This window comes from Nicotiana tabacum, chromosome 8 (genome assembly GCF_000715075.1).
Source record: "Nicotiana tabacum cultivar K326 chromosome 8, ASM71507v2, whole genome shotgun sequence".
Classification (NCBI taxonomy): domain Eukaryota; kingdom Viridiplantae; phylum Streptophyta; class Magnoliopsida; order Solanales; family Solanaceae; genus Nicotiana; species Nicotiana tabacum.
Window position 1 is genome coordinate 73,604,429 of NC_134087.1, and position 60,668 is coordinate 73,665,096.

The following is a 60,668-nucleotide window of genomic DNA, read 5'->3' on the forward strand; positions in this document are numbered from 1 at the left end:
GGCTGAACCAGACTCTCTCCAACATCAACAATTGGATGCAGACAACAACTTCTAAGCTGTCTGTACTATCCAATTCAGTGTCAACCCAGTCAGTTCCCGCACAGCCCCAGGTGCCAGCTTCAGCGGAGGAATCTCTCAAGGAGCTTCTAGACAACCAGAAGAAGCTCCTGGACAACCAGAAGCTCATCATGGATGCTCTGGCAGATCAAGGTAAAGAAATTAAGGAGCTAAGCAAGTAGACGAAGAAGCTGAAAAATACTCGAGCCTCAAAGGAGTTCGTGAAGCTGTTGAGAGGAGATGTGGAGAAGATGAAGTCAGCTGGTGACCTACCATTGGAGCTATTACTATAGGACCAGATTCCGGCAGCTCAGACAGAGCAGGTACCGGAGCAGGAAGCTGAGGGAGAGCCTAGGAGGAGACAACTAATTCCTCAGGCTGATGACTTGGAGATTCAGCTGGATAACCCCGAGGGATGTGCTTCAGGCCAGTCATAGGATCTCGAGGGAGGTGATCTAGGGACCCAGCCATAGGACCCCATGCAGACAGAGGACTCATAGGGAGTTTTCTTTACTCTCTAACCTCTTACTTGATCTTATTTTTGCTATTATCATTGGGGACAATGCTAGTTCTTATTTGGGGGGGGACTATTTTGATTTGTGATATTGGGATGTAAATATGACACTTATTTTCTTTTATTGTTATTTTTCCCTTTTGGTATGTATATAACTTTACCATTTATTTCACTTTTTGTTATTTTTCAATCCCGGTTTGTATATAAAGTTACTTTCTCATGTATATATTCATTCCCCGTTATGTATATTCGTCTAAATCCCCTATTGTACATATTTAGTTTACTTTCCGTATTTTAATTCATAACTTCTTTTGCAATTTTCCTTACTAGCATAGCTTCTTATTTCATTTAGTAGTTTCCTTTTCAGTTCGTAGCTTCTTATGTTTATAATTTTTCGTAATAAATAAGCCTCTGGTTTTCTTAATGCCATAGTTCTTTCCAAAGGTAGAGTTTGTGTGAACCGAGTGCCTCTTTCCGATGATGGATGGCATGACAACCTTCTTAAGGGTTTGAGTCTATTTTCGTTTCGTTTTTGTGTAAATAGTAGCTAGTGAACAATAGTGCCTCAGGCAAAGCTTCACTTGGGCCTAACACATTTACCTTTGACCTTATGGTTAAAAAAAATTGGTGTGTATAGGATGGTTATAATTGTGACCTTGAGACTCTTGTGTTGACTAAACAATCATCGAGTGGTTTCTCGGAACCATTTGTGTTGCTCAAATCTCAGCTAAGATTGTTATGGGCCCTCGACTCTATCTCTTTAGCAATCCTATAGCTTGTATGGTAAGGTTTTATTTTTCAAGTCCAAGTCCTATGCCAGTAAGCCTAGAACTTGCCCTGAATGTTTGTCTAGGCGAAATCCTATGTGTAGAGAGACTTGAGAAGTGATTATAGGCTCTCCTTGATCCAAATTGAGACTTGAAAACATCCATAGCCCACCAAAAATGATATCCCTAGTCAACCCTATTGAGCTATAGCCCTTGTTCTTTCAATAACCATGATACACGCCTTTATCCGTTTTAAAATGATCCTTTCTTGGCACCCGATCATTTCTAGCACAAGGCAAAAGCATAAGTTTGGGGGAGAGACGAGGAATGCAAAAGTGATAAAAGGTACAAAATGAAAAAAAGGAAAGGAAAAAAGAAAAAGAAAGAAAAGCCAAAAAGTTAAAAAAAAGTGAACAATGTGGAAAAAATGAATGGATTCAATAAAAGCAAAGATTAAAGGCTTGGAAATATTAGAAAGGAGAAAAGGGATTGAAATAAACAAGAAAGAGTGTCAGTGTGTCTCTCTAGCCTCTAAGGAAGAAGTAAATGACTCAAAGAGTCAAGAAAATGTGAGCCAAAATGAAGAAAATGTAGTGCTTAAGGAAAGATGAAACCTTCATAGACCAATATATCCTACCTTGAACCAAAAGCCTTCATTACATTCCCACAAAAGCCCTATCTGATCTTGAGTTGAGTGATCTTACATTAGTGGTGACTCACATAAGGGGCAAGCTACTTAGAGCCGGACTTGTGACTTTCCTTTGAGAGAGATGAGTGTGTTTTATAGAATCCTCGTTCTGAGTGCTACAATTTAAAAGTGAGGTTTGCATATGGAGAGTCGAGGAGTATGAGTTTGGGTTCTACAACGACCAAAGTAGTAGGAAGAGTTTCCTTGATGAGTTGAGTCAACTCTTGATGCTTTTGTGTTGCACTAAAGCTATGGTGCTAAAAAGGTTGTGTATTGTTAATAATGCATTTGAGTTGAGGGTAATTGTTAGTCACAATTGATTCTTGATGAGGTTACTTTAGGACAACTGAAATTTTTCTTTCTTTTATCTTGAGGAGGTGGGAATTACTTTGTTTGCTTGAGGACAAACAAAAGCTTAAGTTTGGGGGAGTTGATAACTAGGGATTCTACCCTATTTCTTTTTGCTTAAGTTTTGGATTAAAAGTATGTACAAGTATTCCCAAAAGCTAACAATTTGTGCTTGTTTGCAGTGTTTGGTCAAAAAGAGACAAGGAAGTCACAATCAGCTCAAAAAGGAGTGAAACCTGCACAAGTTCAAAGTTAAAATCAAAAGGCATTGACAGCGAGAAATAGCAGCGGATGCAGAGGGTCTACCGCTGAGGTGGTCCTGATGCCGCTCTCAGAAGATTGAGGATTTAGAGAGTGATCTTTCAGATTAACACATTACCGCTGCCCCACGGTGAAATTGTGCGACAACGGTGTCATCTGATGCGGTCGCGGTCAAATTCTCGCCCTCAATGGAAGTGAGTATCAGAGAACTAAGTTTGGAGCTTAAATTGAAGACCGCGGTCCACGCACATATTTTGCGGACGCGGTTGGAGGAGCGCTGAGGCGGTACATTTTCCGCTCTTAGTGGACTCAGAGTTCAGACCAAGTTCAGAGGACAAGAACCGCGGTCCGTGCTTGTTTTTGCGTGGCCGAGGTAGTCATAGTGCTGAGGCGGCCTATTTTTCGCTATCAGCGGAATCTCCGTAGGAGAAATTTTGTCCAAAAAAATTGGCTGTGCATAAATAGTTCTTTTTCAGATTTTTAGGGCATCTATTACTTTAAAGAGCATATGAACAACCGTTTTTAGCCTTTTAGAGTAATTTTAAAACATCTTTAGTAATTAATCTTAGATTTTACTCTTGTAATTACTTTTTATGGCTTTTATTTCATCTACATCTTTGATTTCTTCTTTGATTATGAGTAGCTAAACCCATTAGTTAGGGTTATGGCCCAACCTTAGTTTGGGTATTTAATGGGTCTTCAATTTTAGGGCTTAAATGTTTATGGGTCAATGATATTTAGCTTGATTCATGCTTTAATTGTTGAATCGGTGGTTGCAAACACTGATTAGTATCTTTTGACTTAGGCTCTTCTGGAGAAAGAGAGACTAAGTCTAGAAAATTCAAGCTAACAAGGAATTGGGATGCATTCAAGAGATTGATAGCCTCAATTAAAGGGTTAAACCTAGAGATAGCAATATTCGACTTTAACCAATTTTGCTTGCATTGTTTAAACACCCAATTGCGCTTGAGAAAGCCAATTAGGGCAAAATCACTCAAAATACCGAGAGATATATAGTGAGTAATTATGTGCAATGGTTATATCATGATCCCAATTGTAATAAGTTTTCCCTAAGTTTTAGACCCCGTTAGATACCCACCTAGGTGTAAGTCACTCCCCTAGTGCCTTTTTACCAATTGAGAAAATCCTTACAAAAATATCATACTTAGCTTAATTTTATTCTTCATTAGTAGTAAAAGTAGAATAGCAACCAAAACAAAGCATGATTGGAAGTGCGATTAAGAACATCGCACATAGCTAGATTAGATAGAAACCCAATTCCAAACTAATATTATCTCTCTTTGGATTCGATCCCGACCTTTCGGGTAAAAGCTGCATCGACCACTCTTGCCATTCTATAGTGGTATAGGGTTGGACCCGATCAGACCGGGTTCCTCAGTTAGGTACCACTAGCCAAGTCTCTGAACCTTTTTCACGCCCTCAGCGGAATTTGCACCGCGGCCGTGCCAAAGGTTTCGTGGCCGCGCTTTTGTAACACGGTCAGAGGCAGTGTTAGCACTTGGATGCAGTTTCTCTGAACATCACTTTCGCTACATCATATTTTTAATCGCCTCAGCAGAGGGTCTTACGTGACCGCGTAATAATAACGCTGACAACGCTCCAGTTCCATTCTTTGGGCTTGTGCAAGTTCGACTCCTTTATGAGTTCATTTTGGCTTCTTTGCCTCATTTTGACCAAAACCTACGAGTAAGCACCTTAAGTTAGTTTTCGGGAATATTTTTACACATTTTTTATCCGAAACCTAAGCAAAAGAGAGCATCAGATAGGCTAAAATCCATAGTTATCAACTCCCTCAAATTTAAGCTTTTACTTGTCCTCTAGCAAATAAAGTAATTCCCACCTCCACAAGACAAAAGAAAGGAAATTTTCAGCTGTCCTAAGGTGACTTCATCAAGCATCAATTGGGACTAACAATTACCCTCAACACAAAGCATTATCAACAACACACAATCTTTTTAGTACCATAGTTCTAGTGCGACACAAATGCATCAAGAGTTGACTAAATTCACCAAGGAAGCTCGCTCTACTACGTAGGTCGTTGTGGAACCCAAACTCTTTCTCCTCTACTCTCCATAAGCAAATCTCACTTAAGAATTGAAGCACTCAAAACAAGTATTGTGAAGAAGCACACTCATCTCTCACATGGGAATGTCACAAGTTCGGCTTTAAGTACCATAAGCTTGCCCCTTATGTGAATCACCACTAATGTAAGCTCACTCAACTCGAGATCCTATAGGACTTTTGTAGGAATGTAATGAAGGATTTTGGATCAAGGTAGGATAAATTGGTCAGTGAAGGTTTCATCTTTCCTTAAGCACTTCATTTTCTCATTTCGGCTTACACTTTCTTGACTCTTTGAGTCATTTTCTTCTTCCGTAGGGGAACTAGAGAGACACACTATCACTCTTTCTTGTTCATGACAATCATTTTTCTCCTTTTCTAATCATTCCAAGCCTTTCATCATTCTTTTCATTGATTCCCTTCATTTTTTCATGTTATTCACTTTCTTTTTGACTTTTTGGCTTTTCTTTGCCTTCCCTTTTCTTCATTTTGTACATTTTATCACTTTCACATTCCTCGTCTCTCCCCCCAAACTTATGCTTTTGCCAATTGTGCTAAGGAAAGATCGGGTGCCAAGAGAGGGTCATTTTAGAACGGATAAAGACTTGTATCATGGTTATTAAAAGAACAAGAGCTTTGGCTCAATGGGGTTGACTAGGGATCTCTTATTTGGTGGGATATGGATGCTTTCAAGTTTCAGGTTGGATCAAGGAGAGCCTATATTCATTTCTCAAATCGAGCTACGCTTAGAATTTCGCCTAGACAAATATTCAAGGCAAGTTCTAGACTTATTGGCACGAGACTTGGACTTGCAAATCAATACCTCACCTCACAAGCTATTGGATTGCTAAAGAGAACATAGTCGAGGGCCCACAACAAACCTAGCTAATATTGAGCAACACAAATGGCTCTAAGAAGCCACTCGGTGATTGATTAGTCAACAAGAGTCTAAAGGTCACAACCTTCTTATTTGCCAATCAACTTGTTTCTAACCATAAGGTCAAAGGTAAATGTGCTAGGCCCAAGTGAAGCTTGCCTGAGACACTTTTATTCATTACTACTATTTACACAAAAATATAAAGAAAACTGACTCAAACCCTTAAGAAGGTTGTCATGCCATCCATCATCGGGAAGAGCCACTCGGTTCACACAAATTCTACCTTTGGAAAGAACCGTGATATTAAGAAAACCAAAGGCTTACTGATCACGTAAACTTGTAAAAGTAAGAAGCTACAAATTGAAAAAGAAACTACAAAATGAAATAAGAAGCTACGCTATTAAGGAAAATTTCAAAAGAAGTTATAAAGTAAAATACGAAAAGTAAATTGAATATGTACAATAGGGGATTGAGAAAAATATACATAAAAGGGAAATGAATATATACATGGAAAGGCAACTTTATATACATACCAAAAGTAAAAAAAGTAAAAAAATAGAGTACGATAATTAGAAAATAAAAAAATAGTATCAAGGTTATTACAGATCAATTATCCAAATCATCATCAAAATAAGGTCACCCCCTCCCCCAAAATAAAAATTAGCATTGTCCTCAATGCTAACAATAAAAATAGAATAGGGGAAGGGTAGAGAGTAAGAAAACTCCATATGATGCCTCTGTCTGCATGGGCTCACTTGCTAGGTCCTGTGGCTGGCCTGAGTCATCCCTTTCGGGGTCCTCCAACTCAATCTCCAAACCCTCAATCTAGGGGATTACCACTCTTCTCACCGGTTCTCTATCAGCCTTCTATTATGGTCCTTGTCTGGCTGAACTGTCTGTGCTGCAAAGGCAGTCTCTCCCATAAGGAGATCCATAGGAATGTCGCCGGTTGAAGCAAGCTTCGCCACCTCCTTCTTCAGCTCTCCTTGACCCTTCTTCACTTTCCTCATCTGTTTACCCAGCCCCTTAATTACCTTCTCATGAGCATCTAAAGACTCCAGAATTTTTGTTTGGTTGGCGAGACTAATCTTCAATGATTCCTCCACTGATGGAGGCATCTGGAGCTGTACCGGAGCTGCTTGAGTTGCTACTGCACTGGATAAGGCATCTAGCTTTGATGTAGCTACCTGCATCCAATTGTTGATGCCAGCCAATGTCTGGTTGGCCCTTAGAGCAGTTTGAGGGTATGCTAATGAAGAAAGCACTAAAGTAGGAATAGAAACAGATGGTCTGGAGGGAGGATGTGGCATGGCAACAGATGAACCCTCGACAGTGGAAGGCTCAGAACTAGTGGCCACCACCCCTAGCTCTTCAGACTGGCCAATGGAAGTGGTGGCTTTGCCCTTGGACTTGGGGTTGGCCAGACCCTGAAGGCTGTACCAGGAAAATGGCCTCTTTGGTTTCATTGTGGTGTCAAAGTCCCTTCCTTCTACTTCCTGGTCCTCTAGGTACGTGGTGAGGAAGTTTGGGAAGGGATATGAGCTCTCATCCTTGCCAATCGATCTGGTAATCACCTTGGCCATAATATTCCCGATGTTGATTGGGTACCCTGCCATGATAGCCCCCATAATAATAGCCTGGGAGACTGGCATATCACTATCATGTGTAGTAGGGTCTAACCGGTTGCACACAAAAGTAGACCACCCCTTCGCTTCGAAGCTCAGAGTGTTCCTGTAGATCAGGAGCCCAGGTATCAACCAAGCTGGAGTAGTCCCAGGAATAGCAATCACCGATGCAAGCCAAGGGTGAGCTAACTCATCCATAGCCACCTTCTCCAAATAAAGGGACTCATCCTCGTCATTGAACCCAGCATAGTCATTTAAAGTCTTGCCATCAAACTTAATCTTCCTGTTGCAGACTTTGGTCAAATATGTGCTCTTTTTGATGTGGGCGACATTTGCGTAAAATTTTTTGACCAAATGTTCATTGGCCTCCAGTAAGTTGCTGGTAAAGAACTTCTACCCTACTCTCTCGTTGAAGTGCCTCTTGACATTAGGGTTGTGGGGTAGCATATCTCGCTCAATGAACACCCTCTCAAGTGTTAGTGACATTTGAGGCCCCAATTCTCGGAACTTGTGATAGGCTTTTTCACTCACAAACTGGTCTTGCCATACCACAGGGTTCCTTGATCTCACCAACCCCCCCTGTCTGGGTGTCATCACCCCTCCCGTCATCCGGGACATCATCATTATTATCAATGTTTACTAGGGCTGGTGTGGAGGCTGGAGTTGCAGCACTTGGGGCAGGAGGTATAGATGTGTCACTATCTCCCGAGCCCTCAGAAGATTCGGACAATGAGGTGGATTCATTTATAAGGCGACGGGGCTGGGATTGTGCCTCTAGTTGAGACTGGCCAGCTTCCCCCTCTAAAATCTCTCGAGAGGGGACATACTCACTGGTCTCCGAAGTGTTAGGAGTGGGCTTCCGGAGGGTTTGTCTGTTTCTAATGATCCTGTTAGGAGCTAGGGGTGCAGTTGGTTGTTTTCCTCTCCCCGGCCCTGGGAGGACTCTCCCCTCCCTTGTTGTTTATCTTTTGCATCTCGAGATCTAACCATTGCCTGCATACACAATCAGTGAAAGCTCATTAGCATTGGTATTCAAGCGAGAATTAGATGAAGCAGGTACATGATTACAGTATTTACGGCATAGTGATCGCTGTCAGCGGAAAAAGGTATGCGGTCGCGGACTGGCTACCGCTATCCGCAAAAATTGGGTTCATGGCTGCGATAGACTGGGGTTCAGACTACCCAGTCTCTGAAGTTTGACCACCGTTGACAGCGAAATTTTGGGCACGGTCGCGAAAGCTGCACCGCTGTCCGCGTAAAAATGAAAGTGGCCGCGGTCCCAACTTATCAATTCTCTGAACCTAAAATCCATGGTCCACAAAAAAAGAAGTCCGGCTGCGTAAATCAGGCCGCTGACCGCAGAAATGCCATCGCTACCGTGTAAAAGCAAACCATTTTTAACTGAGCAATTCATATGAACATTGACCGCGAAATTAAGGCCGCGGTCGCGGAATTCAAAAAAAAATAGGCACTGACAAAAGAGATATCACCTAGGGTTTTCACTTATCATACAACTTAGGCAATTAAGTGGTAAAAAAAACAAAACACATCCCCATTAGGCATTAAAATCAATTACCCAACCAGTTTTATCTTCAATTAAGCAAACTTTTGATTCTTGGCTTGTATTAGCCCTAACTAAAATAAAATTGAAACTATCTAGAAAGAAAAATCAAGAACTAAAATTAAGACAAAGAAATTGAGCATACCAGTTGTTTAATTTGTTGTAGAAATTACTCTTGCCTAATGAGATGAAGTCTAGATGCAACAAGAAGCAGATGAATAGTGCAAAGCGGCTTTGAGAAGTGAGGGTGTGAAAAGTGCAAAAGGAGGAGGGCCCTCCTATTTATACTAAAGCCCTGAGGGCCCACACCGACTTACCTGGCGCAACAGCGGAATTCCATCGTTGTTCACGCTTTTGGCTGTTTTGAAGAGCTGCAGGTTTAATAACACCGCTGAGAGCGGAAAAGCTGGCACGACCGCGGATTAAGGTCCGCTCACTGCGAAAATTCCACCGTAAACGTGGTTGAAACTTCAAAGAGGTTATATTTTGGAGTTTTCAAGTCAGCGTCCGCTACAGAATCAGGCCCCCGCAAAAAAACTTCCGCTGACCAGGAAATTTTGAGCGCGGTCAGCGATCTAATTACACACTTAGCCAAATTTTCCAGTATTAGTCCTACACTGCATCAATAATTCCTACACAAATCTCACAACCAGTTAGATCAAAAGAGCCTAATCTAAGAAGGAAAATAAAAAAGAAAGAAAAATCACTTGGGTTGCCTCCCAAGAAGCACCTGATTTAACGTCGCGGCATGACGCATGTTACCATCATCATTTGAAATTGATCGAGGCTACCACGTGGTTATCATCAAATTTTCCTAGATAGTGTTTGACTCGGTGCCCATTAGCTTTGAAAACTTCACCATTTTTATTCTTCAAATCAAGAGCACCAAATGGAGTTACATGTACCACTTCAAAATGGCCACTCCATTTTGACTTGAGCTTTCCTGGAAACAGTCGTAACTGAGAGTTGAATAAAATAACCAAGTCACCTTCCTTGAATTCCTTGCTCCGAGCATACTTGTCATGTAAGTACTTCATCTTGTCCTTATACAAGGACGAGCTGGAATATACATGAAACTGGAACTCATCTAGTTCATTAAGTTGCTCTACCCGGAGATTTGCTGCAACATCCCACTCAAGATTTAACTTCTTCAGCACCCACATGGCTTTGTGCTGTAACTCAACCAGAAGATGGCATGCTTTCCCAAAGAACAACCGGTACGCAGACATACCAATCAGAGTCTTGAAAGCAGTCATGTAAGCCCACAAGGCATCATCCAGTTTCCTTGACCAATCAGTCCGGTTTGCATTGACAGTTTTTGATAATATGCTCTTTATCTCCCTGTTGGAGACCTCAACCTGTCCATTCGCCTGGGGATGATAAGGGGTTGACACTTAATGATTGACACCATACTTGGAGAGTAAAGTATCGAAGGCCTTGTTGCAAAAATGAGAACCCCCATCACTGATGATTGCCCTTGGAGTACCAAACCTTGTGAAGATATTTTTCTTTAAGAACGCCACCACACTTCGTGCCTCATTGTTGGGAAAAGACACAACTTTAACCCACTTGGAAACATAATCAACAACAACCAGAATGTAAGTGTTACCACATGAACTCATAAATGGTCCCATGAAGTCAATGCCTCACACGTCAAAAATGTCAATCTCAAGAATAGTGGTGAGAGGCATCTCATCCTTCTTAGAAATTCCACCAGCTCTTTGACACTCATCACATATCTTAACAAGCTCACCAACATCTTTATATAGAATAGGCCAATAAAATCCACAACTAAGAACCTTTGAAGCAGTTTTCTCCCCACCATAATGACCACCGTAGGGCGAGGAATGGCAAGCATCAAGAATACTTATTTGATCCTCTTCCGGAACACATCTCCGGATCACACCATCATTATAAATCTTGAAAAGATATGGCTCATCCCAGTAATAATCCAAGCTGTCCTGTTTAAGCTTCTTCCTTTGGTTAGAAGAGAGCTCACTCGGGATAATGCCGGTAACAAGAAAGTTATCCTCTCAGAGACACTGAGAGGAGTTATTCATCCGAAAATGAATCATTAATTTCGAGACCATCTTTAGGTATCCCCTCCTCTTCCAAGCGGGACAAGTGGTCCGCCACTTGATTTCACTTCCTTTCTGATCAATAATCTCGAGGTCAAATTCTTGAAGCAACAAAACCCATCTTATCAATCTAGCTTTAGACTCCTTTTTGGTCATCAAGTAATAGAGTGCCGCATGATCAGTATGAACAATCATTTTGGTACCCATGAGATAAGGCCTAAACTTTTCCATTGCAAACACAATTGCTAGCAACTCTTTCTCCGTCATCGTATAATTAACCTGGGTATCATTCATAGTTTTACTTGCATAGTACACCGAATGAAACATCTTGTTCACCTTTTGCCCCAAGACCGCTCCTACCACAACGTCACTAGCATAACACATAAGCTCAAATGTCAAGCTCCAATTGGGTACAGTGATGATGGGAGTGGTAGTCAATCTATACTTGAGAAGCTCAAAAGCTTTCATGCAGTCATCATTGAACACAAACTTTGCATCCTTTTCCAACAACTTGCACAAGGGGTTTACCACCTTTGAGAAATCCTTGATGATTGATGGTAGAACCCCGTGTGCCCAAGAAAACTACTAACTCCCTTGACGGAAGTGGGGGGAGGGAGTTTTGAAATCACTTCAATCTTCGCTTTGTCCACTTCGATACCATTCTTTGAGATCTTATGGTTGAGGACAATGCCCTCCTTAACCATAAAGTGGCACTTATTCCAATTAAGCACTAGGTTGATCTCTTCACATCAGGCCAACAATTTGTCAAGACTGTTCAAGCATTCTTCAAAGGAGTCACCCACAATACTAAAATTATCCATGAACACTTCCAAGAAGTCCTCTACCATGTCTGTAAAGATAGCCATCATACACCGCTGAAAGGTAGCCGGTGCATTACACAAACCAAATGGCATCCGTGAGAATGCAAAGGTGCTATATGGACATGTGAAGGTGGTTTTCTCTTGGTCTTCCGATGCAATCAAAATTTGGTTGTAACTTGAGTACCCATCTAAAAGCAATAGTAGGCACGCCCGGCAAGTATATCTAATATTTGGTCAAGAAAGAGCAATGGAAAATGGTCTTTGCGGGTAACTTTGTTTAGCTTCCGGTAATCCATGCATACCCTCCATCAGGTGACAGTCCTAGTAGGTATCAACTCATTTTTCTCATTTGTAACCATAGTCATACCCCTTTCTTCGGCACACATTGCACCGGTGAAGTCCATGAACTATCCGAAATGGGATACATAACCCCTGCATCTAGCCACTTGATAACTTTCTTCTTGATGACCTCTTGCATAGCCTCGTTTAACCTCCTTTGATGTTCCACGGAGGGTTTGGAATCATCCTTAAGTATAATCTTGTGCATGCAAAAGGCAAGGCTTATCCCCCAAATATCAGCTAGAGTCCATCCAATTGCCTTCTTCCTTCTTTGGAGCGCCTCAAGGGTGGCATCTACCTGCACGTTAGTTAAGCACGAAGAAAGAATAATAGGTAAAGTTGAACAAGGGCCCAAGAATTCATACCTGAGGTTTGAAGGCAAAGGCTTCAACTCCAATACGAGAGGTTCCTCGATTGAGGGCTTTGTTGGTGGAGTCTTTCAGTTCTCAAGATCCAAGGAAAGCTTTCGAGGCTCATATGTGTACGAACCCATTCCTTGCAAAGCATTGACATACTCTACCAAGCCTTCATCCTCAGTCACATCATGGTTCAACAATACAACTTCCAAAGGGTCTTCCACTTTGATCATGGCACTTGTGTCATCAACTATCACCTATGTCACAAGATCCACAAAAGAGCAAACCTCAGTACTATTCGGCTGCCTTATTGATTTGCAAACGTGGAAGACAACTTTTTCGTTACCCACCCGGAAGGTGAGCTCCCTTGCTTCCACATCAACCAATGCCTTCCCTATTGCTAGGAAGGGCCTTGCCAATATTATAGGCACCTCATAATCGACTTCGCAGTCGAGAATCACAAAACCTGCAGGTAAAGTAAACTTGTCAACCCGGACAAGAACATCATCAATAATACCAAGTGGCCTCTTCATTGTTCGATTCGCCATTTGCAATCTCATTGAAGTAGCTCTCGGTTGACCAATACCCAAAATTTTGAATACAGAGTAAGGCATCAAATTTATACTTGCTCCCAAATCACATAAGGCCTTTGAAAAATTCGCACTCCCAATGGTACATGGAATGGTAAATGTGCTAGGATCTTAAAGCTTTGGAGCCATCGAGTGCACAATGGCACTCACTTGATGAGTCATTTTGATGGTCTCACAATCCATAGATCTCTTTCTAGTTACCAAGTCTTTCATAAACTTGGCATATCCCGGCATTTGCTACAGAGCTTCCACCAAGGGCACATTGATTGACAGGTTTTTCATCATCTCAATAAACTTCTTGAATTGGTTTTCATTCTTTTGCTTTTCAAGTCTTTGAGGGTAAGGTGGAGGAGGCCTTGGCAAAGGAGCCTTGGCTTTAGGCATTACCGTTTTCGGTATGTTTATCACGTGTTCCCTAGACGGGTTCACGTCATTTTGAGTCTCCTCCTTATTGTCATGAATATCAATTCTCACCTCATCATTCAAATTCTCTTCACTCACTTTCTCATCAACTATATATCATCGTCATTTTGCACTTCAACATCATCACTCACAACTTTCTTTTGCTTGGAGGTACTTGCTTCACCACCTCTACTGCTCCTTGTGGTCACCGCCATTGCATGGACGGTATTGTTCCCACCCTTCGGGTTTACTACCATGTCACTAGGTAGTTCCCTCTTAGGGCGAGTGTTCAAAGCTTGCGAAATTTGGCCAAGTTGGACCTCCAAGTTGCGGATAGAAGTATTATGGGATGCCAATTGGGCATCAGAGTTGGCGTTTTTCTTCATCATTTTCTCAAACATTGACTCAATCCGTCCCATCTCATTGTTTGAAGAGCTAGGACCTTGAGACAGAAATGGAGGTGGGTTGTTTGGTTGTTGATACATTGGGGTCCATTGAAAGCCTGACCCCCGATTGTTATTGCCACCCCAATTCTGGTTGTTGTTCCCCCAATTGTTTGAGTTGTTGTTGTTATTGTTCCAATTTCCTTGGCCTTGGTTGCCCCAATTCTGATTATTCCCTTACGATCTCCATTATTTATTTGGAGCATTGCCCTGTTGTCCTTGATAGTTGTTGGCATACAAAACTTCCTCACTTTGATCATCATACGAGTCATCTTGGTTGTAGCCACTTCCGCTGTGCTCATATTGATCTTGATTGCTTTGCATTTGTTGACTACGTTGTCTCCTCTTGTTTACCAATAGATTAACCTCTTCCATTGCGTTTACTTGCTTTGGTCCCTGAATCTACTGAAGCTGTACTTTGGCTAATTGGTTCATGATTGTTGTCAACTCAGTTATGGCTTGTCCGTGGTCTTAAATTTCCTTGTGAAGATTTATGACATGAGGGTCCCCCTGAAGAACATTTGCCCGACTCTGCCAGACCGAGGAAGTGTCGGCCATCTCATTAAGAATGTCACAGGCCTCGACATAAGGTAGCTTCATGAAATTACCCCCTGCTAGCTGGTTTACCACACATTGATTGGTCATGTTTATACCCCAATAAAATGTTTGTTGGATCATTACTTTAGTCATATCATTGTTAGGGCATTCATTGACCATAGTTCTATATCTCTCCCAGATTTCATGAAGGGTTCATTTGGATCCTATTTAAAAGCTAACATCTCACCCCTTAATGCAGCCATATGTCCTGGTGAGAAAAACTTGGCTATAAACTAATCGGCCAACTCATCCCACGTAGTGATGGAATGGTTTGGGAGTCTTTCGAGCCGGTCCAAAGCTTTCCCTCTAAGTGAAAAAGGGAACAATCTCAGTCTCAATGCATCCTCCGACACATTTGTCTGTTTGCTTCCCCCGCAGGTATCCGCAAAGCCCTTTAGATATTTATATGCATTCTGATGGGGAGTGTTTGTGAAGTACCCTCTTTGCTCCAATAAGGCCAACATGACATTTTTAATCTTGAAATTGCCTGCCCGGATCTGGGGTGGGACAATTTCACTTGCGTAACCTTCACTTGGAAGCACCCGAGGAGTTGCTCGCGGAGGAGCTGGGGGAGGGTCTGGAATGTTTTCATTGGCCTGGAAGCCTCTTCTTTGAGCTTGAGGTACTAGATGCACCTCATCTTCAACATTATCATCTACTTCCTCCGCTATGAGAACATTTCCGAGAGGATCATTATTTTCCATTTTGTACCTGAATTGATTAACTCACACAAGTTAGTAAAATAGAAGCAAAGAAAAACAAGACACACAACTAGTTAGATAGATAGCCAAAACCGTTTAACTCCCCGGCAACGGTGCCAAAAAGTGATCGGCTCCAACCCTACACCACTATATAATGGCGAGGAGTGGTCAATGCAGCTTTTACCTGAAAAGTCGGGATCGATATCCACAGGGAGTTAATATTTGCTGAGATTTGGGTTTCTATCTAATCTAGCTATGCGTGTTGGTTTTAATTGCTCTTATAACCATGCTTGGATTTGTTTCTATTCTACATTTAATGCTATTAATTGCTGAAAATAATCTAAGTACAATGTTTTTGTAGGAGTTTTCTCAATTGATAAGAAAATATTAGGAAGTGACTTACACCTAGATGAGTATCTAATGAGGTCTAGAATTTAGGACAAGCTTGTTATATTTGGGGTCGTGATATAACCTTTACACATAATTACTCACTCTATACCTTTCGGTAGTTTGAGTGACTTTGCCCTAATTGGCTTTCAAGCCTAATTGGGTGTTCAAACAATGCAAATAAAATTGGCTCAAATCGGGTATTACTATCTCTAGGCTTAACCCTTTAATTGGGGCTATCAATCTGTTGAATTCACCCCAATTTCTTATTAGCCTATTTTTCCTAGACTTGGGCTCTCTTTCTCAAGAAGAGCCTAAGTCAAAAAGGCATGAATCAGTGTTTGTAACTACCAATTCAACAGTTAAAGCATGAAACAAGCTAAATATCACTAACCCATAAACAAATAAGCCCTAAAATTGAAGACCCATTAAACACCCACACTAGGGTTGGGTCACAACCCTAGCTAATGGGTTTAGCTACTCATAATCAAGGTAGAAATCAAAGATGGAGATGAAATATAAACCATAAAAGTTGATTACAAGAACAAAATCTAAGAATATAAGCTAAAGCTACTCTAAAATTACTCTAAATGGTAAAGTACGGCTGTTCATGAGCTCACTGATACAAAAGATAACCTAAAAATGTGAAAAAGATCTATTTATACACAGCTGAAATTACTAGACAAAAATACCCCTACGGAGGTTCTGTTGTCAGTTCAGTGCATGGACTTTCGCGGCCGCGCAAAAAACAAGTGCGGACCATGTTTCTTCAATTTTCGACTTGGACTAGTCTAGGTTTCGCGGACAGCATAAAGTCTACCGCGTTCGTGTTGGCTTTCATCGCAGCCGCGCAAAATGTTTGCGGACCGCATTTCTTAGTTAGGTTCCACTCACCAAGTCTCTAAACCTCTTTCACGCCCTCAGCGGAATTTGTACCACAGCCGCGCCAATGGTTTCACGACCGCACTTTTATAACGTGGTCAGCAGCAGTGTTAGCACTTGGCTGCAGCTTCTCTGAACATCACTTTTTCTACAGCATATTTTTAATCGCCTTAGCGTAGGGTCTTATGCGAGCGAGTAATAATAACGCTGACATCGCTCCAGTTCCATTCTTTGGGCTTGTGCAAATTCGACTCCTTTATGAGTTCATTTTGGCTTCTTTGCCTCATTTTGACTAAAACCTGCAAGTAAGCACCTTAAGTTAGTTTTAGGGAATACTTCTACACATTTTGATCCAAACCCTAAGCAAAAGATAGCATAAGATAGGCTTAAATCCATAATTATCAAGTCTCTTGTTTCATCTGTTCGTGTATCTACTCCAGTGGGCGATACTATTATTGTGGACCCCGTATACCGGTTATGTGTGGTGACTATTGAGGGTTTGGAGACCTGAGTGGACCTTCTATTGCTTTGTATGGTTGATTTTGATGTGATATTGGGCATGGATTTGTTATCTCTGTATCCATTGCTATTTTGGACTGTCATGCTAAGACAGTGACGTTAGCTATGCCGGGGGTGCCACGGATTGAGTGGCGAGGTTCGTCTGATTATGTTCCTAGTAGGGTGATTTTATTATTAAAGGCCCAGTGGATGGTTGGGAAGGGTTGTCTTTCTTATTTGGCCTTCGTGAAGGATGTCAGTGCTACCATTGATTCAATTCCGATAGTGAGGGACTTTCTGGATCTGTTTCCTGCAGACTTGCCGGCCATGCCACTAGACAAGGATATTGATTTCGGTATTGATTTGGTGTCGGGCACTTAGCCCATTTCTATTCCACTATATCGTGTGGCACTGACGGAGTTAGAAGAGTCGAAGGAGTAACTTCAGGAACTCCTTGATAAAGGGTTTATTCGGCCCAGTGTGTCGCCTTGGGGTGCGCTTGTTCTATTCGTGAAGAAGAAAGATGGCACGATGAGGATGTGCATTGATTACAGGCAGTTGAACAAAGTCACAATCAAGAATAAGTATCCTTTGCCTCGTATTGATGATTTATTTGACCAGCTTCAGGGAGCGAGAGTGTTCTCTAAGATTGATCTCCGATCAGGGTATCACCAGTTGAAGATCAGGGACTCAGACATTCTTAAGACAGCTTTCAGGACCCAATATGGTCATTATGAGTTCCTTGTGATGTCATTTGGGCTAACCAATGCCCCAACAACGTTCATGCATTTGATGAACAATGTGTTTCGGCCTTATCTCGACTCATTTATGATTGTTTTCATTGATGATATTCTGGTATACTTGTATAGTCAGGAGGAGCACGCTGAGTATTTGAGAGTTGTAATGCAGCGGTTGAGAGAGGAGAAGTTTTATGCGAAGTTCTCTAAGTGTGAGTTCTGGCTCAGTTCAGTGGTGTTCTTGGGGCACGTGGTGTCCAGTGAGGGTATTCAGGTTGATATAAAGAAGATAAAGGCAGTTTAGAGTTGGCCCAGATCGTCCTCAACCACAGAGATTCGCAACTTTCTTGGTTTGGCGGTTTATTACCGTCGGTTCGTTCAGGGATTTTCATCTTAGCATCACCCTTGACCAAATTGACTCAAAAGGGTGCTCCTTTCAGGTGGTCGGATGAGTGTAAGGCGAGCTTTCAGAAGCTCAAGACTGCCTTGACCACAACTCCAGTGTTAGTTTTGTCATCGGCTTCAGGTTCCTATACAATATATTATGATGCTTCTCGGGTTGGTATTGGGTGTGTGTTGATGCAGGAGGGTAGAGTAATTGCTTATGCTTCTCGTCAGTTGAATCCCCATGAGAAGAACTACCATGTTCATGATTTGGAGATAGCTTCCATTGTTCACGCATTGAAGATTTGGAGGCATTATCTCTATGGTGTGTCTTGTGAGGTGTTTACTGATCATCATAACTCCAACACTTGTTCAAGCAGAAGGATCTCAATTTGAGGTAGCGGAGATAGTTGGATCTGCTAAAGGACTATGATATTACTATTTTGTACCATCCGGGAAAGGCCAATATAGTGGCCGATGCTTTGAGTAGGAAGGCGGTGAGTATGGGTAGTCTTGCATTTATTCCTATTGGGGAGAGACCTCTTGAAGTTGATGTTCAGGCCTTGGCCAATCGGTTTGTGAGGTTGGATATTTTGGAGCCCAGTCGCATCTTAGCTTATGTGGTTTCTCGGTCTTCCTTGTTTGATCGCATCAGAGAGTGCCAGTATAATGATCCTCATTTTCTTGTCCTTAAGGACAGAGTTCAGCACGATGATGCCAGAGATGTGACTATTGGTAATGATGGGGTATTGAGGATGTAGGGCCGGATATGTGTGCCCAATGTATATATGCTTTGAGATTTGATTCTGGAGGAGGCCCATAGCTCGCGGTATTCCATCCATCCGGGTGCTGCAAAGATGTATCAGTATTTGAGACAACACTACTGGAGAAGAATGAAGAAAGATATAGTGGGATTTGTAGCTCGGTGCCTCAATTGTCAGTAGGTGAAATCTGAGCATTAGAGACCGGATGGCTTACTTCAGCAGATGGATATTCCAGAGTGGAAGTGGGAGTGGATCACCATAGATTTTGTAGTTGGACTCCCATGGACTTTGAGGAAGTTCAATGTTATTTGGGTGATTGTGGATGGGCTGACCAAATCTGCGCACTTTGTTCTAGTGTGTACTACCTATTCCACAGAGCGACTAGCTGAGATTTATATCCGAGAGATTCTTCGCATGCATGGTGTCCCAGTTTCCATCATTTCAGATAGAGGTACTTAGTTTACATCGCAGTTTTGGAGGACCGTGCAAAGAGAGTTGGGTACACAGGTTGAGATGAGCACAACTTTTCACCCTCAGATGGACGGACATTCCGAGCGCACTATTCAGATATTGGAGGACATATTGCACGCTTGTGTCATTGATTTCGGGGGTTCATGGGACCAATTTCTACAGCTCGTGGAGTTTGTATATAACAACAGATATCAGTCGAGTATTCAGATGACTCTATATGAGGCTTTATATGGGAGGCGGTGTAGATCTTCAGTGGGTTGGTTTGAGCCGGACGAGGCTAGGCTTTTGGATATAGACTTGGTACAGGATGCTTTGGACAAGGTGTAAGTGATTCAGGAGCGGCTTCGTACAGCTTAGTCGAGACAAAAGAGTTATGCTGACAGGAAGGTTTGTGATGTGTCTTACATGGTTAGAGAGAAGGTTCTACTGAAGGTTTCACCAATGAAGAGTGTTATGAGATTTGGGAAGAAGGGCAAATTGAGCCCTCAGTTTATTGGGCCTTTTGAGGTGCTTCGGAGGATCGGGGAGGTGGCTTATGAGCTTGCTTATCCACCTAGCTTGTCGAGTGTGCATCCGGTATTTCATGTTTCTATGCTCCGGAAGTATATTGGCGATCCGTCTCATGTTTTGGATTTCATCACGGTTCAGTTAGGCGATGATTTGACTTATGATGTAGAGCTAGTGGCTATTTTGGAGCAACAGGTTCGAAAGTTGAGATCGAAGGAGATAGCTTTAGTGAAAGTGCAGTGAAGAGGTCAGCCCGTGGAGGAGGCTATATGGGATACCGAGCGAGAGATGCGGAGCAGATATCCACATCTATTTGAGGCTTCAGGTATGTTTCTAAACTCGTTCGAGGACGAACATTTGTTTAAGAGAGGGAGGATGTGACGACTCGGCCGGTCATTTCGTGAATTATATCCCTGTTTCCCCCATTTCCACTTCTTTATATGTCGTTCAGCTGTATTGTGTGGCATCGGGTTGGTTGGTTCGGGTTCGGAGTGGTTTTGGGGAGGAATGAGACACTTAGTCTCTTATTTAGAAGTTTAAGTTGGAAAAGTCAACCGGATGTTGAAATATGTGTAGAAGATCCCGGATGTGAATTCTGATGGTTCGGTTAGCTCCGTTAGGTGATTTTGGACTTGGGATCGTGTTCGGAATGTAATTTGGAGGTCCATGGTAGGGTTAGGCTTGAATTGGCAAAATTGAAAATTTGGCATTTTCGGTCGGCAGTGGAAATCTTGATATCGGAGTCGGAATGGAATTTTAGAAATTGGAGTAGGTCCGTAATGTCATTTGTGAGATGTGTGCAAAATATCAGGTCATTCGGAGGTGATTTGATAGGTTTCGACTTCGTTTGTGAAATTTGAGAGTTTATAAGTTCTTAGGCTTGAATTCGAGGTTGATTTGGTGTTTTGATGTTGTTTTGAGTGATTCTAAAGGCTCGACTAAATTTGAATGATGTTATGCGATGTGTTGGCATGTTTGGTTGAGGTCCCGAGGGCCTCGGGTGTGTTTCGGATGCTCAACGAGGCATTTTTGGACTTGAAAAGTTGGCAGATTTTGCTAGTGTATTGCAGAAGAGTTGTTCTTCGCGATCGTGAAGAGGAGGTCGCGATCGCATAGGCTTAATTGGGGCAGAGGTGGAGTTGTTCTATGCGATCGCAGAGGTGAGGTCGCGATCGCGTATGTGTCTGAGGTAGTGCTTCGCGAACACGTGGCCAGGGTCGCGTTCGCGTAGAAGGAAGGAGCCGATGGAAGGTTGAAGTGGTTGCTCTATGCGACCGCGTAAAGCAGGTCACGATCGTGTAGGTCTGTGTGGCTTAGGTTCTCGAACGCGTGGAGGTTTCCGCGTTCGCATAAGGTTAAATGAGGGGCAACATTGTTTGTGCTTCGCAATCGCGAGGCTATTTCCGCGATCGCAATGAAGGCTTATCTGGGCAAGTTTAAAAGATTTAAAAACGAGGGTTTGAGTTCATAATTCCAAAATTCAATAAAGAGCCCGGGATAAGGCGATTTTGGAGGGAATTTTTAGAGGAATGATTGGGGTAAGTGTTCTTCACTTGATTTTGGTTAAATTCCATAATTGTGTCTTGATTTTTATCATCTAAATTGGGAATTTGGGGTGAAAATTGGGGGAAAATGGAAGAGAATAGGAGAGTTGATTTTGGCGATTTGAATGGCCATTTGATATCGGATTTTGATGAATTTGATATGGGTAGACTCGTGAGTGAGTGGGATTTTTAGTTTTATATTTTTTATCAGATTTCGAGACATGGGTCAGAGGGGCCGGGTTTGAGTCAAATTCGGGATTTTTGGTCTAATTTGATAATTTTCATATGGAATTCATTCCTTTAGCGTATATTGATGATAATATACTGATTTTGGTTAGATTTGGAGCATTTGGAGGCCGAGTCGAGAGGCAAGAGCATCGCGGGTTAGAGTTTTGACCGGTTCGAGGTAAGTAATGATTGTAAATCTTGACCTAATGGTATGAAACCCCAGATTGCACATTGTTTTGCTATTTTAAAGTGACGCACATGCTAGATATCGAGCGAGTGGCGTGTACCGTTGGGGATTGTGACTTGGTCCATCCCGTAACAACTATTAAGTTGCGTATTCGACTGAAAACTATATGATACTTTCATGTTTTAGAAAGAATTTCTATAATTTGGGCTAAATACCATATTTGGGCGTCGTGCCCTGTTTGAACCCTTAGGGGCCTTTTCGTATTATTTTCTCACTGTTTGATTTAAGATCTGTACTCAGTCATATTGTGTTTTACTGATTTCATAAACTCAGTATTTATTATCCCGTTCTGATGCATAAAATGATATTTTGGGCTGAGCACCCTATTTTTACTGATAGCACGAGTGGCTTGAGAGATTTATGACTGAATAAGGCCGAGAGCCTGTAATTGTGAGGATGTTGAGAGTATAGCACGTGAGTTGTCCGTGCAGCACGTGAGTTGTCCGTATGGATTCTGATATTGATACTATAGCACGTGGGTTGTCCGTGCAGCACGTGAGTTGTCTGTGCGTGTTATAGCGCGAGTACCCTGAGTAAGTGATATGACTTATGCCCGATGGACGGTTTATGATATATGTTAGCCCGAGGGGCTATTTATGATTTTCATCATTTTTACTCTATGTTGCCTTGAACCTCTGTTGAAACTACTGAAAAACACCTGTAAGTGATTTTTACCGAAATTGGATTTCAAACGAGGAGATTTGACTTAGATACTGAATTGAAAACATGTTATACTTACAGCGATATCATAATGTGGATTTTATGTGTTTCTTACTTCTCAGTCTTTATTTACCTTTATTACTTACTGAGTTGGTGTACTCACATTACTCTCTGCACCTTGTGTGCAGATCCAGGTGTTGCTGGACGTGCTAGCGATTGTTGATCTTCATCTGTCGGGGATATTCGGAGTTAGCAAGGTAGCTGCATGGCGATCACAGCCTTACTCTTCTCCCTCCTATCTTCCTTTAGACTTTATTAGTTGTTTTCCTAACTGTATAAGTCTTAATTATTTCGGAAAGACCTTAATAGATGCTCGTGACTTGTGACACCTTGATGTCGGGCTTTTGTTTCTTTCCGCATTTATTATTCAGACTTATGATATAAGGTTTTTATTTATTTACAGCTTTAAGGAATCTTATCCTTGAAAAATCTGGTTGTTTTGATGGAATAGTTGGCTTGCCTAGTTCCACGTTAGGCGCTATCACGGCCTGGTAGGTTTGGGTCGTCACATCATAACAGTAGTATTGGCACACAGTCTCGCTTTCTGTGGGCAGTAAGTTTTTATGACTAACCGTTATTTTCTTTCGTTGTGGATTATCTTATTACCTTATTGCTTTTATTCTACTTCTGTTTGGATTTTTGGTATTGTCCCTTATTTTCTATATTTTTATTAATATGGTGCTTATGCTTTCCTGAGCTGAGGGTCTATTGGAAACAACATCTCTATCCTCACAAGGTAGGGGTAAGGTCTGTATGCACACTACCCTCCCTAGACCCCACGGTATGGGATAAGACTGGGTATGTTGTTGTTGTTGTTGTTGTTGTTTATAACTCTGCTAGTTAGGAATATTCCAAACAAATTATAGATTATGACCAATCCTTATTACATAGTAGTAATAATAGGTGAGAAACTTATCTTCACTAACCCGTGATGTAGACAAGGGACAATTAGCCCAATCTTCAGTCTAAAGTTCGTCTTTTGTGTTTTCTTCTTCTAACTTTAGGTATACAACAACAACAAACTCAGTGGTGACATTTTAAGTACTATCGGATAAGCCAACGTTATTTGCACTTTTTGAGTTTAATTTACATAGTGTAATCCATGTTTAACCCCAGAAAATAAGATAGGTAAAGGTGTATTTACCACTTAATGATAGAATTTTTACATTCCTATACATTATTTCAAACTTTTTTACCCTCCCTACTCAAGAATTAATCTAATTACATAATATATACAAAATTACCAATTATGTATATTTTTAAGCATTTAATAATAATAATTAAATCCTAAAATTACTCTAACGTCTATATCTCATTCCCCCACGTTTCTCTCTCCACACCCCCTCCCTCCTTTGAAGAAGACGTTAGAGTGTTTTTTTAAAATTGGACTAGTCAAAAATATTTTTTATTTGCAGCTACTCTATTAATTTGATCCTTGGGCTAGGCAGCACATGGAATGGTTTCATTAGTGGAAATTTTGGTACCATCATCTTTTGATTCATTTGTAAAGCTTGAGATGTTTAGCTTGTCGGCTGTGACGATCCCTAGAGGGATATTATCATGAAATTTTTACATTTCTATACACTCTTCTTCAAAAATCCCTCTACATTTTTTCACTCTTCTTCAAAAATCAATCTCCATTTTTATAGATTCAAGCTCTAAATACTCCACCACACACCTCAATTAACACATGTTGCTTGCTTAACTTTCAATGAAGAAGAAAACACTTTCGAAGATCAGTCCTAATTCCAGTAAGAGAACAGCAATTCCACCATTGATAGCCATTCCTTAAAGCTTTGAATTCGAATTTGGGTTTTCAAAACCCATTATTTGTTTGGATTGTGTGTTGTCGCAAATAATTGAGAATATTATTTTGAGTTTATATCTCAATTTTGTGGGTGTTTTGGTGAAGATTAGACTTGATTTTGGCTAAATTTCATATTGAAACTCGAAGAAGAAGACATGACATACATTATACTTACGAAATTGTAGTAAAGTTGTAGTAAAATTGTAGAAAAATTGTATTCTATTGTTTATATATTTTTTTATTTAAATATTATATGAAAGTTGAACAATATTGTGTAAAAATTGTATTTAAGTTGTATGATATTGTAGTTACATATAATTGGGTAGAAATAATGTATGAAAGTTGTAGATAATTTATATAATATATAATTAGTTGTATGAAATTTATTTTTACTATGTACAAATCAGATACAAAATATACAAAAGACATATTGTATAGAATTTGTATTTAAGTTGTATGATAGTGTAGTTGTATATAACTGGGTAGAAATAATGTATAAAAGTTGTAGATAAGTTGTATAATATATAATTAGTTGTATGAAATTTATCTTTACTATGTATAAATCAAATACAAAATATACAAAAGACATATTGTATAAAAATTGTATTTAAGTGGTATAATATTGTAGTTGTATATAACTAGGTAGAAATAATGTATGAAAGTTGTAGATAAGTTGTGTACTATGTAATTTATTTTTAATTTGTATTTTATTGCAGATGTATTAAATTTATAAAAAAAATATTTTTAATTTGTATGTTGTACCATGCCGTTATATCGTGCTCGCTCAATTCTATGGCCCACTTGGCCAGTCTCCCCGACAATTTGGATTTATGTAGGATGCTCCGTAGGGGGAAGGTCGTCACCACCGATATGGGATGCCATCAAAAATGGCATTGTATGTTGTATCATGCCGTTATATATTAACCATTGATCTAATCGAAGCCCTCATATAATAATCATGATAATGCAGTTCAGAGTATATATTAATATATGTTATTGAAATTTCTAGGTCTATTGGGAATTTTGCAAGTTGGGCAACCGGAATCTTTGAAATATTTTTCATTAACTAAAATTATACTTGTGCTTTTTACCAATTCTTTATACTCCATGTTTTTTCTGGTACAATTCTTTACAGTTCATGCAATAGATCTGTCATTCTTTAGTGATCAAAGAAGTAATTTAATTTCGGCTCGCTATTGACGAAATACAATGAAAGTCGGCCACCACAAATTTCTTAACTGAAGAAATTCCCTCTTTACAAGAATACGAAAAATAGTAGGGGAAAGTGTGTGTGTGAGAGAGAGAGAGAGAGGAGATCCCATGCTCTCCCTCGGTCTCTCCGTCGCAGTTTCTATTTCTCCATTTTGTATCCTTCAATTTGTTGAACTTAATTTGATACTTTGTTTCTGTGACGACCCAACTGTTTTCTTATCCATTTTGTGCTTCCGAGGCCTTGAAAACCTCATTTAGAGTCGCCTCGATTTGCGTGCATAGTCCGAGCGCGTAGTCGGAAAGCTTAAATATGAAATTTTGTGAAAAATGCTAAGTTTTGATGTTAAAATGAATAAGTTTGACTTTGGTCAATATTTTGGGCAAAAGGACCCAGACCCGTGATTTGATGGTCTCGGAGGGTCCGTAGGAAAATATGGGACGTGGGCGTATGTCCGGAATCGAATTCCGAGGTCCCAAGCCCGAGAAATGAATTTTTAAGTAAAAATTATTTTCTAAAAATGTTTAAGGAAATTGAAAATGAAATCTGATTAGAAAGCGATGGTATCGGCCCGTATTTTGGTTCTGACGCCTGGTACAGGTATGTTTTAAGTTCTTCCTGTATTTGGTTGAAATCGGACATTGTTTGACGTGTTTCAGACTTAAATTTCTAAATTGGAAACTTGATGAAGTTTGAGGAAAAAATTCTTGATTTTGAGGTTTGATTCGTTGATTTTGAGGTTATTTAAGCGATTTGATCGCACAGATAAGTTCGTATGATGTTGTTGAGTTAGTGCATGTGTTTGGTTAGGAGCCCCGAGGGCTCGGGAGTGTTTCAGAGGTGTTTCGGAATGGTTTTTTGTTTTAGAAGTGTTGCAGATTTTCTGCTATTGTGCCCAGGGATTTTGTTCTTCGCGTTCGCGTGGTCTCACTCGCGAACGCGTAAGGCAAAGCTCCCAGGTGCCCAGTTTCTTCTTCGCAAACGCGAAGGTTGAGACGCGAACGCAAAGCTCAGGGGGGGAGACCCTTTGCGAACGCGTCCTTCCACTCGCGAACGCGTAGGGTTCCGGGGAGTGGCCACCAGTTTGTTCTACGTGAACGCGGCCACTAGCCCGCGAACACGAGGGCTCGAGGTGCTAGAGCATCACGAACGCGAGCCCAATATCGTGAACACGAAGGTCTTCAGACCTGACTCATCGTGAACGCTAAGAAGGATTTTGCCCAGTTATTTTAAAGTCCCAAAACAGAACCCATTACGGGATTTCACCAAAATTTCACAAACTCTTTCTTCTCCAATGTTTTAGGGGAACTTTTGAAGCATCCTTTCACCATAAACTCTTGGGTTAGTAATCTTTAACTTATTTCCTTCCATTTTCATCAACATCTATTGAATTTCTAGGCCTAAAACATGTAATTTAGGGTAGAAATTAGGGAATTGGGTAGAGTTAGGCCTTTTTAATTAATTGTGATTTAGACCTCGCTTTGGGGTCGAATTCTGAAAATAATTATATATTCGGGCTCGTGGATGAATGGGTTATCGGATTTTGGTTCGAATCTAGTGTTTTGACCAAGCGGGTTCGCGGTCGATTTTTGGAATTTTGGGAAGAATACTTGGGAAGCTATAATTAGGCATTGGATTCGAATTGTTTAGCATTTACTGATGTTATGAAGTTATTTGTGTATAGATACAATCAATTTGGAGCCAAATTTGAGAGGAAAAGCGGTACTTGAGGATTGAATTAGCCATGGAAGTTTGATGTAAGTGTTTGGCCTAACCTTAGCTTGAGGGATTAGGAGTTGAGTCCTATTTTCTATGTGATAATTGTTGAGTACGACGTATAGGCATGGTGACGAGTATCTATACGTTGGTATCTAGCATGATCGTGAGTCTTTATGTTGTGAATATCCTGATTTTGTTGTGCCTTTCATGCCTTAGTGATGATTTCTTTATGTTGTGAAAAGCTTGTGAAAGAAATTATGACCTTTGAACTTCGAGGAGCATTGACTCGAGTTATATTACAAAGTGTAAAAGTATATGAGATGATTGAACCCTTTGGAGCATTGGCTCAAATGGTAAAGTGAGTTATGAAGTAACAGTGAAAGAAAGAGAAAGAGTTATTAAATTGTTCCCTTGCCAGGATATTTATTTTTTTGTTGATTATCTCCCTTGCCGGGATGCTGAGATTATTGATATTGTTCCCTTGCCGAGATTTAACTGTTTAATTGTGTTCCCTTTCTGGGATTTCTATTGTTATTTGTTTACTCCCTTGTCCCTTTGTTTGTGATTGTTGTTTGGGTGAGGAAGAGCGTTAAAGCACGAAGGGTGATATCGTGCATTGTTTGCTATGATGAGGAAAGAGTGTAAAGCACGAAAGGGTGATGTCGTGCCGTACGATGTGCCATTCCGTACAGATTATCATTGACTATATAGTGAGGAAAGAGAGTAAAAGCACGAAGGGTGATGTCGTGCACACTTTTGTTATAAAATATTGTTTGGTGAGGACGAGAGTAAAAGCATGAAGGTGATGCCGTGCACGTTGTTATTATATGATTGATTTGGTGAGAACGAGAGTAAAAGCACGAAGGGTGATGCCGTGCAAATTGTTGATTTCTGATTCTTGATGATATTTTAGTTATGTTGTTACTTTTCTTACTTTATGCTTTCTATTCGGAACCGTTATTTCCCCCACATCATGTTTTTTCCTTCTCACATTTACTGGTTATTTCGGTAATTTCCTTTCCGTCGTATATATTTAAATTGCACAAGTTTATTTGGTAGTTTGGTCCTAGCCTCGTCACTACTTCGCCGAGGTTAGGCTAGACACTTACCAGCACATGGGGTCGGTTGTGCTGATACTACACTCTGCACTGTGTGCAAATCCCGGAGCAGCTTACGGACAGTAGTTGGAGGGCTTCCTTCAGTCCACCCGGAGACCCAAGATAGACTTGCAGGCGTTCGCGGGCCCTGGCGTCTCCCTCTATCTCTATTCCCTGTTTCATTTTCTTTCGTTCAGAAACAGTTTATTGTATTTCTTCAGACCTTGTTTATAGTGACTCTTAGACAGTCTGTGACACCATGACACCAGGTTTTGGGGTATTTGAGGTTTTAAAAGTTGTAATAGACGTAGCCTTCAAACATTTCATGGTTATCTTCCGCTTAATTATTTAAAGATTTGTTGTTTTTATGTTATTGCTCGTAATTGTTAAAAGAAAGTAATTTGGTAAGGAATTAGATAGTTAAGGGTTGGCTTGCCTAGCTCTCATTAGTAGGCACCATCACGACTCCCGAGAGTGGAAAATTCGGGTCGCGACAGTTTCTATCCTCCATACTTGTAAAGCTATCCAAGTTAATTGGAAGAGAGAATTTGAGCAGTGTTTTTTAGCGATCTCTTCTCTAAGAGAAATGTCTCCTCCTAGAGAACTAACAAATATAGAAAACAGATTGATTGAAAAGGCAAAGGTGAAAAAGAGAGCCTTTGGATAATAAACTCATGTCTCCTCAAATGCAAAGTTCCTTTTTTTCTTATCGTTATTACGGGGACGATAGCAGTGCAGTCACAATACAGATTGATCGAAAAGCAAATTACGCTGCAAAATTTAGAGCTGCGAAGATGTAACTGAGTAGGCGACAAAAAAAGGAAAAGAGTAGAGGAGAGAAAAAAGGAAAATGGTGTAACTAAATCTCTTGATTGAAGGCACAAATAAAGGATTGAGAGCCTTTTAAGGTGGATTCTTCTTCTTCTTCTTCTTCTTCTTCTTCTGCTGCTGTTGTTGTTGTTGTTGCTTTCTTCTTCTGCTGTTGGTGCTGCTACGAAACTTCAGTTCATGAGATGATTGCAATAAATATGTTTATCAAATTATTTAAAAATAAATTATAAATAATTACGTAAGTTAGTGGACAATAATTTGTGAATATTTTCATATACGTAAGTTAGTAGACAATGATAATTCTGTTCTTTTCACGTTTATTGTTTCCAAAATTTATGATTTAGATACTGTTGACAATCTGATTATTTATTTAGTATGTTAGAAAGTTTTTTCAAAAATTTCAGCTTATATAGTGCTGAAGTTTTTACAAATGAACTAAATAACTTCAGCATCTTCTGCTAAAGTTTTTGAAAAAACTTTATGACAAAACTAATAAATCCAAGACAAAAAAAACTTAAGCTTTTAGTGCTGAAATTTTTACAAAAGAACTAAATAACTTCAGCATCTTCTGCTGAAGTTTTGAAAAGCTTATCTAGGACAAAAAAACTTCAGCTTATTTAGTGCTGAAGTTTTTATAAATGAACTAAATAACTTCAGTATCTTTTACTGAAGTTTTTGAAAAAGCTTAATGACAAAACTAATGAAACCAGGATAAAAAAAAACTTCAGCTTATTTATTGCAATTACAAACAAAAACTTCAGAAATAGAGAACAAAACTTCAGCTACTATGCTTAAGTTCAACAATTACAAACAAAAACTTCAGCACACTTGCTACTTCAGGCCCGTCTACTAGAATGCTAAAGTTTTGCGTGATTGTCTTTGCTACTTCAGCCCCGTATACTGAAGTTACGCGAAAAAGTGGTATGCTTGCAATTTTTTTGCAAAGCGGGCACAAGTTAAAACGTGACCCAAAAAGCGGGTATAGATGTAAATTCGAGCCCATACTCTTTAGGTTGAATATGGATCAAATACATACATTGGGTGGGCTGAAAAAGATGATTAACCCGTATATTTTCGGGTCAAATATTGGTTAGTCCAAAACCTGTGATAGTACCATGCCACCACAATCTGAATTCTGAAACGGAGATTACCCAGAATCACAGGGAAAAAAGTCAAAAAAGTTAACTACAGTTATGGGACTCTCAGCTTCTAAGCGAGTAACTCGTTCACTCCAAAGCTCGTCCGAGTTCAACTCGGCATGTGACTTAGTCTACGACGGTTGTCTCTCCCTATCACAGCACGCCTTCCCCGGAGTCAAACCCTACCAGCTCTTCTCCGCCTCCGAACGCCTCCACGCTTCTCTCTATCCCTCCGTCCCTCTCATAACCAACTGGGTCAAATCGCCTCCGACCCGATTACAAGTAGATAAAGCATTTAAAGTCGTCTCCACGCGCCGATCCGGCGAAGAGAAAGAGAGCGAAATTGTGCTCCAGAATACTGAGTTTAAGGAGTTTGCGGTGGAGGTATTTGCAGACGCTGTCGTTTCGTGTGCAGGGAAAGAGCTGTTGAAGCGGGTCCCGGTAGGTGCTATTGGGATTGTTGGTGTGGGTGCGGTGGTGAAGCCCGGGAAAGAATTGGTTGCGGCGGCAATTGGTGCTTACGCGCTTGGTGTTGCCACTTCGGTATACGTCAGCTTGGCTTGATAAAATCTCACTATTTTCATTTTCTTTTTTGCTAGTTGAATCGACAGAATCTATGTTTTCTTTTCACAAAAGTAAATAAAAGTTTTTTTTCTTCTTGTCTTCGTTTTAAGGAGATGATTCAAAAACTACTCTTGCCTTGAGGATACATGTGGTACAATTCCATCAATAGCTGAAACTCACACATGTTTGGATGGATGTTATATATCTGTTTCATAATGTACCGTATATTATTGCATTGTATTGTACTGTGTCATTTTAATGTAGACAAGATGTCATGCACCAATAATATAAAAATAAACTTGCAATATTAAAAAGAAAAATTAAGGTACGAGGTAGAATTATTACATAAAAAGGTAAGGTAAAAGATAGAATATGATTATTTAATAATAAGAAAGGGCAAGAAAAGAGAAAAAGAAAAAGAAAACGACACGACCAAACCAAATAGGTTGTTCCATAAGTGACACTTTTCATCGTTACGTAACGATGGATTTAATTATACGATAAAATAAAATTTAAGTAACAATCAAAACAATTATTGTATTTAAAATAACAATACCATACAATACAACATGTAACCATCATCAAAACAAGCTGTCAATTATAGAGTAGATTTTTGATACAATAATCATAAAAGACCGTAGTTTGTGAAAAAGATACAATTAAAATTAATCAAAGATGAAAATGATATTTTGTATTACCAAAAAAAAGTAAAGAATATCTTGTTCCAAATACTCTATAAGTACCTAAACATTTAGAAGATGAAGAAGGTGGAACAAAGATCATGGTCTAGTATCCTTGATAACGCATTATAAGAATCATACATCAGTATGATTTAGGGTGTGTTTAGTAGGAAGGGAAATCAGCGTTTAACCATGAGAATTTCAGATTTTCACTTAAAGTTGAATTTTAGAATTTTAAAAAGTTCAAAAGGCCGTTTTCCAAAATTTTCATTTCAAAACTCACAAAAATTCAACAACATCTCCAAATTGTGATCATATCCAAATACAATTCTAATTTTCAAGTACCATTTTTAACTTGCAATTCTTTTTTACTTTTTTCAAAATTTCACAATTCTTATATTCAAATGCCCACTTAAATATTTTGGAATATATTTTCTTCATGACTTCCCTTATACTTTCTAAAACTCTCTTTTTAATTTTTCCCACCTACCCCACTCCCATCCCAACCCCACCCATCTCCAACTCTAAACCCCCACCCCACCACCACTACCCCAACCTTCATCGCCGCTACCCTGGCCCATAGACCACCTACCACCCCTTTTTACCCATGTCGTCTCCCATAATGTTTTGCATAAACTATCTGTATAGGGTAAAATATGATATGACACATGGTCATCTAAAGAAAAAACACGTGGAATTCAAGACGGTGATGGCCGAAGACCGAATGCAGCAATCTGGCTTGTCAATGGAAGGGATAACGTTCATAAAGGCGTATTAAATGATCTGCGCCGGGTAGCATTTAATAAAGAATATTCTGCAGCATTAAGAGCGATGACCTTTTATAGAGAATTGACATTTATGTTCCCTGTTACATCTTCATCAATGACCCTCATAATTGACATTAAAGGAGGACACTAACCTAGGACCTCCTTCCCTAGGCATATCGATAAATAGTGAGCCCAGTTATCATTGTAAAGAACACAAATTTTCTGGCTAACTTACACTACATTCTACACAAAGCTCAATACAATTTTACTTTCTCGCCTTTTGATCTCATCATTGATGTGCCCGAAAATCTTGTTCCCGAAACTGTCGTCTATGCTATTTCATCTACATTTTAAGGCTAAGTATTGTATAATTCTTCAATTATTTTATTATTTCATGATCAAATTAGTTTACTTGTTTAAAAACCACGTATAAATTCAATTGTAGCATTTTATAGGTAAATAGTTTGGTGCCCACCGTGTGGCTTAGACAGCCGTGCAACTAAATTGATCCTTACCTTTTTTTACTAACGTGCTTTGATTATTTTGTCTTATAGAAAATCACAAAAAATAGTAGATAACACTGTTAACAACACGCACAATCCTGAGATTCGATGGGATCAACCTCATTTCGAGGACTCAATCACTGACACCTACAATTAGGGGTGTGCATTCGATGTATCGATTCGATTTTGATCCTTATCGATAATTACTTATCGATTATTGATTTGTACATATGCTTATCGTTATCGTTTCAATAAGGTTTTGATTTTTTCGATTTCAATTTATCGATTTTTGGGGCTTATCGATTACACCAATAAGAAAATTTGCGGGATTCCACGGAAAGTATATCGCTATAAACACGCCTAACTAATATGGACCAAAAGAAGCTAAAATAAGATGAACATCATGTATAACATACAAATTATATCAACAAGCACATGCAACGAAAGTAAAGCATATGCTTATGATAAGAAAAAGGGCTGTTGATTTAACTTAGTTCCAAAAATTAGCTCATGAGGTGAGGATTTTATGAATTTATGCAATCCGCCAAACAATGTGGAACATTGTAACACACCCAAACGCCTAGTCCACAATCCGAGTGTGGATAACATAAAATGGGCCCTCAATATTGGGAAACACATAAAAGAGATGTGTCATGCTCCAAAGATCATACGTCACGAGAAACGATCACAAAATGCCAACTATTCACACTCAATAAAATACATTGACAGAGCGAGAGAGATTTAAACTTCTATATCTCCATTATAACAAAGCCCCATGACCCTACGGGGCTCAAGCTGATACAAATACACCATGAACAAGCGTTTGGAGGAGAAACGGGAAGAGAATAGAGGCGAAGGGGAGGAAGGGAGTGAGAATCACATAGAACTCAACTGTATTTTGGAGTCAATTTGTATTCAAGAAAAGCAGCTTTTGAATTTTGTCACTATAGAGTAGAAATAACATAAAAGCACGTAAGAATAATAGAAACATGGAAGATTAGACGCCAAACATTAAGTCCACAATTTTGGACACCATAGATTTGGCTGGGGTAGCAACAGATCCAGATGATTGTTTTGCACTGTTGCTGCCATTTTGTAGATAATGAGGATGAGAGGAGGTTTGAAATGGAATCGGATCATTGCTTTTACTGGATGGAGTATGTGGTAAAGGTTAAATCCCTATTTGTTGAGCCTACAATTCAGTGCCTGACATTATTGGATCCACTGGTTTAACTCCGATCATAAGAACTCCATTTATCTGCATAGGAGGTATGCGGGAGAGAGAGAGAGAGAAATAGGTAAAAGCGGCGTTGAAGAATGGGTAGAGGAAATAATAGGGTTGGGGACTTAGGGTAAAGGAAAGGGTATTATAGAATAAGGGTATATTTATTTTTTTAGTATATCTTATCGGTTTATCGATAAATCGATAACCGAAGAGGACAAAATCGAAATGGAAATCGATAACTCCATAAGGAAAATTTTGAAATCAAAATCGATAAACCGATAACAAATAATCGATTCGATTTATCTATAAACCAATTCGAATGCACACCCCTACCCACAATGAGGGGAATGACGTCATATCAGTGCATGACAGGCAGTATCCTCGAAAGGTTCGGGAGACAACTCCTGATAATGCTGATGACGAGCATGTTGTTGATGCGGTAAGGGTCTTGCAAGAGCAACATGCGATCATTTTAGGCCGTCTCACGCGACAAGATAATGTTATGACGAAGTTAAGCAAGCGCTGTCGGGGGTTTCAAATAATGCAAATAGACGAGATCCAATTCCTCCCTGTGTTCTCGCAAATAAAACAATGCAGAAAGTTTACAACAACACTCCCAGGGGTGAAATTAGCTCCGACAGGGCTGGGGGTAGCAAATCCGGTCTCAATAAAGAGAACGACCCATTCAAGAATGAACTTTTACGATTTATGAGGGAAGTAAACGCCTGCATGGACCAAATCCCAGGTGCGCCACCAGTATTGAAAGGTCCGGGCTTGAAGAAGTATACTCAATTGCCATAAAAGTTGGGTGCCACACCAGAATTAATCCCGAAACGGTTCAAAATGCCTGAAGTGCCAAAGTATGACGGGACTTTAGACCCTCAGGATCATATTACCACCTACACAATAGCGGTAAAAGAAAATGATTTATCTCCTCACGAAATTGAATCTGTGTTGCTAAAGAAATTTAGAGAAACCCTCACGAGGGGAGCTCTAATGTGGTATTCATTATTACCCAAACATTCCATAGATTTCTTTGAGATGCTCGCGGATTCTTTCATAAAGGCCCATGCCGGGGCCAGAAAAGTACAAGCTCGAAAGGCCGATATATTCAGGATTGCGCAGGGAGAGTCCGAGTTACTACGAGAATTCGTTACCTAATTCCAGAAGGAAAAAATGTTGCTACCGGTTCCCAGATGAATGGCAGTTGAAGCATTCACTAAGGGATTGAATCCGAGAAGTTCAAACGCTTCCCGAAAGCTAAAGGAAAGCCTGCTTGAGTTTCAAAATAAGAATCAAAGATGATCATGTTGGCTTTCCATCGTCGACCAAAGGACGAAGAAGAATAGAGAAAAATTAAAAGATGACTACGATTCAGACAAACGGACTTTTAGGGGCCAATTTTTGCCCTACGAGTGAACCAAAGGCCATGGCAAAGGCTTCCGAACAACAGTCAAGTTCACCATTGACAGAAGGATCGATCATGGTCGGAACAATAGATCACTGCAGGATAAAGAAACGTCGGGGTCTTGGGATCCTTCTTATCCCATGTTATCGGAATACAACTTTGACGTCAGTATAGCGGAATTGGCGTCAGCCATGAGAAACATCAAAGAGGCATAGTTTCCCAGATTAATGAGATCCTAATCTATAGTGTGAATATTATGGGACGAATGGCCACTATACAGGGGACTGCCGACATCTCCGGGAAGAAGTGGCAACGCAATTGAAGAATGGTCACCTCAGATAATTCTTAAGTGACCGAGCTAAGAACAACTATGTTTGTAATAGACACAACGCGGAACCCTTGAAAGTTGGAAAAAAAACCCCACGCCAAACGATCAATATGATCTTCGGAGGGAATGAGATTAATGGGGTCACCTTTTCGGTAGCAAAGAAGACAAAAGTATCAATAACTCATAGTAAAAGGCTCTAGGAAAACGATATCACTTTCATGGAGGAAGACGCAGACGGATTGTTGTTACCATACAACGATGCACTGGTAATTTCTTTAAATATGTTAGATTTTAAAATTATATGTGTTCTAGTAGATCCAAGAAGTTTGGCTAATATCATACAATGTAGAGTAGTGGAGCAAGCTAAACTCACCGGAAGCATTATTTCGGTCACAAAGCTTCTCGCTGGTTTCAACCTCGCGAGCGTAACGACTTGGGGAAAGATTTTATTGCTCACGAACGTTGAATGAGTAATGAAAACAACTCTCTTCGAAGTAGTAGATGGTGACAAAGGATACAATATCATCCTGGGGGAAACCTTAAGGCAAGCCATCAGAATGATCCCTTTAACTAACAATGAAGCAAAGTACGAAGCTTTGATTGCAGGGCTAGAATTGGCTCGGGGACTTGATTCCAAAGTCATCGAAATCAAATGTGACTCACAGCTGGTGGTAAATTAGATCTACGACATCTTTGACACTAAAGAAGAATGCATGCAACAATACGTGATAAAGTTCAAGGCTCTGTTGGCGCGATTCCGAGAATGGTCAATTACTCATAACACAGAAGCAGATGCATTGGCAAACTTAGGATCATCGACAGAAATAAAGGGATTGGAGTCTAGGATAGTAGTACATCTAATGAACTCAGTCCTGAATACATATGGTTACTATGAGGTAAATTCGACAAGTTTGGTATAGGACTGGAGAAATGAAATAATCGACTATCTCGAGTACGGGAAGTTGCCCGAAGACCCCAAAGTATCACGGGCATTACACACCTCACGATATAGCTTCAAGAGAGGCCAACTGTATAGAAAATCTTTCCAAGGCCCGGTGCCCGGTGCCTAAGAGCGTCAGAAGCTAATTATGTCATGAGAGAGGTCTATGAACGGATATGCGACAACCACTTGGGCGCAGATTCTTTGGTGCTAAAGTTGGTACGGATAGGATATTACTGGATCCGCATGGAACATGACACTTAGGACTTCGTACGAAAATGTGATAAGTGCCAACGCTACCCACAACTAGTGCATCAACCAGCAAAACCCTTACATTCGGTCTGGTCCCCATGGTCATTCATGAAATGGGGAACGAACATTATTGGACCGTTGCCACTGACTCCTGGAAAGGTAAGATTTTTTTAAATTCTATTTGACTATTTTTCTAAATGGGTGAAAGCGGGTCCTTATCAGAAGATCAGAGAACGCGAGGTAGTCGATTTCTAGTGGGAAAATATAATTTGCAGGTTCGGAATACCAAAAGAGATAGCATGCAACAATGGACCATAATTTATAGGTGCAAAAGTTACAAAGTTCCTCGAAGATATGAAGATAAAGAGGATCACATCTTCCCTTATCACCCGAGTGCGAATGGCCAAGCAGAGTCAACGAACAAAGTGATTATTCAAAACCTCAAAAAAAAGGATGGAAGCGGCAAAAGGCAAATGGCCCGAAGAATTGCCCGGAGTTCTATGGGCCTATTGATCAACGACCAAGTCGAGCACAGGAGAAACTCCTTTTTCCTTTGTGTACGGTGTTGAAGCTCTAATCCTACTGGAAGTGGGTGAACCCACTTTGAGATATTTCCGGGCAGATGAGGAGTCGAACAACAAAGTAATGTTAATAAACTTGGAACAGCTCGGGGAAGGTAGGGACTTAGCGCATGTAAGAATGGCAAATCAAAAGCAGAGAATGGAGTGATAATATAATCGAAGAGCCAACCTCCATTATTTCAAAGTAGGAGATTTGGTTCTGAGGAAAGTAACTCAAAATACCCGGGAGCTCAATACGGGGAAGCTGGGTCAAACGCGGGAAGGTCCCTACCAGATTTCAGCTATCACTGAGAAAGGTTCATACGAGTTGGAGAACCAGAATGGAGACAAGTTACCTAGCAACTGAAACGTTGCACACCTCAAAAGATATTATTGCTGATGAACATTATCCGAGCGGAAAGTATGTGCTGCACTCTTTTTCCCTTCGTTCAATTTTTGTTCCAATTGGGTTTTTTCTATCAAGGTTTTTAAAGAGGCAACGATAGAAAGCATACCGTGAAGATAGTAGCAACAAGACCTTTGATAGCAAGGCAAACAAGCTAGCTTCCATTCGGGGATGGTTAGATAATCTTTGGCTCGATAACAAATTCCCACTAGGAAGTTAAGTTTGCTATCGAACAAAGGTTACCCGACCTTTCACGAGCAAAAACCACTAGAGGGTTGTTAGATAGTCTTTTGTTATAAAAAATAAAGTAAGAGACTCCAAAAAGCAAACTAAATTATAGATACGAAAGTTTCCCTACAAGGGGCTGGCTTCAACAACCCATAAAGGACGGCTTGCCAAGCTACACAAACAGTTAATTTATTTATAGTCGCAAAAGTTTTCCTACAAAGGGGCTGGCTTCAACAACCCATAAGGGATGGTTTACCAAGCTACACAACTCAGAAAACTTTTGTACTATAACCAACGTTAGTTGTTTATAACTCGGAAAACTTTCGTACTACAATAAGCTAACTTTTAAAGAGTATTCTTACTCTATTTCATACATGGACCAGCCTTTCCATCCATAAGAAAGAAAGAACAAGAGAAAAATTTAGAAAACACTCATATGTAATATATCACAAATGATTTACAAAGGTTATAAGATTCCTAAGGAGAAGTAAGGTGTGTTGTCGAGTTAAGAATTATCTAGCAATTCATTAGTGGAATCTTTGAAGGCGCAAGACTTCCAGTGTTTCAATTCGCATTCTTCACATTCGAACACTAGGGGGCAAAAGATATAAGGAGACGGCAATAATGACTGCCACATCAACCGGGAATGAAAATTCGGAAACATAAATGCATTATCGGGATAGGGGACTGCGCAACCAGCCCTGTAGAAACAAGTTGTAGAAGATGACCACAAGTAATGACAATTTTTTAGCATAGTAAATACTTGTGTGCTTCTAAAAATAAAAGGAATTATATAAAATAAAATCCTTTTGTTTTTATCTTGTTTCTTATTTGAACGATGAACTAACTTTGTCATTTGAAAGTTAAATAAGTACTTCAAATGTTACTGTCGTAATGAACAGGAGACGACCTCTTCAAAAGTACCGTAAACATAAGAGAGCCCTCGCTTATGAAAGCCCTCACGTTAAAGTGTTTGGTTTCAGAAGAATTTATGCCCAAAATCAAAATGCCTTCGGGAAAAATGCACCCGAAGACGTACACGAACGGACGCAAAAAGTAAACTTGCGCAAATACTTATAGACACCCTCACGTAAAAGGGTTAATGCTCGGAACCAAAGTGCTTCGAGGAAAATGCATCCGAGATTAAGCAAAGGTTAAAGATCTGCAAGGATATTCAAACGAAAGTGAGACTCAAATAGTACTTTAGTAAAAAATATGTTTTTATATTCAAGAACGTGCCAAAATGCAAAAGTACAAGAATTGGAAAAAGAAAAAAAGGCTAAACTACAGCATCTCCCAAACCAGGAGGAAGAGAAGTGTCCACGTTGCCAAGAAAAGTAGGAGGATCCACCGATGGCTCGTCATTTTCCCCGATTTGGTCTTCAGTATCATCACCCTCTGATTCCTCATCAGTTCCCGAGAACTTGGAACTAAAACCATAAGAACCAGGAGCATCAAATTGCGTTGGGAGTCCATTTTTAGCAGTCAACTCAAGTTCTCGGGCCTTAGCAATTTCAGCATCAAAGTCAATAGTACCTGCTTTGGCCTCTTCCAAGGTTTTTCTCCTCATACTGTACATGGCATAAGTTTTTTCAACAACTAGGGAAGCCGCTCGGCGCGTTAGTTCTTTTTTGAGTTGAGTTACCTCGGCAGAAAGGCTTTCTCGGTAGGACCTAATGAATCTGAGGCTAACATCAAGGTCGTGGACAGTTGAACTAAAAAGCCTGTTATGCTCAATAATTTTCCTGTACTTCTCTTCCAACTGGGCGTGTTTTGCCCGAGCAGCAGCAAGCTCTTCGATTTTGGAGTTCAAAGCTACCTCTAAGTCAGTCATTTTTTAAGCAGTGGAAGCCTCACGCTCGGTTGCAGCAAGAACGACGTTCTCTTGAACTTCCCATTTGGCCTTAGCATCATCAAATCTAATCCTCAGCGGGCCAACTTCTTCGTTTATGGTTACCACCTCTTGCTCACTTTGTTGCAAATGAGCCTCCAAAACAACAACCTTAGTAGCTTTGGTTTCCAGTTCCGAGAGGCGGAGAACGGTTTGGTCCCGTTCCACCAAAAGTTGATCCCGTTCAGAAGTAAGTTCTTCCTTCTCACGAATCAACATATGAAGGCCCTCAGAAGCAAGAAAGTTGGCCTACAAAACAAGAGAAGTAAAACTTAGAATACATTCTTACAAAAGTAGAAGAAATAACAAAGGAAGAAAAGAGCGCACCGCTGCAGCATTGTGCATGGCGTTGTTCGACAGACACTCCCCCGAGAGTGCATGAATCTTTTCCTAGTCCTTATCTGTTCAGCCAAAGGCTTCAGATAATTTAGCAAGCTCCATTTGATGATTCTTACAAGTGGTAAAGTTGTTGGCAATCAAGGTGCTCAATGGAAGGAAGTTAGAGATAGGAGAGTGCAAGGTAAGGAGAAGCAGGCAGGAGATGTGGCTAAAACTGGACAAGAAATTGTGCCAGTTGACAGTCAAGAAGGGATTGTTCCACAGCAGGTACAAACAACCAACAAGTTTGCAGTTTTAGAGGTGGAAAATAGTGAAGACGCTTGTAATAATCAGCTGTTAGTGAGGGATGATAGTGCTGTGCAAATTGATGTCTCTAAGCCTAAAGATCCTGAGATTAAAAAGAATGCAGAGCCAGTTAATATGTGGGAACTACAAAGGCAAAAAATGGGAACAAAGATAATCCATCAGGAACCTGGAAAAGCCTCAATTCCATAGCTCCAAATAATAGTTTTACTACAGCCGGAATACTGCCTCAGCAGGTCATGGAAGGTACAAAGGAGAATGATGGAGGGAATGTCCAACAGGCAAACAAGGAAACTACAGTTCAATGGGCTCAGAGAGCTTTCACCAATAATGTGGCTGCAATTAACACTTCATGTCCCAAGGTACTAGACTGGAAGACCAATTTGCAAAAAACAAAGAAAAAGAGTTTGTGGAAGATACAGATTTTGAGAAATTTAAGACCAATGAAAAGGTAAATTGGACAAGTTGGAGGTTATGGACTAATCAGACAAAGGAAGTTTCAGAGGATGGTCACATCCCAGATCTTATGCAAAGTGATGAAGAAATATGTGGCAATGAAGTAGATGATGAGGATCAAAGTGTAACTGCTAATACCAAAGTTCAAAACTTACCCACTACTGTTCAGAGCTCAGGCAATGTGGTTGCTATTAAGGAGCAGGAAAATCGAAATATAAATCAGATAAGCAGTGAAACAATTAATGCAGAAGCAGTAGGGCCTAAACATGTGGACATTAATATTATAGATCCAGGAGGGACTATACAAAATGCAGATAATACCAATGTCAAAGTCAATGCAAAAGAAATAGAAGTGGCAGAAACCAAACAAAAGAAGAAAATGCAGTATCCAGCAGGAATCACTGTTCCATCGAATTATGCACAGCTGCAGCCCAGTCAGAGTGAGCATGTTGTGGCTCCTATTCAACAGGCAGTCAATGTTGTGCCTATAGAAAAAAATAGGGAGATAGTTGAACAGCTGGAAAATGCAGGACATACAGGCAGAGATATGGATGAGGAATCAACTGCCCAAAATTTCCTCAATATAGCTAAACAAGGAGACCTGTCACCTAGACATATTGAGCAAGCAAAATCTGCAGCTAAAGGTAGAAGAAAACAGACAAAAGAGACTTCAAATGCCCCAGCAGGAGGAGTTCAAACTAGGAGAACACTGTCCAAATCCCAAAATCTATAATGGATGCCATAATTTGGAATGTTAGGTCAGTGAATACTATGCAAGCATTTGAGAGGCTGATTACAATGCACAGGCAGCATCATTTCAAGTTCATTGGCATTTTGGAGCCTATGCAACAATCTAGCAAAATGGAGAGATACACGACAAGAATAGGTCTAGCACAAGCTGTGGTGAATGTGTCAAATAAAATTGGGCTTTTATTGATGAAGTTTTTGAGGTGATAATACTGTATAACATGGTGCAGCAGTTGACTTTGAAGCTTTTTCATACTGAAACGCACGTAGAGCTCATACTTACTTTGGTGTATGCCAAATGTGATGCAATTGAAAGGATAGAACTGTGGGATTCCTTGTATGACATGGCTACTGATATAACCTCACCTTGGTTGGTGGGAGGGGATTTTAATGTCATTTGGGATGAGGAAGAAAAATTCGGTGGATTACCTGTACACATAAATGAGGTTGATGACTTCAGGCACTGCATCAACACTTGCAATCTCTCAGATTTGGGTTTCAAAGGGAGCATATTTACATGGTGGAATGGGAGATAGAGGATGACTGTATTTTTAAAAGGCTGGATAGATGCCTGGGAAACATAGAATTGCAGCAAACTTTTCCGGGCCTAGAAATTACACACCTGTCCAAGATTGGATCAGATCATTGCCCAATGCAACTAAAGTGTGATATGGAAGTTGCCCCTATTAAGAAGTCTTTTAGATTTCTTAACTTCTGGACTACACAAAAGCTTTGAATGGAGCTCGAGTTGAATATATCTGTAACAAGTTGGGCATGATCAATATATATGCTCCAACTTGAGGGGGAGTGTTGACATACAAGTTGTCTAGCACATGTATACACATGTACTACATCATAGCTAGCACATGTATATGAGTTGTATAGTAGGTGTAATACAAGTTGTGTAGCACATGTATACACATGTACTACATCATAGCTAGCACATGTATATGAGTTGTATAGTAGGTGTAATTAGGTGTATGACAACTAATAGATTAGGTGAATTAGTATTATAAATAGGCCTTGTAATCTTCTCTTCTAGATATGAAATATAGAACTTCTTTGGTTTTTAACATGGTATCAGAGCATTGAAGTTTTTTCATCAGTTTGTTGTTGGGAATTATTTTTTTCCCCGTTCGAATTATTTTTGTTCAGAACAGTCTTTCGCTGCTTTGATTCTATTTCACTATTTCCGGCCATTTTTTGCCCCGACCGCTTTTTTACAGATTTTTCTACTCACTATTCCGACCAAAGTGGTACTGTCAGAATTTTTTTTTTCCTGACAACTTTCATTTTCCAAGATCACTGTTCCGGGACTGTTCACTGTTCAAATATTACTGTTCACTGTTCACTGTATTGTTCAAATATCACTGTTCACTGTTCACTGCATTATTCAAATTTCACTGCACTGTTCTTGACTATTTGATTCTGCTATTATTCGGGTGCAAGATGACTGAAACGAAACTTACCATTGATGTCATTCCGGTTATGTCCAAAATTACGGAGAATAAGTTCATGGGTTCCAATTACATGGATTGGAGTAAGACGATCCGTCTCTATTTGCGGAGCATCGACAAAGAGAACCACTTGGTTGATGATCCACCCAAGGATGAGACTAAATCAGTCTGGTTAAAGGAGGATGCAAAATTGTTTCTCCAAATCAAGAATTCGATGCACAGTGAGGTAAATGATCTAGTTTCTCATTGTGATTATGTGAAGGATCTAATGGATTATTTAGATTTTTTGTACTCTGGCAAAGGAAACTTGTCTCGCATGTATGATGTGTGCCAGGCATTTTACCATCCATCCATGCAAGATCGCTCTCTCACCACTTACTTCTCAGAGTTTAAGAAGGTGTATGATGAGCTTAATGTTATATTGCCGTTAAGTCCAGTTGTAAAGGTACAACAGGCTCAGCGTGAACAACTGGCGGTCATGAGTTTCCTTTCTGGTCTTTCTCCCAAATTTGAAGGGGCCAAATCGTAGATTTTATCTGGGACTGCTATCTCTTCCTTGAAAGCGGCCTTTACAAGAGTGTTGCGTACTGAAAAGTCTCATCCAGGTCCGACAGCCACGATCGATAGTGGTGCTCTACTTAGCCGCGTCCACAAGAATAGGAGTCATAGTAATCGCAATCGGAGTAGCGATAGTCGAGACCTAAAGCAAGGGGAAGTTGAATGTTTTTATTGTCATGAGCTCGGTCATACCATACGTTATTGTGTGAAGCTTCAGAATAAGAACAAAAGATCTCAGTATGCCAACATCGCCACTTCCGAGACTATTTCACCATCTCAGTCATCATCTCCTCCTATCAATACTATCCCCGAGTCAGGTAAAACCACTAAGTGTCTCCTCTCTTCGTCATCCAAATGGGTCATTGATTCTGGTGCCACAGATCATATGATAGGTAACTCTAAACTCTTTTCCACTTTTAAGTCACATACCCAATGTTCCACAGTTACTTTAGCCGATGGGTCTACCTCATATATTTTAGGGTCTGGCACTGTTAACCCAACATCTTCTCTTTCCCTTAGCTCCGTCTTAAATTTGCCTGATTTTTCTTTCAATCTAATATCTGTCAGTAAACTTACTCGTACTCTAAATTGTTGTGTCTCATTTTTTCCCAATTATTGTCTTTTTCAGGATCTTACGATGAAGCAGATTATTGGTAAAGGTTCTGAGTCTGGGGGTCTCTATGTTCTTGAATCACAGGTGCCGAAATCCATTTCTTGTTCAACTATGTTGTCTCCCTTTGATGTACAATGTCGATTAGGTCATCCATCCTTGTCTAGTTGAAGAAGTTATATCCTCAGTTTCAGAGTATTTCCTCTTTAGATTGTGAGTCATGTCAGTTTGCTAAATACCATCGCCTTCCTAAAGTTTCTAGAGTCAATAAACGGATCGACTTACCTTTTGAGTTAGTTCACACCGATGTTTGGGGTCCATGTCCTATTATCTCTAAAACTGGTTTTAGATATTTTGTTACCTTTGTGGATGATCATTCTCGTGTTACTTGGTTATATTTAATGAAAAATCGTTCGGAGTTGTTTTCAATTTTTTGTGCTTTTTGTGCTGAAATAAAAACTCATTTTAATGTTTCCGATCGTAATTTAAGGAGTGATAATGCAAAAGAATATTTTTCGGATTTGTTTAAAGATTATATGGATACAAATGGTATTCTACATCAATCTTCTTGTGTTGACACCCCTTCTCAAAATGGGGTTGCGGAACGAAAAAATAGACATCTTCTTGAAGTAGGCCGAGCACTCCTCTTTCAAATGAAAGTGCCAAAATGTTTTTGGGCTGATGCCGTCTCTACAGCTTGTTTTTTAATAAATCGTATGCCATCTTCTGTACTTCATGGTAATATTCCTTACAACATTCTTTTTTCCTCTAAGCCATTATTTCCTATTGAACCCAAAATATTTGGTTGTACTTGTTTTGTTCGTGATGTTCGTCCACAGGTAACTAAATTAGATCCAAAGGCCCTTAAGTGTGTGTTCTTAGGGTACTCACGTCTTCAGAAAGATTACCGGTGTTATTCTCCAGATCTCAAAAGGTACTTAGTGTCTGCCGATGTCACATTCCATGAAAATTATCCGTTCTATTCTTCATATGTTTATAACAGTCCTGAGGAAGAAGATGATACTTTGGTCTACACTGTCACACATCCAGTTAGTTCTCCAACACCTCTTCCTCAGTCACCCGTTTCCCTCGATCGACCATCCGAGCAGCCACCTGTTCTTCGTGTGTATACCAGGCAACAACAAACCTCAGAACCCGATCCTTTACCTACTTCTGCTTTGTCGGTAGATCCAACCTCCTGTGTTTCAGATCCTAGTTTGGATCTTCCTATTGCCATTCGCAAAGGTACACGACAATGTACTTATCCTATTTCTTCTTTTGTGTCTTATGACCATTTGTCTACTTCTTCTAGCTCGTTTATTGCATCATTAGATTCTGCTAGGATACCTAAAACTGTTCGTGAAGCATTGTCCCACCCAGGTTGGCATGATGCAATGATAGAAGAGATGATGGCTTTAGATGAGAATGGTACTTGGGAGTTGGCCGATCTGCCCACTAACAAAAAGGCTATTGGGTGCAAGTGGGTATTTGCTGTTAAGTTTAACTCCGATGGGATAGTAGCTCGCCTTAAGGCATGCCTTGTTGCAAAAGGGTATGCACAGACCTATGGAGTCGACTATTTGGATACTTTTTCCCCGGTCGCCAAGCTAGCTTCTGTTCGATTATTCATTTCCATGGCAGCTACTTATGATTGGCCTCTGCATCAGCTTGATATAAAGAATGTTTTTCTACATGGAGATCTTCAGGAAGAAGTATATATGGAGCAACCACCTGGGTTTGTTGCTCAGGGGGAGTGTGGAAAGGTATGTCGTCTTCGAAAATCTCTTTATGGGCTGAAACAGAGTCCCCGTGCTTGGTTTGGCAGATTTAGTGAGGCTGTTCTAGAATATGAGATGAAAAAAAGCAATTGCGATCATACGGTATTTTATAAAAAGTCCGATGATGGTATTCTTTTATTGGTAGTATATGTTGATGACATCGTTATTACTGGAAGTGATATTACAGGAATTTCAACTCTAAAGTCTTTCCTTCACACTCAATTTCAGACGAAAGATTTAGGGCAACTAAAGTATTTTTTGGGAGTTGAAGTTACACGGAGCAAGAAAGGCATCTTCTTGTCCCAAAGGAAATATACTCTTGACTTGTTAGCTGAAACTGGAAAGTTGGGATCTAAACCATGCAGCATGCCAATGGTTCCTAACACACAACTCGTGAAAGAAGACGGTGAGTTATTCGAAGATCCAGAGAAATATAGGAGATTGGTTGGGAAACTGAACTATCTTACAGTAACTCGTCCCGATATCGCATACTCTGTCAGCATTGTGAGTCAGTTTATATCTTCCCCAACAGTCAGGCATTGGGCGGCTCTGGAGCAGATTCTTTGTTATCTAAAGGGATCTCCAGGACGGGGTCTAGTATATAAGAATAATGAACACACTAACACTGAGTGTTTCACAGATGCAGATTGGGCAGGGTCAAAAGCCGATAGGAGATCCACAACAGGATATTGTGTTTTTGTTGGTGGAAACTTGATTTCGTGGAAGAGTAAGAAACAAAATGTCGTATCTCGATCTAGTGCGGAAGCAGAATACAGAGCTATGGCACAATCTGTGTGTGAGGTTGTATGGGTATATTAACTATTAAGTGAAGTTGGCTTCCAAACTACATTGCCAGCAAAGTTGTGGTGTGATAATCAAGTTGATCCTCTAATCCTGTATTTCACGAAAGGACTAAGCACATTGAAATAGATTGTCACTTTGTTCGTGAAAAGATTCAACAAAAGCTCATCTCTACAGGTCATGTTAGAACTGGAGATCAATTGGGAGACATTTTCACAAAAGCTTTGAATGGAGCTCGAGTTGAATATATCTGTAACAAGTTGGGCATGATCAATATATATGCTCCAACTTGAGGGGGAGTGTTGACATACAAGTTGTCTAGCACATGTATACACATGTACTACATCATAGCTAGCACATGTATATGAGTTGTATAGTAGGTGTAATACAAGTTGTGTAGCACATGTATACACATGTACTACATCATAGCTAGCACATGTATATGAGTTGTATAGTAGGTGTAATTAGGTGTATGACAACTAATAGATTAGGTGAATTAGTATTATAAATAGGCCTCGTAATCTTCTCTTCTAGATATGAAATATAGAACTTCTTTGGTTTCTAACAAAGCTGAAGAAAGCACTTTCCATATGGAGTAGAGCAACATATGGAGACATTTTTCAGAAGATTGCAAGTCTACAAGAGGTGGTGTTAGTCCATGAAAGACAGTTTGAAGCTTTCCCTACTCAGATGAACAGAGAGAGGCTGCATAAGGTACAAGCAGAAATGCTCAGGTACCTTGCATTAGAGGAGGAATTCTGGAAGCAAAAAGCAGGAATGTCATGGTTCAAAGATGGTGACAGAAACACCAAGTTCTTTCATGCTCAAGTCAGAGGTAGAAGAAAGAAGTTACAGCTGAAGAGTATCAAAAATAGTATGGGTATCTGGATTGAGGAGGAGGAACAAATTGCTGAAGAAGCAGTCAGCTTTTATAAGGATCAGTTCACAGAATCTGCAGCTCCATCAGCTTTTCATATCATTGATCATGTGCCAGTTTGGTGGAGGGGGAGCAGAATGCTAAACTCATAGAAATACCTACAAGAGACGAAGTGAAGAATGCAGTATATGGACTGAATGGAGATTCAGCAGGTGGACCTGATGGCTTTACTGGGGCAATTTATCACACATGCTGGGATATTGTGGGAGAGAATATTTATGCAATGGTACTAGCATTCTTCAGTGGTCAACAGCTGCCAAAGTGCGTTACACACACTAATCTGGTACTCCTACCAAAGAAGAAAGAAGTGAATACTTTCTTAGATATGAGGCCAATTAGCCTTAGCAATTTCATCAACAAGATCTTTTCTAGGGTGATTCATGAAAGATTGGTGGAGCTTCTGCCGAACTTGATTTCAGAGGAACAGGCTGGTTTTGTAAAAGGTAGAGAAGTATTGTAGAAAATGTTCTTATAATTCAGGAGATCATCACTGATATTAGGCTTAGAACTAAGGCTGGCCCCAATGTGGTGATTAAGTTGGATATGACAAAGGCCTATGACAGATTGTCGTGGCTTTTTCTAACCAAGATGCTAAGGAAAATGGGGTTCTGTGAGAGGTTCATTGGATGGTTTTTGATCTTGTAGGAAACAACTGGTACTCAGTGCTTATAAATGGGCAGCCTAGAGGTTTTTTCAAATCATCTAGAGGTGTAAAGCAGGGGATCCTTTATCACCAACCTTATTTATTCTAGCTGCTGAAGCCCTATCTAGAGGACTGAACTCGTTGCATCAGAACCTATACTTTTGTGGTTTTGGTTTGCCCAAATGGAGTCCAAAAATCAATCATCTTGCCTATGCAGATGATACTATTATTTTCTCTTCCTCTGATGCTACATCTTTGAGGCTAGTAATGGAAGTGTTGCAGGCATATGAAAATGCTTCTGGGCAGTTAGTGAACAAGAGCAAGTCAGCCATTTATATGCACCACCTGACTGACTTAGAGGTGGTGAGGAAAGTGGAGAGAGTAACTGGCATTGGAAGGCAGGAGTTCCCATTTACCTACCTTGGATGCCCCATTTTCTATGCAAGAAGGAAGTTTGAATATTATCAACCTATGATCACCAAGGCTCTAGACAAGCTGCAGTCATGGAAAGGTAAGCTTCTTTCCATAGGGGGTAGGGCAGTCTTGATTTCCAGTGTGCTTCAAAGCCTTCCAATTCATCTATTGTCTGCTGTAAACCCTCCAAATTTTGTAATTAACAAACTCCATAAGATATTTGCTCAGTTTTTCTGGAGTAGTGCTGTGGGGGTACTAGCAGGCATTGGGCTTCACGGAACACCCTGTGTATGCCATGTGATGAGGGGGGAATTGGTTTCATTCTCCATGATGTTCCCAAAGCCCTTTTCTGTAAACTCTGGTGGAATTTCAGGACTAAACCTAGCCTTTGGAGCTCATTCATGAGCCAAAAATACTGTAAGAAACTAAATGCAGTAGTGGTTCCATGGAGGAAAGGGTCTCATGTGTGAAGGAAAATGTTGAGTTGCAGAGATATAATAGAACATCAAATCATATGGAAGCTAAGGATGGGATCTTCTTTGTTCTGGTATGACAATTGGACTGGACTAGGAACTCTATACTTCTTAGTTCCACCAGAGTTTGGTATAGATGAAGACATTCAAAACGTAAATGAATTGGTGGACAATGGGTCTTGGAATGTGAACAAGCTGTTGCAGACCCTACCTGAAGATTTGGCTATGCACATTGTTGAAAAGATACGGCCTCCAGCTATGGAAAATGTTATAGACACTCCCTTTTGGATGCTTGAACCCAGGGGTCATTTTTCCGTCAAGACAGCATGGGAATATCTTAGAAGGAGGGATAATCCTAGAATAGCTTATAAGATGATATGGGTGAAGGGGCTCCCTTTTAAAATTTCATTCTTCATGTGGAAAGTTTGGAAAGCTAAGCTGCCCTTAGATGATTTTATGCGCAGATTGGGATATTCTATGCCATCTAGGTGCTGGTGTTGTGCTGAACCTAAGGAAGAATCCCTGGTCCACTTGCTCTTCACATCAAGGGCTGTTACAATAGTTTGGAAATACTTCTTACATAGAGCTGGGATCTCTGTGCAGGATCTGAACTTTCAGCAGGCTATTACAAAATGCTGGACTGCACCAGTTGTTCATAGACTAAAGCCAATCATGCAAGCTTTACCCTCGTGTATTATATGGGAATGGCCTTCATGTACCTCACAGTTGGCTAGACCTATTGAACATGATGGAGAAGTACACACCACGACTGAAATATGACAAAGTCATCTGGGAATTCCCATTAGAGGGTTGGATAAAAGCTAACACAGATGGGGCATCAAGAGGGAATCCAGGAAGAAGTGCAATTGGTTTTTGTTTGAGAGATGAAGCTTGATGATGTCCATCTCATTGAAGAAGTATTAGGCATGTGCCTAATAAGAGTTTTCTTTGGTTTGGTAGCCAACCTTGTTGACTTGGTTTGGTTGGTAGCCAACCTTGTTGAATTAGTTTGGTTTGGTAGCCAACCTTGTTGAATTTCTTTGGTTTGGTAGCCAACTTTGTTGAATTGTGAAAAGTGTGTGTAAATTGTCAAATATTGTAGGCTTTAGAGGGTGAAGCTTTGGCTATAAAAGGAGAGCTTCAACTCTCATTTCTACACACCAACAAAGAGAGAAAGAAAGAGTAAGGTTTCACAGACAAGGTATAAGAAAATAGTCTGTGAGGAAAATAGAGAGAGAGCGATATTGTAGTGAGGTGGGAATATCAAAAGAGGGTTATTTCTTTTGAGTGTTGTAGTGGTCTTTGGAGTATTTACCTCCGACCTACAAAGTTGTAAAATTCCTTACTATAGTGATATCAGTTGCTCCTCTCGGGGTCGTGGTTTTTTCCCTTATTCAGAAGGGTTTTCCACGTAAAAATTTTGGTGTCATTGTTACTCTTTTATTCTTGTTAATTACCGTATCTCGGTGCTACATTATTATTCCGCTTTATTACCGTGAATATTATTTTGGTAAGGGGTTTATTCCCAACAACTGGTATCAGAGCACGGGTTCTGCTCGTTCACTGAAATACTATTCACTGTCGGTAGTACTATACTTGGTGAAAAAATAAAAATGTCCGGAGTAAAGTACGAGGTAGCAAAATTCAACGGAGATAACGGTTTCTCAACATGGCAAAGAAGGATGAGAGATCTGCTCATCCAACAAGGATTACACAAGGTTCTAGATGTTGATTCCAAAAAGCCTGATACCATGAAAGCTGAGGATTGGGCTGACTTGGATGAAAGAGCTGCTAGTGCAATTAGGTTGCACTTATCAGATGATGTGGTAAATAACATCATTGATGAAGACACTGCACGAGGAATTTGGACAAGGTTGGAAAGCCTATACATGTCCAAAACGCTGACAAATAAATTGTACCTGAAGAAGCAGTTATACGCCCTACACATGAGTGAAGGTACGAATTTTTTGTCACATTTAAATGTGTTTAACGGACTAATCACACAGCTTGCCAACCTCGGAGTGAAAATCGAGGAAGAAGATAAAGCCATCTTGCTATTGAACTCGTTGCCATCTTCGTACGATAACTTGGCAACAACCATCCTGCACGGTAAGACTACTATTGAGTTGAAAGATGTCACATCGGCTCTTCTACTCAATGAGAAGATGAGAAAGAAGCCTGAAAATCAAGGACAGGCTCTCATCACAGAAGGTAGAGGCAGGAGTTATCAAAGGAGTTCGAACAACTATGGTAGATCCGGAGCTCGTGGGAAGTCAAAGAACCGATCCAAATCAAGAGTCAGAAATTGCTACAACTGTAATCAACCAGGTCACTTCAAAAGAGATTGCCCAAATCCAAGGAAGGGCAAAGGTGAAACCAGTGGCCAGAAGAATGACGACAACACAGCCGCCATGGTGCAAAATAATGATAATGTTGTCCTCTTTATAAATGAGGAAGAGGAATGCATGCACCTGTCAGGTTCAGAGTCGGAATGGGTGGTTGACACAGTGGCATCTCACCATGCCACACCGGTAAGAGATCTTTTTGGCAGATATGTAGCAGGTGATTTCGGCACAGTGAAAATGGGTAACACAAGTTACTCAAAGATTGCGGGGATTGGTGACATTTGTATCAAGACAAATGTCGGATGCACATTGGTTCTAAAGGATGTGCGGCATGTACCTGATTTACGGATGAACTTGATCTCGGGAATTGCTTTAGACCGAGATGGATACGAGAGCTATTTTGCAAATCAAAAGTGGAGACTCACTAAGGGATCATTGGTGATTGCAAAGGGAGTTGCTCGTGGCACGTTGTACAGGACAAATGCAGAAATATGCCAAGGTGAATTGAACGCGGCACAAGATGAGATTTCTGTAGATTTGTGGCACAAAAGAATGGGTCATATGAGCGAGAAGGGATTGCAGATTCTTGCCAAGAAATCACTCATTTCTTATGCCAAAGGTACAACGGTAAAACCTTGTGACTACTGTTTATTTGGTAAGCAGCATAGAGTCTCATTTCAGACATCGTCTGAAAGAAAATTGAATATACTTGATTTAGTATATTCTGATGTTTGCGGCCCAATGGAAATTGAATCAATGGGCGGTAACAAATATTTTGTTACTTTTATTGATGATGCTTCACGAAAATTATGGGTTTATATTTTGAAAACCAAAGATCAGGTGTTTCAAGTTTTCCAGAAGTTTCATGCTCTAGTAGAAAGGGAGACGGGTCGAAAGCTAAAGCGTCTCCGAAGTGACAATGGAGGTGAGTACACTTCAAGGGAATTTGAAGAGTATTGTTCAAGTCATGGGATCAGACATGAAAAGACAGTTCCTGGAACCCCACAACACAATGGCGTAGCCGAGAGGATGAACCGCACCATTGTGGAGAAGGTGAGAAGCATGCTCAGAATGGCTAAACTGCCTAAGTCATTCTGGGGTGAAGCAGTTCAGACGGCCTGTTACCTGATCAATAGGAGTCCATCAGTTCCGTTGGCGTTTGAAATCCCAGAGAGAGTCTGGACCAACAAGGAGGTGTCCTACTCGCATCTGAAGGTGTTCGGTTGCAGAGCTTTTGCACATGTACCAAAAGAGCAGAGAACAAAGCTGGATGATAAATCTATTCCCTGCATATTTATCGGATATGGAGATGAAGAGTTCGGGTACAGACTGTGGGATCCTGTAAAGAAGAAGGTCATCAGAAGTAGAGATGTAGTCTTCCGAGAAAGTGAAGTTGGAACTGCTGCTGATATGTCAGAAAAGGCGAAGAATGGTATAATTCCTAACTTTGTTACTATTCCTTCTACTTCTAACAATCCCACAAGTGCAGAAAGTACGACCGACGAGGTTGCCGAGCAGGGGGAGCAACCTGGTGAGGTTATTGAGCAGGGGGAGCAACTTGATGAAGGTGTCGAGGAAGTGGAGCACCCCACTCAGGGAGAAGAACAACCTCAACCTCTGAGGAGATCAGAGAGGCCAAGGGTAGAGTCACGCAGGTACCCTTCCACAGAGTATGTCCTCATCAGTGATGAGGGGGAGCCAGAAAGTCTTAAGGAGGTGTTGTCCCATCCAGAAAAGAACCAGTGGATGAAAGCTATGCAAGAAGAGATGGAATCTCTCCAGAAAAATGGCACATACAAGCTGGTTGAACTTCCAAAGGGTAAAAGACCACTCAAATGCAAATGGGTCTTTAAACTCAAGAAAGATGGAGATGGCAAGCTGGTCAGATACAAAGCTCGATTGGTGGTTAAAGGCTTCGAACAGAAGAAAGGTATTGATTTTGACGAAATTTTCTCCCCCGTTGTTAAAATGACTTCTATTCGAACAATTTTGAGCTTAGCAGCTAGCCTAGATCTTGAAGTGGAGCAGTTGGATGTGAAAACTGCATTTCTTCATGGAGATTTGGAAGAGGAGATTTATATGGAGCAACCAGAAGGATTTGAAGTAGCTGGAAAGAAACACATGGTGTGCAAATTGAATAAGAGTCTTTATGGATTGAAGCAAGCACCAAGGCAGTGGTACATGAAGTTTGATTCATTCATGAAAAGTCAAACATACCTAAAGACCTATTCTGATCCATGTGTATACTTCAAAAGATTTTCTGAGAATAACTTTATTATATTGTTGTTGTATGTGGATGACATGTTAATTGTAGGAAAAGATAAGGGGTTGATAGCAAAGTTGAAAGGAGATCTGTCCAAGTCATTTGATATGAAGGACTTGGGCCCAACACAACAAATTCTAGGGATGAAGATAGTTCGAGAGAGAACAAGTAGAAAGTTGTGGCTATCTCAGGAGAAGTACATTGAACGTGTACTAGAACGCTTCAACATGAAGAATGCTAAGCCAGTCAGCACACCTCTTGCTGGTCATCTAAAGTTGAGTAAGAAGATGTGTCCTACAACAGTGGAGGAGAAAGGGAACATGGCTAAAGTTCCTTATGCTTCAGCAGTCGGAAGCTTGATGTATGCAATGGTATGTACTAGACCAGATATTGCTCACGCAGTTGGTGTTGTCAGCAGGTTTCTTGAAAATCCTGGAAAGGAACATTGGGAAGCAGTCAAGTGGATACTCAGGTACCTGAGAGGTACCACGGGAGATTGTTTGTGCTTTGGAGGATCTGATCCAATCTTGAAGGGCTATACAGATGCTGATATGGCAGGTGACATTGACAACAGAAAATCTACTACTGGATATTTGTTTACATTTTCAGGGGAGCTATATCATGGCAGTCTAAGTTGCAAAAGTGCGTTGCACTTTCAACAACTGAAGCAGAGTACATTGCTGCTACAGAAACTGGCAAGGAGATGATATGGCTCAAGCGATTCCTTCAAGAGCTTGGATTGCATCAGAAGGAGTATGTCGTCTATTGTGACAGTCAAAGTGCAATAGACCTTAGCAAGAACTCTATGTACCATGCAAGGACCAAACACATTGATGTGAGATATCATTGGATTCGAGAAATGGTAGATGATGAATCTCTAAAAGTCTTGAAGATTTCTACAAGTGAGAATCCCGCAGATATGCTGACCAAGGTGGTACCAAAGAACAAGTTCGAGCTATGCAAAGAACTTGTCGGCATGCACTCAAACTAGAAGACAGTGCTACCTCCTCTAGATGAATGAGACTGGAGGGGAGATTGATGATGTCCATCTCATTGAAGAAGTATTAGGCATGTGCCTAATAAGAGTTTTCTTTGGTTTGGTAGCCAACCTTGTTGACTTGGTTTGGTTGGTAGCCAACCTTGTTGAATTAGTTTGGTTTGGTAGCCAACCTTGTTGAATTTCTTTGGTTTGGTAGCCAACTTTGTTGAATTGTGAAAAGTGTGTGTAAATTGTCAAATATTGTAGGCTTTAGAGGGTGAAGCTTTGGCTATAAAAGGAGAGCTTCAACTCTCATTTCTACACACCAACAAAGAGAGAAAGAAAGAGTAAGGTTTCACAGACAAGGTATAAGAAAATAGTCTGTGAGGAAAATAGAGAGAGAGCGATATTGTAGTGAGGTGGGAATATCAAAAGAGGGTTATTTCTTTTGAGTGTTGTAGTGGTCTTTGGAGTATTTACCTCCGACCTACAAAGTTGTAAAATTCCTTACTATAGTGATATCAGTTGCTCCTCTCGGGGTCGTGGTTTTTTCCCTTATTCAGAAGGGTTTTCCACGTAAAAATTTTGGTGTCATTGTTACTCTTTTATTCTTGTTAATTACCGTATCTCGGTGCTACATTATTATTCCGCTTTATTACCGTGAATATTATTTTGGTAAGGGGTTTATTCCCAACAAAGCTGGAGATGTGAGGTATGCTATGGGGAAGGAGATTAATGAGGGATCCAATAATGAAGCAGAGGCAATAGCAATTCTGGAGGCAATGAGAATGTGCAGGGCTCAAAATTACACACAGATTTGGCTGCAAACTGATTCTATGATGCTGAAAAACATTATTGAAGGAGCATGGAAACCCCCCTGGTGTATAGTTGAATATGTGGAGGAGATCATGAGTTTGATGGCCGGATGCAATATAAGGGTGTCACATATCTTCAGGGAGGGGAACAAATTAGCTGACCACCTGGCAAATCATGCACTAGATTTGGGAAACATTGAATGCTTTGATTTCTGGGATCTAGATGTACAAGGAAGAAAGATTGTTAATGAAGACAAAGTTGCAATGCCCATACTTAAGAGTAAAGGTTGCAAGGAATTAGGTACATCTACTCTATCTATACCCTATCCTTTAAGGAACTCCCAGCTTTCCATTGGGAGGGAACTGAATATAGGATATAGCATAGAAACGAGGTGGACTCCAGTTCTTCACAAAAAATACGCAGTATGCAGTCTTACCCAAATAGGCTGTATCAGTGGCAATCAACAAAGGAATACAGTGGAATCTGTTAGTGTGGATGTAATCATTAATGGCCTATGGTTTAAAAATACAATCAGATTTTCTAGGCCAACAAACCATACTGGGAGCCAAAAAAACAAGGAAGAAATCAATAATTATGAGAACGTCATCACAGCTATCTGTCATGATCAAGTCCTTAGGGAGGAGAATATGAAAATGTTCAGGGTGGATGAATATATGGAGATGGAGTGTTCAGGAGATTACAAAGCTGCTCATTATACTCAAATCCATGTGGAGGAGAGTATGATGAGATGTATTTTTTCTAACATAGATTTCTTTTTTGCAGGTGACTTTTACATATCTATGTCCTACTCTTCAAGTGACTTCCAATTGGGGGTATTAGTGAATTGCACTCAGTCCAATGGGAGAAAGTTAAAGAGGGAACCAAACATAGATTCAAGGAAGAGAAATTTGCAGCCCAGGTCTGAAACAATGGTAATGTCAAAGGCAAGGAAAGGGAAGCAAAAAAGGCTTGACAAGGACCAACAAAGGAAAGCACACAAAAGCTTAAACAATGTGCACATCTGGAAAAGTTACGGTACTCATGGCCTATTTTTTAATGAAATTTCAATTGGTGATGCTACGCATTCATTCCAATGGAAGGAATTTAATGTTAAAGTAGCTTGAAAAGTTAGATGGAGAAGGGAGTTTTATTACAGAGAAGAGAAGTTAAACCTCAAGTTTCAGTTACATATTTGAACCTTAATTGCAGTTACAATACTAATGTTGCAATACTACCGTTACTGGATAATGGTTTAATATGGATAGACATGTCTGTTATTTGAAAAGGTGTGTTGTAACTGCAATTGAATTGCCTATAAATTACTTCATAAGTGGTTCATTCACGGTAGATTTTCTCTAACTCCTCTTCTTCCTATTTTCTTCAAAAAAAACTCTCTTGAAAGTCCGTAACTGAAGTTCTAAAGAGAGATTTTCAGAAATTGCTGTCTGCAAATCTCTAGGCTTTGTTGTATCCTGAGGGTATATTGCCATAAACCATCAGCAAACTAGTGGGGCAATTAATACCTAAAAGATAGTGATCTTATCACGCCTCAAAGCCTAAATCATACCCACTGTTCTAACAATTTTTAGGTATTAATTCAATGGAGTCCAAACCTATATCTATGATGAATCAAGAATTCATGAAGTTGGATCGATTTGACGGAACCAATTTTGTTCGTTGGAAAGACAAGATGATGTTTTTGCTTACTGCTCTGAAGATTTCTTATATTCTTGATCCCAACTTGTCTGAAATTCCTGCACCAAAAGCTGATGATTCGGATCAAGTAAAAGCAGAACGCAAGAAACGAGAGGAAGATTAGTATCTATGCAGAGGTCATATTCTCAACAACTTGTCAGATCGTTTGTATGATCTTTTCACCTCTGTAACATCTCCAAAAGAAATTTGGAATGCACTGGAATTCAAATACAACACCGAGAAACAAGGTGCGGATAAATTTCTTATTATGAAATATTTTGAATTCCAAATGGTTGATAATTTTTCTGTCATGGATCAAGTCCATGAGTTACAAATCCTTGTCTCGAAACTTAAAGACTTGAAAGTGCTTGTTCCTGAATCATTACAAGTAGGAGGAATAATAGCAAAACTTCCTCCTAGTTGGAATAATTACAGGAAAAAGTTACTCCATACCACAGAAGAATATTCTCTTGAACAGATTCAAAAGCACTTACGAATTGAAGAAGAAACTAGAATACGCGACAAGAAGTTTGCAACTGAATCTGCCACAAAAGTGAATTTTGTGCAAGGAAGTCAGAATTCTCAAAAGAGCAATTCTGGAAACAAGAGAAAATTCTCTGAAGCAACAAGAAACGAGAACAAAGCAAAGAAAGGACAAACTTGTTACGGTTGTGGCAAGAAAGGGCACTACAAACGTGACTGCAAGTTTCGCAAGAGACATAAAGGAAACTCTCAAGATGCTGCTGAATCCAGTAAAGCAAATATGATAGAACAAGAAACTGAATTGGTTGCACTGGTATCAGACTTGCATATTGGAATGATAACAGAACTCAATATGGCTGCAACAACCAAGTTGAGTGACTGGTGGTATGATTCTGGAGCTACTGTCCATGTTTGCAATGATAAGAGCCAATTCAAAAGTTACGAAGAAGTTGTTAATGGACAGAAAGTTCTGATGGGCGACCATGATTCTGCTAAAGTCTTGGGAAAAGGAAGTGTGGAATTGAATTTCACTTCTGGAAAGAAATTGCTGCTAGTCAATGTGCTATATGTACCAGATATAATAAAAAATCTTGTATCTGCAAATTTGCTTTGTAAGAAAGGTTTCAAGGTTGTAGTAGAGTCTGACAAAATAATTCTGTCCAAAAATGGACTGTTTGTAGGCAAGGGGTACTCATGTGATGGAATGTTTAAGTTAAGTATTAATGAGAATAATGTTTCTGTTTATATTGTCGAGTCATCCTTATCATTATGGCATAATCGTTTAGCCGCATATTAGCTATAGATCTTTACAATTTATGGCTAATGATGGTTTGATTTCATATAAAATAAATGACAAAAAGACTTGTGAAATATGTATACAAGCAAAAATGGTTAAAAAATCTTTTCCAAAAGTTGAAAGAACATCTGAACTATTAGAACTTGTGCATTCTGATACCTGTGAGTTGAATGGTTTATTAACTAGAGGAGGAAACAGATACTTTATTACATTTATAGATGATTTTTCAAGATATACTTATGTTTATTTGATAAGAAATAAAAATCAAGCATTTCAAATGTTCAAGAATTTACAAAGCTGAAGTTGAAAATCAAAAGGGGAGAAAGATTAAAACTTTAAGAAGTGATAGAGGTGGTGAGTATTTTCTTTCAGACTTTTCTTCTTTTTGTGAGGAAAATGGAATAATATATCAAACTAGTGCTCCATATACTCCACAACAAAACGGATTGGCAGAAAGAAAGAATAAAACCTTGGTGGATATGCTTAATTCCATGCTTGTGAATTCTAAGCTGCCAATGAATTTATGGGGAGAGGCATTGCTCACAGCTTGTCACTTACACAACAGAATTCCCTCCAGAAAGTTTAAGGTTTCTCCATATGAATTATGGAAGAAAAGAAAACCAAACTTGGCTTACTTAAACGTTTGGGGTTGTCTAGCATATTACAGAGTTCCGGATCCTAAAAGAACAAAGCTAGGGCCAAGAGCCTTAAAAGGAGTTTTTGTTGGCTATGCAGAAAATTCCAAAGCTTATAGAATATTTGATATTAGTTCTAATATCATTGTTGAATCAGAGATGTTGAGTTTTTTGAAAACAATTTTTATCATGACTCTAATTCAGCTAGTGAATCTATAATTACATCAAGATTAAATAATAAATCTAGTATTGATGTTAGTCATGAATTAATGTCTAGCAACAAGCAAAATATAGATTCTCCTACTGAAATTAGAAGAAGTAAACGTGCTAGAACAGAGAAGAGACTAGATCCAAATTTTATATATACACATGATATTGTTCTCTTAGTTGAAGGTGATAGATCAACTGTACTTAACAAAATACCAGTTTTGTTAAACATAGAAGATGATCCAAAAACATTTAAAGAAGCAATATCTTCAAGGGATGTGGCTTTTTGGAAAGAAGCAATCAATGACGAAATGAATTCTTTGTTATCTAACAATACGTGGGTTTTAGTTGATTTACCACCTGGTTCTAGACCTATTGGCTGCAAATGGGTTTTCAGAAGGAAATATAATACAGATGGAACAATACAAAGTTTTAAAGCTAGGTTGGTAGCAAAAGGCTTTAGGCAAAAAGAAGGGATCGACTACTTTGACACATATGCACCTGTGGCTAGAATAATATCTGTTAGAGTACTTTTATCTTTGGCATCAATTTACAATTTGTGTGTACATCAAATGGATGTTAAAACAGCCTTCTTGAATGGTGACTTAAACGAGAAAGTGTATATGGAACAACCTGAAGGTTTTATTCTACCAGGAAATAAAAATAAAGTTTGTAAACTTATTAAGTCAGTATATGGATTAAAACAAGCACCCCGGCAATGGCACGAGAAATTTGATTCTGTAATTTTAGAATATGGCTTTCGACATAACAATGCTGACAAATGTTTACGGATGATTATGGTGTGATTATCTGTCTTTATGTAGATGATATGCTTATAATTGGAACTAATATAGAGGGTGTAAATGATACAAAGAATTATCTAACTTCAAAGTTTAAAATGA

The 60,668-nt window shown here is 39.9% G+C and overlaps 2 protein-coding genes across 2 annotated transcripts; both read left to right on the plus strand.

Annotated features, from left to right (window-relative positions):
* The first annotated feature begins 30,333 nt into the window (after positions 1 to 30,333).
* LOC107807640 (uncharacterized) lies at positions 30,334 to 30,843 on the plus strand. The gene has a single exon (XM_016632065.1). It carries the CDS (start codon positions 30,334 to 30,336, stop codon positions 30,841 to 30,843), a length of 510 nt encoding a protein of 169 aa, XP_016487551.1.
* An 18,758-nt stretch (positions 30,844 to 49,601) lies between these two features.
* LOC142163163 (uncharacterized) lies at positions 49,602 to 50,327 on the plus strand. Its single transcript, XM_075220422.1, has one exon. It carries the CDS (start codon positions 49,602 to 49,604, stop codon positions 50,325 to 50,327), a length of 726 nt encoding a protein of 241 aa, XP_075076523.1.
* Positions 50,328 to 60,668: the final 10,341 nt, after the last annotated feature.

Excerpts from the sequence above, each read along its gene's own strand:
- LOC107807640 (XM_016632065.1), top strand. The coding sequence starts at position 30,334 with ATGGGACTCTCAGCTTCTAAGCGAGTAACTCGTTCACTCCAAAGCTCG.
- LOC142163163 (XM_075220422.1), top strand. The coding sequence starts at position 49,602 with ATGGGATCTTCTTTGTTCTGGTATGACAATTGGACTGGACTAGGAACT.